The sequence below is a fragment of the Pinus tabuliformis genome, chromosome X (genome assembly GCF_031772625.1).
Source record: "Pinus tabuliformis cultivar Carrire ecotype Pingquan chromosome X, CPIR1, whole genome shotgun sequence".
Lineage (NCBI taxonomy): Eukaryota > Viridiplantae > Streptophyta > Pinopsida > Pinales > Pinaceae > Pinus > Pinus tabuliformis.
Window position 1 is genome coordinate 248,612,713 of NC_142308.1, and position 72,089 is coordinate 248,684,801.

General features: G+C 36.2%; 2 protein-coding genes across 2 annotated transcripts; one reads left to right on the forward strand and one right to left on the reverse strand.

Moving 5' to 3' along the window:
- Window positions 1-8,989: 8,989 nt before the first annotated feature.
- On the reverse strand, window positions 8,990-9,754 carry LOC149139310 (uncharacterized). The gene has a single exon (XM_089450680.1). The coding sequence runs from the start codon at window positions 9,752-9,754 to the stop codon at window positions 8,990-8,992; it is 765 nt and encodes a 254-aa protein (XP_089306806.1).
- Window positions 9,755-37,707: 27,953 nt separating this feature from the next.
- On the forward strand, window positions 37,708-38,587 carry LOC149139311 (uncharacterized). The gene is made up of 3 exons (XM_089452964.1): window positions 37,708-37,919; window positions 38,013-38,105; window positions 38,278-38,587. The coding sequence occupies exons 1-3, from the start codon at window positions 37,824-37,826 to the stop codon at window positions 38,473-38,475; spliced, it is 387 nt and encodes a 128-aa protein (XP_089309090.1). The 5' UTR covers window positions 37,708-37,823; the 3' UTR covers window positions 38,476-38,587.
- Window positions 38,588-72,089: the final 33,502 nt, after the last annotated feature.

The following is a 72,089-nucleotide window of genomic DNA, read 5'->3' on the forward strand; positions in this document are numbered from 1 at the left end:
CTAATATTTCAAGCTGATTATTCACTACCCAAACCCTGCATTGGAGATAAAGCCAAGCTGGAAATAGATCGGGTATTCTCTCAAACCCACCTACTAGTTTCGCACATGATTATGGATTTTGCAAGATATTCAGATAGGATAGGTCTTTGCAATCAAATTTTAATCACATTGTTGGGTCCCTATAATACTAGTGATTACCCCATTACTATTGTAGTTATACCCCTTATTTATATTGTTGTGCCCTATTACCCCCATATTGTTATTTCTGTGCCCCATAGAATCCCTCTATTGTTATTTTTGTGGCTTTATATTATTATTGTTAGGTCGGCTGGATTATATTGTGACTCCTTAGACTCCTATATATAGAAAGGAGGTTTTGTCATTTGAATCATCCAAGAATTGTTCATTTATGTAATGTAAAGGAGGTTTCCCCCTCGAAGAGGCTAAATTCTAAGGCGTTGATCTATCTTTTCTATCTTTTCTTGAGCTGGTTTCATAACATTTGGTATCAGAGCTTTGGATTTAGGGTTTCGCTGCTCCAAACAGGTCATCGTGGCATTTTCGCTATAAATTTTTTTCTGTGATGTTTCAGAAGTCGCAAAAAAAACCCATTTGAGAAGAAATCGCGCTGAACCTTGGGTCCGAATTTCAGAGCTTTTAGTGCTATATTTGCGGAGATATGATCTGAGGAAGTTGGTCTTTTTGCAGACTCCTGAATTACATTCAAAACAGGTGACCTGGGGAAAATCGTCATAACTTTCTCTCTGGGAATCAGATTGAAATTTCGTAAGAAGGTACAAAAGAGGACGGACTGTAGTTTCTTGTATATATTTTTCAGAACCAAATATCGAAAATTGTACACGTGGCACTTCATACAAGTTCGCTCTTCTGAAAGGTCTATAATCAGTCATCTTGGGAGATTTGCATAACTCTTCCTTGGAGAATCCAATTTGGATCAGACTTGTGGCATTGGAAAGAGGACACAGAGAGCTACTACAGGTCACAAATTCAGAACTGGATGATTGGAAAGTACAGAGATACATCAGAGGCAATATCGAGCTCCTACAAAGTGAAAAAAGGTGTGTAGATTTTTTTAAATTTTTGCTTAAGCTTGGTTTGAAAATTTATTTTGAAGGAATTCAAAGGGCATAGTAGAGCATTATTATCGGTAACTGATGCCCTGAGGAAAGAAAATGCAAACACCTAGTAAGGAACCTGAAAGCTCTAGCATGACTCATGAAGAAGAGGAAGAAATGCTACATGATATATCAAAATTACAAGAACAAGTGCAACAAATGTCACGCTCACAAAAGTTAACAGAAGCTAAGATAAATGGCATGGAAGCTAAGATGAATGGCATGGAAGCTAAGATGGACAATTTGAAGATAGATTTGAACACAAATTTGAAGATAGGCATGGCAGATTTGAAGACAGATTTGACAAATTTTCTACAAGAAATACTTACTAATGGTGAAAAGGTAGTAAAGGAAACTCATGATGAGAACAAAAGAAATGTTAATCATGATTCCATAGACGCTAATGTTGGATCGAAGAATCACCATATTCCAAAAATCGATATGAGGAAGTTTGATGGCAAGGATCCCGCCACATGGATATTACAGATGGAGCAATTCTTCGATCTCAATAATGTGCAAAACACACAAAAGGTACGTATGGCAACTTATATTTGGAACCAAATCAGTTTGTATGGTATCAATGGCTTTGTTCTCGTAAACAATTTATCACTTGGGCAATTTTTACGGAAGAATTGATAGCACATTATGAGGATACAAAAAGCAACACTTTTTTTAGCCAATTGATAAGTCTCAAACAAAAGGGTTCAATAATGGAGCACATTGAGGAGTTCCAAAAATTGAACATAAGGGTAAAAGATATTCCAGAGGAGCATAGGATTGATGTGTTCATAGGGTCTTTAAAGGATAATATCCAACATGATGTTCGCCTTTGGGAACCTGATTCATTAGAGAAGGCATTCAGGTTAGCAAGAAAAATGGAAAGCAAAATTATGGCAACTAGGAAGCATACCACTCACAACTATAAAGACGGAAGTGTTGTTGCCCCTAGTCTTCCACAACCTACAAGGTTGACACCACAACAATTGGAAGAAAAAAGAGCAAAAGGGCTTTGTTACAGTTGTGATAGCAAATACACAAAGGTCATAAGTGTGCTGAGAAGAAATTATTCTACATAGATTGTGAAGAGGAAGAAGAAAAGGAGCAAGAAAGGTCAAAAGAAGAGGATATACTCCAGGAACAAAGCCTAGATGAAGAACAAATAAATCCGACCATATCTTGTAATGCATTGGCGGGAATTACCACTCCTCAAACCATCAAGATAGAAGGACAAATCAAGAAGAAAAAGGTAATAGTGTTGATTGATTCAGGAAGCACCCACAATTTTATTCATTGTAGGGTAGCAAAAGAATTGAATTGCTTCCTATATCCAGCACCAGAGTGTCAAGTGATGATTGCAAATGGAGGAATAATAAATTGCTCTGGAAAGTGCCATAATATCAAGCTATCTATAGGAGAATATGTATTGACTAGCCCAATGCCTTCCATTCCAATGGGAAGTGTTGATGTTGTACTAGGAGTCCAATGGTACAATCCTTGGGTACAATAGCTTTTAATTTTCAAGAACTTTTCATCAAATTTTCTACGGAAGGAAAGGAAGTTGAATTAAGGGGTATTGCAGTGAAACCAGGAAAGATAATCAGCTCTAATGGCATGACTAAGCTTCTAAAAAAGGAGCAAAGAGGTGTAATTGCAAAATTATGTTCGCTAGATGTTTCCACATTGGAATCATCTATTTCTCCAGATCTCCCTGGACAATCATTCCAATGTATTTGAGACTCCCAAAGGTCTCCCACCTATGCGTGATCATGATCATGCTATTCATCTGATTCCAGGAAGTGTTCCTCCAAACATCAGGCCGTACAGATATCCCTATGTCCAAAAAAGTGAAATTGAACGTATGGTTGCAGAAATGCTAGAGGCTGGTATAATTCAACCGAGTCAAAGTTCTTTCTCAGCTCCAGTAGTATTGGTGCACAAGAAGGATGGATCATGGCGCATGTGTCCAGATTATAGGGAGCTCAACAAGCTCACTATTAAAGATAAGTTCCCCATTCCTGTCATTGATGAATTACTGGATGAATTGCATGGATCAATTTACTTCACCAAGTTGGATCTTCGTTCGGGATATCATCAAATCAGAATGAAGATTGAAGACATTCCGAAAACGACATTTAGAACTCATGAGGGTCATTATGAATTTTTGGTCATGCCTTTTGGCCTTACCAATGCACCTTCAACATTTCAAGGTTTGATGAATTCAATTTTCAAACCATTCCTTAGAAAATTTGTGTTAGTATTTTTTGATGATATACTAATCTACAACAAGTCTTGGAAGGATCATGTTGAACATGTTGACAGGGTGCTACAACTATTGGAGGAGAAACAATTATATGCAAAAAGATCCAAATGTTTCTTTGGAGTCCAGGAGGTGGAATATTTGGGTCATATTGTATCTCATGAAGGAGTTAAGGTAGACCCTAGCAAAATTAAAGCCATTAAGGAATGGAAAATCCCCACATCCATAAAGCATCTGCGAGGATTTCTTGGGTTGACAGGGTATTATCGCAAGTTTGTTAAGAATTATGGGAGAATAGCAGCACCTCTAACAACATTATTGAAGAAAGATTCATTTTCATGGACTCCGGAAGCAACAAAGGCCTTTGAACATCTTAAAGAGGCAATGTGCCAAGCACCGGTCTTAGCTACACCGGACTTCACAAAAACCTTTATTGTGGAATGTGATGCTTCAGGAAATGGAATTGGTGCTGTTCTAATGCAAGATGAAAGACCCATTGCTTTTGAAAGTCGTCCAATCAAGGGAAAGTTTTTAAGCAAAGCTATTTATGAGAAGGAAATGTTGGCAATACTCCATGCACTTAAGAAATGGCGACCCTACCTAATGGGAAGACACTTCAAGGTAAAAACGGATCATGATAGCCTTAAATACTTTTTAGAACAAAGATTATCCTCTGAAGAGCAACAAAAGTGGGTCACAAAGATGTTGGGTTATGACTTTGAAATCATCTACAAAAAAGGGAAGCAAAATGTGGTGGCAGATGCACTCTCAAGAAAGGATGAGGATGTGGAAGCATTGTTGTGTGCCATTTCTATTATCCAACCAGATTGGATAAACGAAGCAAGGGAGGAATGGAAGAATGACGAAGAAGTGTGGGCACTTATTCGAAAGCTACAACAAGATTCCAGTACTTCTGATACATTTAGCTGGCAAAATGATTCGTTATGGTACAAAGATCGCTTATACCTCTGTAAGAATTCCCAGCTAAAACAAAAGATTCTTATGGAATTGCACACTTCTCCCTTAGGAGGGCACTCAGGATTTTTAAAAACTTACCACAGGGTTAAGAAGGAATTTTTTTGGGATGGCCTTAAATAAAGTTGAAACAATTAAGACACTAGGTCTATTACAACCTTTATCCATTCCAAGCCAACGTTGGGAGGAGGTTTCAATGGATTTTATCACAGGTTTACCCAAGTCTGAGGGAAAGAGTGTCATCATGGTGGTAGTTGACAGACTTACCAAGTATGCACACTTTTGTGCATTATCACATCCATTTAAAGCCAGTACAGTTTCTACTGCATTTATGGAAACAATTCAAAAGCTACATGGAAACCCAAAGATTATTGTAAGTGACAGAGATCCCATTTTCACTGGAAATTTTTGGACAGAATTATTTTCTTGTCTTGGTACTCAGTTAGCTCATAGCTCATCTTATCATCCTCAATCTGATGGGCAAACTGAGATAGTAAACAAATGTTTGGAAGGATATCTTCGTTGCTTTGTATCTGATAAACAGACACAATGGGTCAAATGGTTGCCTCTGGCTGAATGGTGGTATAACACTTCCTTCCATACAGCAACAAAAATGACCCCATTTATGGCACTTTATGGGTATCAACCACCATCCATCACATCATATTTAAGAGAAAATTCTAAGGTTCAGGCAGTGGAACATCACATCGAACATCAACAACAAGTCCTCCAACTCTTAAAGGATAACCTCGTGTTGGCACAAAATAGAATGAAACAACAGGCAGATCAACATCGCAGTGAAAGAAGTTTTGATGTAGGTGATTGGGTATTCCTACGGCTACAACCATATAAGCAAATGTCCCTAAAGCAAGCTAAGAAGGATAATAAATTATCACCAAAGTATTATGGTCCGTACAAGGTGTTGCAAAAGATTGGTACTATGGCATACAAATTGGAGCTTCCTGCAGCTTCTCGATTGCACCCAGTTTTCCATGTTTCATGTTTAAAGAAGGTTATAGGCGACAAGCTCCCAATTCAAACAATATTGCCAGAACTTGACGAGGAAGGAAAAATTATATTGGAACCGGAAGCAGTCACAGAAACAAGAACTCGACAGCTACGAAATCGATCAATTTCAGAGTATCTTATCAAGTGGAAGAACTTATCCACTGAAGATTCCACATGGGAGGATGAGAATTTTATGCAGAAGTATCCAGAACTACTCAAGCATTGAGGACAACACTTTTTTGAAGGAGAGGGGCATGTTGGGTCCCTATAATACTAGTGATTACCCCATTACTATTGTAGTTATACCCCTTATTTATATTGTTGTGCCCTATTACCCCCATATTGTTATTTCTGTGCCCCATAGAATCCCTCTATTGTTATTTTTGTGGCTTTATATTATTATTGTTAGGTCGGCTGGATTATATTGTGACTCCTTAGACTCCTATATATAGAAAGGAGGTTTTGTCATTTGAATCATCCAAGAATTGTTCATTTATGTAATGTAAAGGAGGTTGCCCCCTCGAAGAGGCTGAATTCTAAGGCGTTGATCTATCTTTTCTTGAGCTGGTTTCATAACACACATGGTGGGGAAATTAGCTTTCCACTGTCACTGGCCAACATAAGATAGATTTGCAAGCAAGTTGTTTCCTTGCGGGTTGGTGTTCTCACAAAAAACAACCTTGATTTTGGCTCTTGCCTACAACCTTATCTTTCAATATATTGGTCATTTCTTTAAAGATAGTATTGTATGGTTTTTTCTTTTGGGGTTCCGATCTCTGGAGTGCCCTGGAGTTTCCTTCGACACTTAGGGGCCATAATCACTCCTCGAATTGGAAGCCAAATGAGTTATAATATTAGTTTCAATGTCCTTAAATTATAATGAAAGAGATTTCCTATCATTCTCTAAGGGTGATGCTTTTGTTCCAGCCTGACTCAAGCTTTGGTTTTGTGATAAACACGGGAACACCTGACCTTTGCATGAAATTGTCAATCGAATTTCTCATTGATGAATTCTTCTTTGTTTCTACCCAAATATTATGACTTACCCGAACGTAGTGACGAAAAGGGCTAACCTGAATAGCTACCTTCGCTTCTACTCCTTGCTCAGATGTTGCCTTTACTTCCTTTGGTGGTTAATCAATTGGCTTTGCGCCTAGAACTAGGATATTTCATGAATGGTATTTTCACTTGGCATGAGAAACCCAGGGATATCCTCCTGAAAGAACCATTATGGATTCTTCACAAAATTCGTGAGTAAAAGAGAGTTTGTTCTTAACTTTATTCTTTTGTCTCAATAACATATACATGTTAAGTTGAGAATCATGCATTTCACCTATGTGCACTTGCAATCGTTAAAGTGAAATAACAACTTGCTCACATTAATTGACATTTAGTGAACATAAAAAAAAATGACCCTTAATCCACTTGTTGTGACTAACATAGCGGAAAGCTATGAGAGTTGAATTCCTTCGTCAAATTCGAAGGTCATACGAATATTTTTTGAACATTTTATTTAATTTTATGATGATTAGTCATTTGTGACCATATTCGATTAGTAAATGGGCATGCGAATAATAATTTTCTTTCAAATTCCACACTCTTAATTATATTATTTTATAATATTCGTAAAGTTTTTGAAATTCAACACTTAATGATATTATTTTATAATATTCGTAAAAAAAAATTGGTGGTTCAACTTGTTCCAGGTATTTGTTTTGGGGATGGTGGTTAATGTTTTTTAGTTTAAATTTTGTTGAAAAACTACGTTGATTAGCATGCCTCCAAGCAGTGTTGACACGATTTTTTTAAAGAGATAGCAAAAATGCCACAACTTTTTGAATCTTCATTCCGTTCATAGTTATGGAAATACAATTTTTTCCTCGAACTATTTTTTCTCTATATATGATTTTAGTGATTTGCTTGCAGATTTCCCTTCACATTCACACTGCTTCCTCTGTCTTGCTCGCACACAAATTCGCAATATGAATTTCAAAGAGTACAATGAGTAAGAGGCAACTACTTCGATGAAGCGTGACTTGTTTAAAGTAATATGGGGCAGAAGAAAATAAGCAAATAGTTGATGGTGACATTGTTGTTAGTGTCATAGGCTATATCCCTTGTTTTATATGTATATATAAAATTCTTGTTAGTGTCTTAGACTATATGTTCTGTCATTCATATATATATAGATTTGACAAATTTATTTTCTCTCACTTAAATAGGATTTTTTTTAATATTTTCCATTTATTTTAATCATAAAATGGTAATTTGTTTTTTTGTAAATTTGAACATCGACCTCGATAAAATAAATTTGCACTTCAAGAAATTTGATCATTCTCTAAGATGGATCTAGGCTGATTGTATATGAAAATATAACCATATATTTTCAAGTTTGTATGTGAAGTTTTTCTCAAACATGTTGAATTTAATCATTGTCGAATATTGTACAAAATATGCTAAATTGGAGGTGGTTAATGGTTAACTGATCATTTAAGTTTTTGCGACACATTACATAATATAGATTCATGACAAACGATTTATACGTTTATTATTATGTAAATGTGCATTTTCAGATTTAACTATATTATTTATTTGATGTTATCATAATGTGATATTTTTATTTATCAATTAAATTTAAAATTTTAATTTATTTAATAAAATAAATTTGATTAAAAATGAAATATATAGATAATATATTTTTTTTCCGAGGAAAATAGAGTTCGTAATTTCTATTAAAGAGAAATAATAGAGATTACATGCTGTTGATGCCAAGGCATATGCTGTAGTGTGGTGTTACCACTGTTCAAAAAATTTTACAAATAAACATCCTGTAAGTCCCACTGAGGATACGGTGGATCTGTATCCGTCAAAATAATACAGTAACTCACAAAAACCATAAATAGACAGAGTTTGAGGTATATGTGCCCTCATACAGTGATATAAAATATAGAGCCGATCAGTACTGAGCTGTTATATACAAAAATGAGAACAAGTAAATCAAAGTTAATTGGGGAGGATGTCCCCCTGTTGCAGGCCGTCAATATATGGACGATGATAGTATCTGTGCATCCCCTCTGGATTGTATTCTTCAATCAGCCAGTCTCCTAGAGAGCGATCTGCCGCTTCTTTCGAGAGTCGGTCAGCAGTTGCATTTCTTTCCCTGTAGATATGAAAAACAGTGATCTGGTCAAAATGTGTTTTTAAAAAAACAATTTCTTCCAAGATGTGTTTCAAAGAATATGCATGACAGATAGATTTATTATTTGCCCACTCAATCACAATCTTTGAGTCCCCAAAGATTTGAATATGTCGACAGTTTTTGGAAAGAGCAAAATATAGAAGATGTCTGAGTGTAATAAGCTCAGCATGGTTATTGGTACTCGAGCCGAGTCCCAATCTCAGATGAAAGTAATGTGTTTCTGTTAGATGAAGTAATATGCCCCCCCCCACAACCATGCAATGGTGCTGCCCCGTCGAAATACGCCCAAGGCATATCTCTATTGATGTTTTCAGGCAAGATGTTCCTGGGTGTGATAATTTTATTTTCAAATGGGATTTCCGTGTATGCCGCGCAAATGGAAGGCGGAAGTAGTTGCCAGTTGACCCTGTAATCCTAAAAAATTATGGCATTACGTTTATTCCATATGAACCAGGACACCACAGGCGGTAAGTTCCTGGCCTTTTCTGAAGCAACCGCAGTCCACCATTGATCCCAGGCAGTGGGTATATCTGCAGCATTCCAGACAGTGGTTATGTTGAGGGCCCGTGTGACTTGCTGCCAAATATCCTTTGTGACCTCGCAATTAAGGAATAGGTGGGACGATGATTCCTCCTCATTTTTGCAGAGTACACACCAAGTAGGTCCAGCGAAAGCCCGCTTTTTGAGAAAGGCGCCTGTAGGTAGCTTGTCTGCTATAATGTTCCACATTAGAAGTCTGGCCCGTGGCTGAGCTTGTAGTTGCCAGATATCTTTCCACCAGGTTTTCAGTATGTCAGGTTTCTTGGCTTCGATAAGCTTTAAGTAGCCAAGCTTTGGTGCATAACTACCAGATTTTGCAAGCGCCCATATTAGTTCATCTTCCTCCTCATGAAGCTTGATGTGTGATTCGGTGAGAGCCTGTATGTATCCTTGCCAATAATCAGTCCATTCATCTGACAGGTGCCACTGACGATCCGTGATCCATCCCTGTGTGAAGATAGTGGATCGTTGAGGATCACCAATCTGTGCCAGATATTTTATGCCCTCGTTGTTGAGATGTCGGATCAATCCTTCCGGCAGAAGGTGTGCGTTCCCTGAACCAGGCCAAGGATCTAAGCCTATACGGACCTGTGCGCCATTTCCAATTTTCCACAGAAGGTTATCACGGATGAGTGGCATAGCTTTTAGTGTGGCCCTCCATATCGCGGATATGCCCTGGTGGTTCCAAGTGGGTCGGCGAAGCCATTCAATGATGTTGGAGGGCCAAATATATTTTTGGTGTATTACTTCCGCCCATAAACTGTCCATTTTGAGAAGTGACCAGCCCTGTTTCGCTGTTAACGCTTGTGCGAATTCTGAGAGAGATTTTAGACCCCAACCTCCCCATTTCTTTGGCAAGGAAATGAGGGACCATCTTGTCTAGGCGAAAATCTTTCCCTTCTTATTGCCATTCCACAGGAACCTGTTACAGATTTGCTGAATTTTTTGAAGGATGCCTTTTGGGATCCATGTAAGGGACATCCAGTAGACTGGGGTAGCCTCGAGAACCGATTTGATCAACAGTAGTCTACCAGCTTTTGACAGTAGTCGGTGTTGCCAGCAGATGATCCTTTTTTCAATTTTATTTATGAGCCATGACCAGTGTTCAGATTTATATCCATCCGGCCTTAATCTGAACCCAAGATATTTGATGCCTTCCAGCAAGTTACTTTCCAAAAAGGGGAAGTACTGGGTCGCCAGCTGAGTTTCCTGTTGTGTGCATCTCATCATGGATCTGGTGGATTTGTCCCTGTTGATTTCCATGCCCGTGGCTTTACAGAAGAGTAGTAGAATATCATTTAAAGCGATGATGTCTCGGACACTTCCATTTAGAAAGATTAAAATGTCATCAACAAACAGTAGATGGGTAAGAGAGTACTGTTCAGTAATTTTGAGACCGCTGAAGTCACCGTTCCTTTTTGCAGCCGCAATGAGCCTACTCAGTCCCTCCATAACAATAAGGAAGAGTAGCGGGGAAAGAGGGCAGCCTTGCCTGATACCCCTGTTGATGCTAAAATGGGCCGAGGCTGCACCATTTATAAGGATGGCAAAGGAGACAGAAGATACACAACCCATAATCCAGTTTATGAGCGAGAGGGGAAAGCCCAAATGGGTAAGAATCATCTTAAGATAGAGCCAATTCACCTTATCAAAAGCCTTTGCAAGATCGATCTTAAGTGAAATACCTTTGAGGTTCTTCATCTTTATGGAATGTAGAGCTTCCTGGGCAGTGCCTATGGCCTCATGGATGTGGCGATTTTGGAGGAAGGCAAATTGTTCTGCAGAAATATGAGCGGACAGAATAGGTTTAATGCGATTGGCAATGATTTTGGCAATGATTTTATAGAGGCAGTTGCAGAGGGAGATAGGACGAAAATCATTGAAGAATGTGGGGTCATCAGATTTGGGAATCAAGGCAATGAAGGTCTGGTTCATAGGCGGATGAATGTGCCCAGTGATCCTGCTCTCCTCAACAACTTCCAATAAGTCCTCGCCCAACAGATCATAAAAAGCCAGGTAGAACTCCACAGGCCAGCCATCTGGCCCCGGACTCTTATCTTTCTTAAACCATTTGAGGGTACTTTCCAGCTCTTGTATAGTGACCGGTTGGCTGAGGTCTTCAATATCTTCCTGTCCAACAAACCTAGGAAACTTTCCTGCTAGACTGATGATGTCTGGAAGATTGACTACATTTGGCGCCGTGAAAAGTCGCTTGAAATGTCTTATCCCCAAAGTGGCAAGTTGCTGGTGTGTGGTAGCCCATCCATCTGGGCCCCTTGGCAGCTTCCAAATGGTATTTGATGCCTTTATACCATTGGCCAAGTTGTGAAAGTATTTTGTATTACTGTCCCCAACTTTGAGCCAAATGGCTCTGCTTTTAAGTCTCCATATCTCCTCCTTTTCTTGTAATATTTTCGATTTTTGCCCAAGCAACTGGTTTAGTAGTGATTTCGAGGCAGCTGATTGATAGCCAACCCCTTTCTCATCAGTCAATAGAGCTATTTGTTCTTCAGTATCCTTCAGAATCTGTTCGTCTCTGTTCCACTTTGATCTGGCCCAGGTCTCGGTCATTTCTTTGAGCATCTTTAGTCTATCACAGAAATCCATCGCTTTCCTCTGATCCCTCAGCGGGGGTTGTGATGTCCAGAAATCCGTGACCAGCTTGATGTAATCCGGCTCTTGGAGATAACCAGCGAAGAATTTAAAGGGAGAGCGAGGCTTAGATTTTTTGTCACTGATCTGAAGTAGAATCGGGCGGTGATCAGATAGACCCCTTGTGCTGACCCATTGTCTGTATAAGGGGAACAACTGTATCAAATCCTCATGCATCATGTATCTGTCTAAACGCCGCCCCAGAGCAGCCTCTCCTGTACGCTGATTGTGCCAAGTGGGCAGCTTCTTGTTCATGGGGATATCCACTAGATGATGTGCATCTAATAACATGTTCATCTGATCCGCAATAGGATCACACTGAGCATGATGGCCCCAGGATTCCCCAACCCCCAATGAGAAGTTGAAGTCGCCCCTTATCACTGTATTCTGAGTGATACGGTTGCCATTTAGGAAGTTTTGCCAAAATGGTAGTCTATTCTGATTAGGCCCATAAATATTAATAATTCTGATTGGGATGCCCAGGTCACCCATGATTATGTCCATACCGATGAAGCCACTACCCCCCCAAACAGAGAGTGGCCTGCTATATCTTGGGTTTATTCCAATGAGCAGTCTGCCAGATCTACCACATGCATCCAAACCATGTAATACCCAACCAGGAAGCATAGCTTGTAGAGTTCGCACCGCCACCTCAAATGTGCAGAGTGTTTCCTGAAGAAAGATGATATCACATCTAGATTCATGCAAGAGTCTTTTCACAGCCAGTCTTTTTTTGGGGTTGGCTAGTCCCCTGCAGTTGTAGGAGAGCCAGATCATGGGGAACCACAGGTCAGGGGCTCAATAGCTCTAAGTGCCCGTTCAATAGTAAACTGTCGCCCCATGGCAACGTCCGCCAGAGCATTTAGCTTTGCTGAAGAGATATGAGAAGGTCTGCCTCGCTTTTGCTTACGATGACGACCAAGGAAGCGCCCAGGCCCAGAATTCTAGACCGTGCACGGGGCCTCAGATGATAGGGATGAGAACCGGATCCGACCGGAGAGGAGGGAGAGTCAGGGCAACCCAAAACCAGGTTGTGGGAGGGGGGAGTAGTAGAGAATGTGGGTGGAGGTGGGGCAATTGTGCAAAGGATGGAGGGGAGAGAAACAATTTCTGAGGGGGAGGTCCGCAAAGAAGAGTTCACAAAAGTTTGCATATCATCAGAGAAAAATTGAGAACAGATGGGATTGGAAGCATTACCCGGATGAGTAGGTGCAGCCTCCGACGGCTTAGAAGAAGCCTCAGCAGTCTTTGAACGAGTACGTGGCGGTCCAGTTGTAGATGATGCCTTCCTTCGAGCGCACTTTTTAGCGCTATCACCCGTCTTCTTGGATGGAGGCTCCTGTTGTGCCTGCTCGCCTTCCTTAGGTATGTTTACTCCAGCATTTTGTTCCACTGTGGTCTGCTGACGAGTTTCTTTGGTATCCTCAGAAGTCACCCCCGAGTTTAGTGGGCAATCCTTATAGAGATGGCCAATCTTATGGCATCTTCGACAGCGGAAGGGAACTCCTTCGTAGTCTAGAAGCTGTTTGCGAGAGACATGGTTGTGGTGTAGGGTGATTTTTTCTTCTAACCCTGGTCTGATATCCAAGTGGACTAGTATGCGATCCATTGTCCTGATGCCCGTTTTCTCATAAGATCTGTCATGCTCCAGGTATGTTCCTAGCGTGTCCCCTATTCGCTTAAAGGCATACGAAGTCCAGAATTGCCATGGCAGACCAGGAAGACGAACCCAAATGGGTCCGACCCCCAATTGTTCTCGTTCCAGGTCGAAGAGGGGATCCCATCGCTTGAGCATGACTGGAGCAAGCTCAATGTGCCAATACTGAGTAAGGATCCACTAGGTGTATTCGGGACGATGAAAATGTAAGGCGAACCAGCCTCTCGTGAGAACCATAACATCTGGAAGTTCTTTAAAGAATGAGCCCCAAATCTCCTCCACCCAGAGCTTAAGTCGTTCCACAGAGTAGGTGCGGCCACGGACCCTACCGACGAGGACCTTGCGAGCAGCATCCATCACGTCCGGCAGCGGAGCTTCAGGCCCAAAATTGATATTGAAATCCGAATTAATTGCTCTAAGGCATCTGCCTTTTGTCACCTTCTCTGAGCGCTTGCCAAAGGGAATCTCCTTTAGAAGTTTACGGCAAGGGTCAGAAGAGCTGTGCTGAGCGGAGCCAGCGGATCGAACCGGTAGTGGCGGGGTATTGAAGCAGCCCGAGCGAATCGGAGAGCGAGGAGCCGTGTTGCTAGTGCCAGGGGGAAGAGATAAGGAGGAGCGGGGGGGGGGTTGTTGGGCCTGCGGCATAAAGGAAACAGAGGGTGAATGTGAGCTTGATGGAGGCAGAGGCGGAGGGGGCGGAGGTAATGCAGGGCGAATATGAAACTGGAGCGGAGCGTCAAGAGAAGGCGAGTTCTGAAAGCATGAACCCAGTAGCTGAATCGTCGCAGGGGAAAGGGGCGGGCAGTCGAGAGGTGAGGAGTCCGCTAGAGAGAAGGCTGGAGATTTGTTCTTTCCTGTATGCGACAGGTGCGGCTGCAAAGACGAAGCACCTGTCTCGAAGCCCAGAGCAACACTCTGCGGGATCATATGAGGCCTCTTTGGGTGAGCCCAGATGTCTTGGTGCGGCATGGGGTCCGCCTCATAGTCAACCAAGTCTTCATCGCCCATGCTGACTGTCGGTGCAGAGAAAGCCAAACCGGAATTGATCAGGGGGCCGACCGGCGGAAAGTAGGGAGGGGTCAGTGAAGCCAGAAGGGGACCACATAGTAAAATAAGACCCCCGCGAAAACCGAAACTGTTGTCGCAGATCAGACCGTCAGTGCGCCCATATCCCAAACTCCCAAATCGCAAATCGCCATGGATAAACATCCCTGTATCAAACCCTAGGTATTAGGGTTCCACCATTGTAGCCGCCTTCGAAAGCTTCCCATATAGATAATATATTGTTATCAATAAAAATGTATTTTTTTTAATTTTATTTTTCATTATAAAAAAAATTACAAATATATATATTTTTTAATTGAAATTAAAACCAACCCTTCCAATTTGATCACTAATGGTTAGTGAAACCAAACTCCGACGCCATTAAAACTCCCAATCTGACATATTTTAAAAACAAATTTAAACATTATATTTTGAAATAAATAAACAAAATAAGGTCACCGAACATATACACTTGATCCATGTGATTGTGACGTTTGTTCATTTTGAACGCAAGTTGACACATGGCCGCACATGCTTTTTATTCCGAATTCACTTACCTTCCTTGCCAAAGTGGAGAAATAGCTAGCGAACCTAGAAATTATTTCCCCTTTTGAATATAAGGAAGCATTTCAAAATGCGTTTCATCATTTTCAAGTAGATCCCCTACTCGTATTAATCTTTTTTAGATTTCATTGTGTAAGGAAAGATTTCTAAAAATACTTTAACATTTAATTACTATTTCATCACTGGGTTTACGTACATGAATATCACATCACTTTCACAAAAATATGTCGAAAAAATCAATATTTCCTAGGAGTTTGTCACGTCTTGTGATCTTGATCTTAATCTCCTAGGGGTGGAATTGAGTGGAATTGACTTATAATGGAATCTCTCTCCTTTGATGCGATTGAAAGTGATCATCAAAAGACTATGTTTAACCCAAACAGCCCTAAGTCACAAGGAAATATATATATATATATATATATATATTTCTCTTTTTTTTTTGTGATTCATGATCTAATGACTTCTTTCTAGAAGAAAAAATGACATTCCCACCTATATCTCTGAATAGTCTAATGAAAAATCAACCATTTCTTCTTTCTCCTTCATTAGTGCAAGTATTAATGATCGAAATCCACTCCTTAAGGACTACCATAAATCTATCTACACAACTCATATTCATGAATTTTCATACACTTAAATTCTAACATGCACTCTTTTGACTTGAAAAGACTAATAATAATTATCAATTCAAAATAGGGTGTACACATCTATGAATGAAATACATTGCCTACAAAGTTAATGATGTAGATGGGTAAAGCAATTTAATTTCAATAGGCATGTGATTATTTCCATTTATTGTCATCAAAGACATACAATTACCAAAACAATCAATACCACATTATGCATGGTGTTTAAGCTTTCTATTAAGTTTTAAAGAAAAATTGCCATGCATGGTCCATTGTTCTTCAATTTTTTTCGCTTATGTTGGTGACCACAAGCTCAAAAAAAGTAGGCACAATTCTTCAATGTTTTATAACATTAATATAATTACAAAACAAAAACACAATCTTCAAGGAACTTATTTGTATACTATGGCTAAATTGATATGATATAGGATCTATGTTTTTACTAGTTTTAAAATTTATTTTCTAAATCTATGTTGATGTAATGTGTTAGGTTAAACATAACTCAATCTAAGATTCAAATCTAATTTTAGATAAATAAGTGACTTTTGAACCTTTGTTATTGATAACCCATGGTATTGATGATTCATGGTGTTGGTAGCTCGAGGTCTCATTCTTGTTTATTGCATGTAATGAAGCCTTTAAAAGAATTTGAATACTTCATTATGTTATGGTTCTGTATTATTAAAAATCATGTCAAATAGGGAAGGGACTGTACGAGAGTGAATAGGAGGTTACAATGGATGTGATGTAGTTTGTATCCATTCATTTCATAATAAAGGAAAATTTGGTTATTTCTTCATGGATGTATCCCATATTGGGTGAACAATGTATACTTGTGCCTCTTGTGTTTTGTATTCCTCTATATTTTATTTTTACATTTATTTTAAATTTAATTGCTTCGGGATCATATTCCTAACAACTAATATCAGACTGAAGGTTTTGTTTGGTTGTTAAAATCATAGGAAAGAAGGGATACCGATTCAAGTGGAAGGGTTAAGATTTTTAACAACGAAAACTACTAGCTATGGAAGATTAAAATGAAGGACTATATATTAGAAGGATCTTTTCTTACCATTAGGTGGAAAAGAAAATAAGTCAACGACTATGAAAGACAATGAATGCGAGGTTCTTGACAAAGAGGCACTACGAAAAATTTGTTTGTTCTAGGAAAAATCGATATTTCAAAAGAAAAGACAATGGAGGATTTGATGAAGACAATGGATTAACTGTTTAAAAAACCCTAAACTTCCAATGGGGTATTTCTTATGAAGTGTTTATTTTAATATGAAGATTTCATGAGGTGCTTTTGTTGTTGATTATTTAAATTAAATTTAACGTGGTCAACAATAATTTAATTTCTACAGGAGTAAACTTTAATGATGAGGTTAGGGCTCTTTTGATTTTGTTTTCATTGTGAGAATGCTTGAATGGCTTGGTCATGGTTATCTGTAATTTATTTCTCAATCAAGCACTTTAAAGTTTGATGATGTTTTCATTGTTATCTTTTGTGAGGAAATGCAATGGAAAACACAGGTGGGACATCAAGTAATGCCTTGACTGTGGAGAATAAGGGAAGACAAAGGGATAGAAGAAATATCTTGGAGAATTGTGGAAATTCTAAAGGTAGATCTAAATCCAAAGGGAGGTTGGAATGCTAACATTGTGGGAAGAAAGGACACAAAAACAAATATTGTTGGTCCTAAAAGGAAAGTACGAAGAACACAAAAATAATAAGGAAGCAAATGTAGTAGGTGTTACACATTCATTTTGTCACCATTAGGCAAATGATCGCCAATCCAGATCTCTCGTTATCTAATGAAGTATTAAAAAGCGTTCCCCTACAATGTTGGAAGCAAAAAAATCCCAAATACAACAACAATCATGGATTACATCGGTCAAAAACCTATTTTTGAGCACTTGCGCAATTTCCTTGGCCATTTCCTGCGCAAGTGTTGTTTTGACGATTATAGCCTGTGAAATCCTACGCTTTGTCTTCCACTAAAAACTGCACAAATCTCTTAATGAGGGTAAAAATAAAAAGAAAATTCTAGAAGCCTTGTTGGAGGAATATTTCTCAACCAAAAGCCTTAGATCCCCTACATACTTGGGGACCATCCCTTGGTTCATGAATTAAACTCCCTCTCTTTGTGGAACCCTAATCCCTCTCTTTATGGATCTCATCCCTTGAGAAGAGGATCTCAAACCTCCTCTTGGCCTATAAATTCAACATAGACCAGAGGGTAAGGGAGGACTACTGAATGTAAACTTATGTTGTTGGATTAGGACTGGAATCTTGTCACCTAAGGGGGGGATTGGAGACCATTGGGAGGAGGCTTACATAATCAAGGCTAAGGTTGTATTACTCCTTATTCAAGATTAATACAAGCAATCATTTCTTTCCTATTTGCACTTGTTATGATGCTCTTTGCAAAGCTCCTTGATCTTTTGCATAGTTTATAACTGCATATTGGATTAGCATTGTGATAAATGCTATGTTGCAATTTCCATTAACCTTGTGTTTGACTCTTTATCTATGTTATGCTTTCATTCCTTGTTTGGTTTTGTTTATTCAGATCTTCTCTTAAAGAAGAGAGGAAAGGCTTTTGAAAGCACCAAAAGGACATCCCCAAGAATTTCATAGAAAGGTAAGAGGCTCTTTCACATTTCATACATGATATTTCAGTTATAGATTAAAGAAAGCTAGCAGTTACTTGTCTATTTGTTTTCAGATTTGCCTTTGAAATCTAGGGAGATTTCTCTTGTCCGCAAGAGTGATTTGTCCACCACAACAAATTGGTGACCACATTGGGGAACGATTTGTTCTTTATTATGTCCTCCTGTGACCTTTGATAGCTTTTTGTAGCCTTGTTTGACTTTATGAACCTTGAAATTTTAAAGCGGTTTTTATTTAGCAACAATGCGCAAGTTGTGCACTTTTCCTTTAGCAACAATGTGTGTCTGCATTGAACCTAATTGGTTACTTGTGCAAGTCTCTGAAATTTTGAAAAATTAGGCTTTTTGTCTGATGGGTCCATAATTTTTTTATTTCTATACTTTCTTGGATCTTTTTACATTTTGGATTTTTTTCTTTAATTTGATTGGGTGTTGTGGATTGTCTTCTTGAGAAATTCCTTATCTTTTCAAATTAGGGTTGAAGGTGTCATCCGATGATTTGTTGATTTATCAAAGGAAGGATTGGTAATTGATGAGATAGTGTATGTTTGTCTTTCTTCCCTCAAAGAATCAGATTTAGCATTTGTTTTACCTGTTTGTAAAGGATCATTACATTAATGAAAGATAATGTTTTTCAATATTAAGTATTTTTCACTCATAAAATTGCTTCTTTTGGTGAAATTGAAATGAACAATTATTGTTCTGTTTAGCAGTGAAGCATCTTAGAATTATACTTTAGACAATTTTATATTCATAGCATTTGTTTGGAAGATTCATCATAAATATTTGTTGGTTTTCTTTTTGCATTTTGAAAAGTTTTAGGTGTTGTGTGTTCAAAAGGAGTTTTTTTATGATTCTTGTGTTTTTGGGTGAGTTGAAATTTAGAAGTAAAATTTTTGCATTGAGTCAATTTGAAAGTAAAAATTTTACATGTATTGAAATGAACTATGGTGAAATTAGAAGTTTTGTAATTTTTTTGAATATCAAAAAGACTTTCTCTTTACCATAGATAGAAATTCATCGAAGTAAAAGATTCATTTTTGCATATTTGATACATTAATTTTGGAGTTGAAAACTGATATCATTTACACCACATTTATTAAATCGAATTTAATGAAAAAGGAACTTTAAAATCAATCAACTTTTTAAATTAACCAAACATTAGTGGCTCTATTTTAGAAGACATGTTCTGACATCTATAAACATAGCAGCTGTCATTTTTTGTGTGTGGCACATTTTGCTGGTAGTCGGTATCCCATGTACGCAAGTATATCATATTGTTCTCCACGTTCCTTCAGGTGTATCAGATGGCGCTCCATGTATGAAAAGTATATTGGGATGCTTCCTACCATACAGGCTTGCATTAGACATCGCTAACATGAACTATACCTCCATGTACCTCAAGTATATTTTGGAGGCCCCCTTCGAAGTTGCATACCATCCATAAGTAACTGAGTCAACCTCTTTGTTCATAGTGGCTTAGTAATCCTTGATACCTAGTTACCCTTTATTTTTTTATTTTGATTATTTATTTGATTGAATAAAATTGGAAAAAACTTTTAATAAAATTCATCATGGCCGAGTTACCGAGATATTCATGTAGAATGTAGGGTTTACCCCTTGATTACACACCTAGTCAATTGGAGAAAATCAAAGTAGAGAGATTGAAATTAGCAGGATATGGAACCTCAAAAATACCTAAAACATCTGAAGTTGTAGAATTGGAATCAATAGAAACTGAAGTGACTCAACCACATAAAACTGAATCAGACATAGTTCAATTTGGACCTGAAGTTACTAAGATTATTCAATGAGAATCTGAGATCGTTTAAACTTTAGAGACATATTTAACTGAACCCGGCGTTGAATAACCTGAATCTGACATTTCTAAGCCTGAATCACCTTCAACTACAATAGCCCCTACTCCTTTACCAACTTCATCTCGAAGAAGAACTATAATTACAACCGATATACCTCCTCGTCTTATAAGTATTGAAGATGATATTAAAGAAGAGGAGGAAGTATCACCACATACTCCTCTTACTGCTAGTGATTCATTAGTTTTTCCAAGGCTTCCTTTTGATCCTTTTCAACTAGATCCTTGGTATTTTACCCCTTTTAATTATTTAGGTCAAGGTATTCCTCATTTACACACTCATTTTGATTTCACACCTAGGAAAAAAATGTCAAGAACTCCTCCTGTAAGCCAACATGTTGTAACTTCTATGTTTATAGGCTCTCTGAAGTCATTCCTATATGGTGGGCCTTCAGTTCCCAGTGGGTATCAGTCACTTACTAGAACTTTTTCGGGAGCCACTCCTTCTTCTCAAGTTTCTTCTTAGCTTTCTAGAATCTTATTTGGTATATCTACCTCTAATCTAGAAGCTACTACTCAGAGCATGACTTCTATGCCTAAAATACCTTTGGCATCATACCAATACGTTAATATGATATCTAGTAATACAGGTAATCCTCAACCAACTCCAACTAGAGTTTACTATCTAGTTGGGGGAAACCATCCTATGTTCCACCTGGAGGACAACCCCCTAGTGGAATGTATCCTCTAGTTGTAGGACAACCTCTTGCCGGAACTTATACAAGTTTTGGTCAGATACCTCAGTTCATTCCAAGTCAACCTGTTATATCTCAACCCTTGATTGGTGCTCCTTTGCTAGGAATGAGGAGTACTATTTGGAACCCCTCTTATGTTCAACAGCCCATTCAAGCTACTCCAAAAGTGCATGTTTATCAACCAATTCAGGCTACTGGCCAATCTATACAACAAAAATCTATTCAAGGCACCCCTCAAGTGTTTTTCCAACAACTTGTCCAAAGTATTCTGCAGACCTTTTTAGAAACTTGTCCAGGGGACCCCACAAGTGTCTCTCCAACAGCCTATCCAGGGTATTCCTCAAACATCTAGTCAACCTATTGTGCAAATAATTGTTCAACAACTGGTTCCAAGTATGCCTCAAACACCCATCCAATATATGCCACAAATGACTATCCAAGGTACACCTCTAATATTGGTCCAACAACATACACAGACTATGCCTTAAGCATCTACTTATCAAACTGGTTCCACTTTTCAGTCTATAACATAGATACCTATTGGAAAACCTAATGTAGGTATGATTCAAACACCGTATCAAGTTCAAACTTTTCAAGGTCAAACTTTTGAAGGAAAACCTATTCAAGGTCAAACTTTCCAAGGACAACCTTTTTAGGGTCAATCATATCAAAATCAACCTTTTCAAATTCAGCGATACCATGCTCATACTTTTAAAATTCCATTTCAACTGAAACCTAGTATGACTTACCCTTGTTACCTTGGGGGAATGCAAATTCCAACTGCTCAAGCTATTCCAGGATATCTTGGATATCCTCCTCTAGGGGTTTGACTTAATCCTCAAGGGTATCAATATCCTCTTCAAAATTTTAACTAACAGTTACCTTTCATAGCAACAGTACATTTACCAGATTTATCCTGGTTCACAAATGATCACATTTATTATTATTTATTTTGGCCAGTAATTCCTAGTAAATTTCCAAGCAGTATACAGGAATTTGAAGATAAGACATGAGAAGGTCCATCAAATCATGTCATGACATATCACCTATGGTGTTCCTCAAATTCATTAAATGATGATTCCATTAGATTATGACTTTTCCAACGAACTCTAATAGGTTCAACAACAAAATGGTACATTGAGTTACCACGTGCCTCTTTCCACAATTTCAATTCCTTGGCAACAAAATTTTTAATGCAATTTTAGTTGCCCATTAGATATGATATTGGTACCAAAATTTTGACTTAGTTAAAACAATTTGACTCTACCTACATTTCAGATCACATACATGAATGGAGGCATAGACATCGTTTAGTAAAAGTTTATATTCCAAACCAAATATTAGGGGAATGACTCACTACATCTTTACTTCCTGATATAATGGAATATGTTGCTAAAGGAGGTGTTGTAATAGAAGAGCAGGTAATTTCTCATGCCCAATACCTAGACCTTGTCTATTCACAATCCAACATTTTGTACAAAAAGATTCCAAATTTACATCACCCATCCAATTCAACTCAACAAGTTTCAACACCTACAGGATCTCACACAATTGATGGTGTGATTAGTTCTATAAATCAACAGGCAGAGTGTAAATCATCTAAGAATAATTCTAGAAATACTAAAATTGTTGCCACACAAAATTCACCCAGTGGAAACACTTCTCCTGAAATTACTTCTGAAATCAATGCAGTAGAATCATCTACTAGTAAGGCTGAGAAACCTGGAAGTAAGAAAAATGGAAAAGGAAAAGCAAAACAAAATTCCTCACAAAAGGAGAAACCAAAAAAAAATGAACTTCTGAAGAGAAAAAGAAACCTAGGTATCATTGTTTGATATGTAATGAAGATCATTATACTAAGGAATTCCCACATCGTGCAAAGGTTAGCAAATTCCTCAAAGGTTCTCCCACACCTGTTGTTTTGAAAGATCATTTCCCTTCTCAAGGGAGTGAAATGGTTACTCATAATCCATCCTCTCCATCCGCATTGGTGGATATCATGATGATGTCTTCACAAGTTTCGGTAGCAATTAGATCTAAAGATTATGGATCTAAATCTCTTGTAAATGGAAATGATGCTAGTCAATATGGTCAACCTTCTATATTAGTTCCACCTCCTTCTGACCCTTTACATATAAAGAAACCAAACTCTGACTTGGCAATTCGTAAGCCTCCTAAAGATGTTATTCAAAAGTCGTCTTTTAATCCACATGTCAAAGTGGCTCAGAATTATAACATTGTTGAAGACCTAGCCCAATATCCTTTAGCAATGTCGGCTCTTGAAGTGCTACAAACATGCCCAACACAAAGGAAATTACTATTTTCAAATATTGTAGCAATTGATCCTCTTGACTCTAATCTCATAGTCTTTGATCTTGAAAGTCATATACCTATACTCATGCATCAAATGGAATTTCAAATACTAGTTTTTGTTAAAACCAAAATAGTATTTCATACAATAATTGATGAGGGAGCCTGTACGTGTATTATGTCTATTTCTTGTTGGAAACTTTTGGGTTCTCCAACTATCAATCAATCACCTATCACTCTCAAAGCCTTTGATGGAAGAGGATTTCGACCTTACGTACTTTGAATGACCTACCAGTAGAATTAGAAGGTAAAATGGTTGCCATCAAGGTGGAAGTTGTTGATGCTCAGCTTGACTACAATATTTTACTGGGTCGAAGTTGGACTTATGCAATTTATATAGTGGTCTCATAACTTTTCTGAATGATATTATTTCCTCATCAATGAAGGATAGTGAAAGTAGACTAGTTGTCTTATTATACTTTTGATCCTAACTGTTATGAAACCAGCTCAAGAAAAGATAGAAAAGATAGATCAACGCCTTAGAATTCAGCCTCTTCGAGGGGGCAACCTCCTTTACATTACATAAATGAACAATTCTTGGATGATACAAATGACAAAACCTCCTTCCTATATATAGGAGTCTAAGGAGTCACAATATAATCCAACCGACCTAACAATAATAATATAAAGCCACAAAAATAACAATAGAGGGATTCTATGGGGCATAGAAATAATAATATGGGGGTAATAGGGGCACAACAATATAAATAAGGGGTATAACTACAATATTAATGGGGTAATCACTAGTATTATAGGGACCCAACATGCCCCTCTCCTTCAAAAAAGTGTTGTCCTCAACGCTTGAGTAGTTCTGGATACTTCTGCATAAAATTCTCATCCTCCCATGTGGAATCTTCAGCGGATAAGTTCTTCCACTTGATAAGATACTCTGAAATTGATCGATTTCGTAGCTGTCGAGTTCTTATTTCTGTGACTGCTTCCGGTTCCAATATAATTTTTCCTTCCTCGTCAAGTTCTGGCAATATTGTTTGAACTGGGAGCTTGTCGCCTATAACCTTCTTTAAACATGAAACATGGAAAACTGGGTGCAATCGAGAAGCTGCAGGAAGCTCCAATTTGTATGCCATAGTACCAATCTTTTCCAACACCTTGTACGGACCATAATACTTTGGTGATAATTTATTATCCTTCTTAGCTTGCTTTAGGGACATTTGCTTATATGGTTGTAGCCGTAGGAATACCCAATCACCTACATCAAAACTTCTTTCACTGCGATGTTGATCTGCCTGTTGTTTCATTCTATTTTGTGCCAACACGAGGTTATCCTTTAAGAGTTGGAGGACTTGTTGTTGATGTTCGATGTGATGTTCCACTGCTTGAACCTTAGAATTTTCTCTTAAATATGATGTGATTGATGGTGGTTGGTACCCATAAAGTGCCATAAATGGGGTCATTTTTGTTGCTGTATGGAAGGAAGTGTTATACCACCATTCAGCCAGAGGCAACCATTTGACCCATTGTGTCTGTTTATCAGATACAAAGCAACGAAGATATCCTTCCAAACATTTGTTTACTATCTCAGTTTTCCCATCAGATTGAGGATGATAAGATGAGCTATGAGCTAACTGAGTACCCAGACAAGAAAATAATTCTGTCCAAAAATTTCCAGTGAAAATGGGATCTCTGTCACTTACAATAATCTTTGGGTTTCCATGTAGCTTTTGAACTGTTTCCATAAATGCAGTAGAAACTGTACTGGCTTTAAATGGATGTGATAATGCACAAAAGTGTGCATACTTGGTAAGTCTGTCAACTACCACCATGATGACACTCTTTCCCTCAGACTTGGGTAAACCTGTGATAAAATCCATTGAAACCTCCTCCCAACGTTGGCTTGGAATGGATAAAGGTTGTAATAGACCCGGTGTCTTAATTGTTTCAACTTTATTTTGTTGGCAAACCAAACATTCCGCCACAAACTTTTGAATATCTGATTTAAGGCCATCCCAAAAAAATTCCTTCTTAACCCTGTGGTAAGTTTTTAAAAATCCTGAGTGCCCTCCTAAGGGAGAAGTGTGCAATTCCATAAGAATCTTTTGTTTTAGCTGGGAATTCTTACAGAGGTATAAGCGATCTTTGTACCATAACGAATCATTTTGCCAGCTAAATGTATCAGAAGTACTGGAATCTTGTTGTAGCTTTCGAATAAGTGCCCACACTTCTTCGTCATTCTTCCATTCCTCCTTTGCTTCGTTTATCCAATCTGGTTGGATAATAGAAATGGCACACAACAATGCTTCCATATCCTCATCCTTTCTTGAGAGTGCATCTGCCACCACATTTTGCTTCCCTTTTTTGTAGATGATTTCAAAGTCATAACCCAACATCTTTGTGACCCACTTTTGTTGCTCTTCAGAGGATAATCTTTGTTCTAAAAAGTATTTAAGGCTATCATGATCCGTTTTTACCTTGAAGTGTCTTCCCATTAGGTAGGGTCGCCATTTCTTAAGTGCATGGAGTATTGCCAACATTTCCTTCTCATAAATAGCTTTGCTTAAAAACTTTTCCTTGATTGGACGACTTTCAAAAGCAATGGGTCTTTCATCTTGCATTAGAACAGCACCAATTCCATTTCCTGAAGCATCACATTCCACAATAAAGGTTTTTGTGAAGTCCGGTGTAGCTAAGACCGGTGCTTGGCACATTGCCTCTTTAAGATGTTTAAAGGCCTTTGTTGCTTCTGGAGTCCATGAAAATGAATCTTTCTTCAATAATGTTGTTAGAGGTGCTGCTATTCTCCCATAATTCTTAACGAACTTGCGATAATACCCTGTCAAACCAAGAAATCCTCGCAGATGCTTTATGGATGTGGGGATTTTCCATTCCTTAATGGCTTTAATTTTGCTAGGGTCTACCTTAACTCCTTCATGAGATACAATATGACCCAAATATTCCACCTCCTGGACTCCAAAGAAACATTTGGATCTTTTTGCATATAATTGTTTCTCCTCCAATAGTTGTAGCACCTTGTCAACATGTTCAACATGATCCTTCCAAGACTTGCTGTAGATTAGTATATCATCAAAAAATACTAACACAAATTTTCTAAGGAATGGTTTGAAAATTGAATTCATCAAACCTTGAAATGTTGAAGGTGCATTGGTAAGGCCAAAAGGCATGACCAAAAATTCATAATGACCCTCATGAGTTCTAAATGCCGTTTTCAAAATGTCTTCAATCTTCATTCTGATTTGATGATATCCCGAACGAAGATCCAACTTGGTGAAGTAAATTGATCCATGCAATTCATCCAGTAATTCATCAATGACAGGAATGGGGAACTTATCTTTAATAGTGAGCTTGTTGAGCTCCCTATAATCTGGACACATGCGCCATGATCCATCCTTCTTGTGCACCAATACTACTGGAGCTGAGAAAGAACTTTGACTCGGTTGAATTATACCAGCCTCTAGCATTTCTGCAACCATACGTTCAATTTCACTTTTTTGGACATATGGATATCTGTACGGCCTGATGTTTGGAGGAACACTTCCTGGAATCAGATGAATAGCATGATCATGATCACGCATAGGTGGGAGACCTTTGGGAGTCTCAAATACCTTGGAATGATTGTCCAGGACTTTTTGGAGATCTGGAGAAATAGATGATTCCAATGTGGAAACATCTAGCGAACATAATTGTGCAATTACACCTCTTTGCTCCTTTTTTAGAAGCTTTGTCATGCCATTAGAGCTGATTATCTTTCCTGGTTTCCCTGCAATACCCCTTAATTCAACTTCCTTTCCTTCCATAGAAAATTTCATGAAAAGTTCTTGAAAATTAAAAGCTATTGTACCCAAGGATTGTAGCCATTGGACTCCTAGTACAACATCAGCACCTCCCATTGGAATGGAAAGCATTGGGCTAGTCAATACATATTCTCCCATGGATAGCTTGATATTATGGCACTTTCCAGAACAATTTATTGTTCCTCCATTTGCAATCATCACTTGACACTCTGGTGCTGGATATAGGAAGCAATTCAATTCTTTTGCTACCCTACAATGAATAAAATTTTGGGTGCTTCCTGAATCAATCAACACTATTACCTTTTTCTTCTTGATTTGTCCTTCTATCTTGATGGTTTGAGGAGTGGTAATTCCCGCCAATGCATTACAAGATATGGTCGGATTTATTTGTTCTTCATCTAGGCTTTGTTCCTGGAATATATTCTCTTCTTTTGACCTTTCTTTCTCCTTTTCTTCTTCCTCTTCACAATCTATGTAGAATAATTTCTTCTCAGCACACTTATGACCTTTTGTGTATTTGCTATCACAATTGTAACAAAGCCCTTTTGCTCTTTTTTCTTCCAATTGTTGTGGTGTCAACCTTGTAGGTTGTGGAAGACTATGGGCAACAACACTTCCGTCTTTATAGTTGTGAATGGTATGCTTCCTAGTTGCCATAATTTTGCTTTCCATTTTTCTTGCTAACCTGAATGCCTTCTCTAATGAATCAGGTTCCCAAAGGCGCACATCATGTTGGATATTATCCTTTAAAGACCCTATGAACAATCAATCCTATGCTCCTCTGGAATATCTTTTACCCTTATGTTCAATTTTTGGAACTCCTCAATGTGCTCCATTATTGAACCCTTTTGTTTGAGACTTATCAACACTATAACAAAACCAGCGATTAGCGTCCCTTTTTACTTCTTTTTTTGCATCTAGAGCCCATTTTTGGTGCTATTTGCATCCATTTATCAAATATGGTGCAAAACTTGACACAAAATTTGCATCAATTTTTGCACCAAATCTTACACCAAGTTTAGCACCAGGTATTGCAATAGGTTTTGCACCAAATTTTATGCCAAGTTTTGTGTCATCCTTTACACCAGGTTTTGCATCAAGTTTGGCACCTAATTTTGTTTGACATACTTTTGCATCCTCATTTGCATCCACTTTTTGCACCTACACTTGCATCAACTTTTGCATCGACTTTTGCATCCTTTTTTGCATCCTTTTTTAAATCATTTTTTGCATCCATTTTTTCATCCATTTGTGCATCCCTTTTGCGCCAAGTTTTACATCGAGTTTTGTGTCTAGTTTTGCATATAATTTTGCATCTACTTTTGTTGCATCCACTTTTCCATGTTGTTTGGCATCCATATTTACATCCTCTTTTGCATCTATTATTGTACCCACTATTGCATCTAATATTTTTGTGCCACAATTAGCGCCTAGTTTGGCACCTCCTTTTGCACCCACTTTTGATTATAATTTTGCATCCACGTTTGCACCCTCATTTGCGTCTAGGTTTTCATCAACTACTACATCTATTTTTGCATCCCTTTTTGTATCCAATTTTGGACCAGGATTTGCATCGGGTTTTGTGTCTCGTTTTGCATCTACTTTTGCATCGACTTCTATTGCATCCACTTTTGCACACAATTTTGCATCCACTGTTGCACCCATTTTAAATTTCACTTTTTGCATCCCTTTTTACATCTTCATTTGCATCATACTTTGATTCTTTTTTTGCATCTATCATTACATCCACTTTTGTTATGCCACAATTTGCACCATGTTTTGCACTCACTGTTGTATCCACGTTTGCTTCCAATTTTGCATCCATGTTCACATCCTCTTTTGCATCAAATATTGCATCCACTTTTGTGTCAGGTTTATGCATTGGGTTTTGCATCTCGTTTTGTATCTACTTTTGCATCTACTTACATTGTATCCATTTTTTGCATCCAATTTTGTTTTGCCTGTTGCATCAATGTTTGCTTCCACTTTTACATCCATTTTTGCATCTTATTTTGCATATTTTTTGTCTATTGTTACATCCACTTTTGTTTCATCCATTTTTGCATCTGCTTTTGTGTCCGTTGTTTCATCCACATTTGTTTCACCGCAATTTGTGCCAAGTTTTACACCTACCATTGGACCCATGTTTGCTTCCACTTTTGCCTTCATGTTTGCATCCAAGTTTGCATTGACAACTGCATCTACTTTTGCATCCACTTTTGTGTCAGGTTTTTCATGTTGTTGTGCATCTACTTATGTTGTATCCACTTTTCATCCAATTTTACTTCTATTGTTGCCCCCATTTCTATGTTCGCTTTTGCATCCCTTTTCCAACACTCATCATATTTTCTGCATTGATGATATTCCTTATGGCATTGACAATTATGAACAATTGATGGCAATGTCAATAATATTGACAATGATGAAAATGAAGATGATGGCGATGACATGAATTGTGATTATGATGATAAAGACGATAGTGGTTACAATGACAATGATGATGATGGCAATGATTATGATGATGACGATGCTAATGACGTTGGCGAATCTTCCCAATTTTAGATGTTGTCATTGTCATAATCATAAGCATTATCTTTGGTGTCATGATCATCATTTTCATCTAGGTCATCATCAAAAAATATAATGGCATGAATGATGATGATGATTACAACAATGTCGATAGAAATTACATTAATGATGATGATGGGGATGATAAAAATGACAATGACGATGATAATGGTGGTGATGATGATCATCATCGATCATCTCTCAAAAACAGAGTTGTTATTTCTCTTACGTATATCAATGTGTCCTAAACAACCCTTTTCTAGCACTGATCACATTTTTTGGGTTGATGATATTTCTTACAACATCTACAATTATGAACAATTGCAAACAATGTCCATAATGATGATGATGATGGCATGAATGGTGATTATGATGATAATGTAATGATGGCAATAACAATGACAAGGATGTGATGATGATGACAATGATTATGATAATGAGAATGACCTTACAATCTTATGGATTCGTGAGCAATTACTAGTTTCAATACCATCTTCTGGATACGTATTACTATCATACTTTTTAGATTTTTTGTCTCTCTTGAGGTATCTTACTATAATGGTGTTGTCAACACTAGAAATATATCTTGTTGTAATGGTGGTTCTAATGTTAGCACTAGCAAAGTTTTTGTTAAATTTTGGTTAAAAAAAACCGATTTATGCAATTATTTTGACAATCTATGTAAAAAAGTAAATAACATCCAATTATTTTGACTGTAGTCCCATTGATTATCATGAATTCACCAGTCTGAAGACCATCTTCTACATACATATTATTATTAAACTTTTTGCATTATATCCCTCTTATATCTTGTTGTAATGGCAGTATTAGCACTAGAAAAATATCTTGTTGTAATGGTGATGTTAGTATTAGCACCAAAAAAATCACTAAATTTTGGTAAAAAAAAGTTTATCATTTATTTATTTTTAATTTGGGAAATTTTTGTTTTTATATTTTTTGTTTTTAATTCTATTTTTATGCAGTAATATTTTTTTTGGTTGAATTTTGGTAGTAACTAGTTTTTGGTCTAATCATATGTATTAACCATGTTCTTTATGCTACAAGTCTAATTGTTGGGACAAAATTGCTCTTTCAAATAAGTTGCAAAAAGCATATAAATGGAAGAATAGCAATGACAACTATTTTCATTGTCCAATTGTTCAGTATATCATGTATGAAAATTTTTATTGATCGGAGAATCCACAGTTTCAACATCTTTATACCAACGTTTCAAATCCCAAGTGGGATCCATCATCAGGGTTGAAGAATGATGATACAAGAAGAGCAGAAAACTTTTAATAAATACTAATGAGGAGGAATAATAATAGAGAACATAGAGTCGGCTTGGGAATTTTTAATTTTATTTTATATATTTTTATTTTATTTTATATATTTATATATTTTATTTATATTTTATTCTTATTAATTATTATAAATAATTAATTTTTATAATAAATATTTAATTAATATTAATAATATTGTTGTTATACATGTAAATCATTATAAATAATTAATATGTTTACAATAAATTAATTATTAAACCTAATGATCATAATCATAATTTCTGTTATTCATATTAGTTACTAATTCCTTAAACAAAGATGATATTAATAATTAAAATATTAATTAATCAAATTAAATTAGAATGAAACTACATTCATAGAAATCAATTATTATAAATAATTAATTAATATTGTATAATAAATAATTAATTATTATTAAATATTATTAATAATTAAATATAATAATAATTAATTAATTAATTAATTAATAAACTAATTAATATATTAATATAATTATTATAAAAAAATTTAATTTATATTAGAAATTTTTTTTAGGTGATTAGGCTTAGGGTTGACTAATATAATAATTAATTAATTAATATGTTTAAGTCATATTAACTAATTAATATAACAAACAAATTAATAATTATTATTAATGATTAATAATTAATTTTATAGTTATAACTATAAAATTAATTTTATAGTTATAACTATAAAATTAATTATTAATCATTAATAATAATTATTAATTTGTTTGTTATATTAATTAGTTAATATGACTTAAACATATTAATTAATTAATTATTATATTAGTCAACCCTAAGCCTAATCACCTAAAAAAAATTTTCTAATATAAATTAAATTTTTTTATAATAATTATATTAATATATTAATTAGTTTATTAATTAATTAATTAATTAATTATTATTATATTTAATTATTAATAATATTTAATAATAATTAATTATTTATTATACAATATTAATTAATTATTTATAATAATTGATTTCTATGAATGTAGTTTCATTCTAATTTAATTTGATTAATTAATATTTTAATTATTAATATCATCTTTGTTTAAGGAATTAGTAACTAATATGAATAACAGAAATTATGATTATGATCATTAGGTTTAATAATTAATTTATTGTAAACATATTAATTATTTATAATGATTTACATGTATAACAACAATATTATTAATATTAATTAAATATTTATTATAAAAATTAATTATTTATAATAATTAATAAGAATAAAATATAAATAAAATATATAAATATATAAATATATAAAATAAAATAAAAATATATAAAATAAAATTAAAAATTCCCAAGCCGACTCTATGTTCTCTATTATTATTCCTCCTCATTAGTATTTATTAAAAGTTTTCTGCTCTTCTTGTATCATCATTCTTCAACCCTGATGATGGATCCCACTTGGGATTTGAAACGTTGGTATAAAGATGTTGAAACTGTGGATTCTCCGATCAATAAAAATGACACAAGCCACAGATCTCTAAAATGTATGAAAATATTCAACATTTTTATAAACAATGGATTAGAGGTGAGTTTGTAATTGTACATAATGTTTGGATGATACATAAAAACAAAGTTTGTTTCATTGATGTGGTTAGGATCTACTTTGGATACGAAACCCTAGGTTTGGAAGTATGCAAATAATGAATTTGGTTTACCTTTGATAACAAATGAAATTTTATTTCTTTTTCCTCGTAAAACCAAGGAAGATATGGCAATAATTCTCGTTAGAAAACTACTTCTTGTTGAAGGTTTATAATTGGTTGCAAAAGTTCAACAACTGGGTATAGAAGTTTTTAGTTGCTATTAGGGAAACAATGTGATTATAGGTTTTAGCAGACATAGATCATTCTTGGTATTTGATTCACTTTGACGATGGCCTCTTCTGACTAATATATGAGATTGTGAATTTGTTGATATTTTTTAGATTACCAAGTAGATATAGTTGTTTATAGGAATTTTGTAAAACCTGAAGTATTGACAAATGGTTTTTCATTGTTAAGCAAATTTAAGTCAAATTGGGTTGCAAAACTTAAGGAGAAAGCAAAAACAATTGTTAGTAGTTGTGAATTGATATAGTCATTAAAGAAAGAATTGAGTAGTTGTGAATTGATATTGTTAGTAGTTGTGAATTGGACTATTCCCAAAACACCTTGACACGAAAGAATTTGTCACCTTTATGATACTAAGAAGGTTGAAGATGAAAAACGTTTTGTCACCTTTATGATACTAAGAAGGTTGAAGATGAAAAACGTTTTCTCTTGGATTGTCCCACTCTTACCCACATCCATTCTCTTCCAAAACATTTGTCACACTACCAACCTTCTTAACTTGTTAAGTAAACTATAGTGATCTAGGAACGCTTATTTCCCTTCTTTTTTATCATAGAAATAAAATATTAAAGAGTCACAATTAATCTTACTTTCTTAAGGTTCGATAGACCACATTAATCTTAGTGAACGTTAATCATCATCATTATTATCATCATAATTTAATCATAAAAATTCAATTTAATAATATTTTATTTATATTTTTTTAAATTTTAAATAAATTAATTAAAAATATATAAATGTGAATTAAAAATATTGAAACATCATAAAATAAAAATAAAAAATCTCATTTACAATTGAAAAAATAAATCCCATAAAATTGGGATCCTTAAAAAGCCCTAACTAGCTTTACAAATTTGCCCTGAAAATCATGGAAATTAGGGCAAGATTTTGATAAAATCCAATAGAGATTTTTGTAAACTTTTTGTAAATCCATATTAGAGCGATTAAACCTCAAGATTTAAGGTGCCCTAGAAATTTTTGATAGTGTTGAATCTATTTACACTATCAAAAACATAATTCAAAAATTACTAATTTTTATAGTGTTAAATCCATTCACACCATCAAAAACATAATTAAAAAATTACTACTGCTTGATTTTTTAAAAAAATTTAACCTGATTCTAACTACATACCGTGATTAAAAATCCCGCAAACATAAAGAACATTCCATAAATATGTCTTGGTAATGTCGTAACACCCGCAAGTTGTGAGGTGACGGAAAAGTTTTCTTTTCAAAATTTTATACATAAATGGGAACGAAACGTGTGAAAGTCCTAAATGGATTTTAAAAAAATCCCACGTGTAATTTCAAGATTTAAAAAAATAAATCATAATATTATAAACAATATTTTATTAAAAAATAAATGATTTTATTTACTGCGTGTAAAATTCCAAAATAAAAATAAAAACCCTCCATCATAATTTTATGATTTCAAAAAATAAATATTGGATTATTATAAACAATATTAAAAAACAAAAATAAATGATATTTTATCTACTCTTTTTATATGAGAGGGAAAGTTGAAAGTATTTTGAACGATTGGAATTTAAACTCAAATGTTAAAAGGGAAAAAAATATTAATATAATTTAATATATTAAAAATATAAAAAACATTCCAACAATAGTTATATAGTATTTATATTATATTTTATTATATTGATAATTTTTTATTTTTAATTATATTAAATTTATATCAATTATTAATTTAGTTGTATTAGTAATTAAATTAATATATTTAACAATATAGTGAAAGTTAAATATTTAGAAAAAATATTAATACATAATAATAATTATTAAATTAAATTTTATTTCTATGAATATTTTGTAAATTTAAAATATTGTTTTTATTGTGATGGGGAGAAAGTTAGATAATATTATTTTGTGAAAAAATATAAAATTCTTCATATTAATAATTATAAAGTGAATATTACTTTTATATATATATAGATAATTTAGTTAATGTTTTACTGCAAAACAAATTAAAAGTATATAAAAATAATAATAATAAAATGAGAATATTTATATTTTAATGTGGAACACGCTGAATATTATAATTAATTTTAATTCATAATAAAAATAAAATTATAATTATATATATATATATATATATATATAAAATTGGTTTCCAAACCCAGATTTCTTTATAAAAAAAATCCATAAAAATGTTTCATTCCCATTCCTGAACTCCCATAGATGCGATATTTTTGATATATGGTAATTTAATTAAGGTTTCTTGTCACCCTTCGATATGCCCGCGTCATTAGGGTTTCATGCCATCGGTTCTTTCTTGTTTCTATTTAGGGTTTCATCCATATCCATCCGTTGTAGTCGCGAATAACGCAGCCGAATTCAAAGCATCCGATTCTTAATTCCATGCACGCGAGAATAACGCAGCCCAATTAAAAAAACATCCATCTTAATTCCATGCATGCGAAAAGATTTTTTTTGGGAAGATAGATTCGGACGAGACATGACAAGACATGGGTGGTCATGTAGCAGTATCTATGGACCAGTATTGATCTGTTTTCTGCTCATTTGCATTGACGGCGTGTGTGGAAATGGAGCCATGTCTCCCATAGCAGCATCCTTCGGAGACTAGAACGTGTTCTGTACCATTGATGCAAGTGGGAAGTAGCATATAACATGCTGGGGGAGAAACAACACTTCACCAGCTACCAATGCTACTTTAAGCCCATCTCTGGCTGCACTCTCCGGTGGAGGTGGATTCCTTTGTGGACTGCAGGCTAACACTTTCAGACCATTTTACTGGATGAACAACGAAACAGGTACTAATCTTGTGCCCCCAAGTAACCAAAATAGGCATTATTCAAATATTGAATCTGGGCAAAACTCCCTTCAAATTAGTCAATTTTTAGGTTTTTATTTATGTTTAGCGCGCGCACACATCTCTCTTTATATATTAGAGGATGTTTTGGTATTTTTTTTAGGTATTATATTCGATAATGTTTTGGTATTTTTTTTTTACCCAGTTTGCGTTCAACTTTTTAGTTTCTTCTTGCAAAATGCAGTGTGTGTTTCAGAAACCTGTCAATGTCGAAGTCGGAACCCAAGAAAATCAATCTTGATCATCAAAGTTTTTGTGAGTTCAGTTTTCTATATTTTGTTTTTGATTTGAAGTCCTATTTGGCCAGCATGCACTGCACTTTGACTGCTTTTTCCAAATATTAATTGAGTTACTTTCTTTTAACCTCCAAGTTCTGCATTGAACCTGGTCACTATCATCTCCTTAACTGGTCATCGTCTTTATTTTCTTCGCCACTCTCATATATGATGAACAATCCTTCGATTCAGACTGGAAAAAATTTGGGGGCGCTCTTCTGAATGCCCTTGTATTTGTAGCTGTTGTCACAGTGGTCACGTTCCTGTCGGTATGCCTTTTCTATTACAGATGCATCAGTCCGCTGTATCTACATTATCTAATGCGGGTATTGATCTTTCTATCTGATCCTCACCTCTTCACCTTCCTTATCCCGAATTCTGTATTGGGTCATTGAAATTTTGTATTGGGTAGCCAAAATTTTGCAGGTTTTGCATTGGTCCTTATTCCAGTCATGCTGGTTGGTTTGTTATTTTCTTTTTCAAATTTCTTACCGGTGGTGTTTTCGGTCCTCTTCCGGTTAAAAGTCATGTCACGCAATATGTGATTGTTGTTGTAGGGCGTTTTGATGCCATGGAGAGTACTGCTATGAACCGGTATTACCATCAGCAGCAGAAGCAGCAGCATCAGTCTAGCAGTTATTGGCAGCAAGGCTCTGATGGGCGAACAACGGAGAAGGATTATACAAGGGAAGGAGAGGCTCGCTTTGATTCCTCCAAATGTGATATAGACCATCCTTTCCCATATATTATAAGTGGGTTTCAGCTCTGCATAAAACTCCCTTCAAATTAGTCAATTTTTAGGTTTTTATTTATGTTTAGAGCGCGCACACACATCTCTCTTTATATATTAGAGGATGTTTTGGTATTTTTTTTAGGTATTATATTCGATAATGTTTTGGTATTTTTTTTACCCACTTTGCGTTCAACTTTTTAGTTTCTTCTTGGAAAGTGCAGTGTGTATTTCAGAAACCTGTCAATGTCTAAGTCGGAACCCAAGAAAATCAATCTTGATCATCAAATTGTGCTCAACAAGTCATCAAGATGAGTTTTTGTTAGTTCAGTTTTCTATATTTTGTTTTTGATTTGAGGAGGAGCATAGCAAACGTTGGGGGGACGATCTGCTCTTATTGTTTTTAGCTGGTCCAACACTAACATATCAGTCTATTGATAATGTCTGTATATATACTCCTCTTCTCGGTGTCTATTGATCGACATGTATAGTGTTTGGATCGCAATCTGAACTGGCATTGGAATCTATTATGAGATAATTTGCCAATGTTCTTGGTTAGTGTACGTTACACATGACTAGTTTTTCAGGGACATGCAATCTGAATTGGCATTTGAATCTCTATTGCAGTGGCATGCCACCGTTATTGGTTAGTTTATGCTGCTCATGAGGGTAGTTTTCCGATTATATACAATCTTATTCGCCATCGGAATCTATCTTGTGGTGGTTTGCCACCGTTATTGGTTAATCTTTGTTGCATATGCAAGTTATTTCACATTAAATACTGTTTGAATCGGTATTGGAGTCTATATTGTAGTGGTCTGTCACCATCATTGGTTACTAGTTAGTTCCATTAGTCTACGTTGCATATGAAATTAGTTATCAGATGGTATACAATCTGATCGGTATTGCAGTGGTTGGTCACCATTATTGGTTAGTTTACATTGTACATGAAGGTGGTTCTTTTTTTTGTTTCTTTAATTTATATACTATGTAAATTTGAATTGGAATCTATATTTGGGTGATTTGCCATTGTTATTGGTTAGTCGATGGTGCACATGAAAGAAGCTTTTCAATGGCATATAACCCTAATTGGCTTTGGAATCTCTATTATAGTTGTGTGTAGGGTTATTTCACAAACCAATTAACTCTTCTAGAAAAATTCAACAATTCCAATTTAATAATCCTATCGGCCTCTCTTTGTAATTGGTTTATGTTTAAGGACAAGGCATCCAAGGCGAGGTTAACCAAGACAAAAGTCACTCATCGTAGTGGCCAGAAAGGTTTAAAAGCACTGATAACAACCTTTGTAAGTATATTAAACATGTGATATTTTTTTAATAAATTTTGTACTAGAAGAAAGTCATTGTTATCTAATTTCTCCCTATTTACTGATTGATAGGAACTAAAATATGGAAGATCTCCAAATCATTTGGAAAAGGAGGTGCTGCAGCAAAAGAGATGGGTTGAATTTGTTGTTTGGATGGACTCTATGGTATGTAATCTTAGTTGGATTTCCAATATACTTTTAAACCATATTTTCATTTTATTTTTTAGTACTATTAGATATTATATCTTACCTCATTTTATGGTTAACATTGTATAACAAAAACATGCGTTGTGTTACGTAATTAATACTAACATGTAATATTGATTTTTTTTGTCAGAATGCTATAGGTAATGATTGCCAAGACGATGATCCAAATTATGTTCAACATATATCAGGAGATGATGAGGATGAGGATGAGGATGATGGTGGTGAAGGAGGAGATGATGATGATAGTTGCAGTGTTGGTGATGATGTGGATCAGAGTAATGAGGATGGTCAAGATGATCATGAGGATGATCTTGGTGGTGGTAGCTAGGCATGCACATGCATTGTTTTTTATGAAGAAATTATTGTGTAGAATGACATTGTTATGTTTAGATGGGTGTTGTGAATTTACCCTATATCAATGAGACATTTTGATTTTGTAATAATACGATGAGTTTGATTTATGTCTGTTGTTAATTTATCGTAGAATAACGATATTCATGAAATATTTTGATTTGTTAATCATATTTGAATTTTACTTGTTTTGATTAAAAATAATACTGATTTTATTAGTATTATGTTGCTATTTTATACATGTTTTGAAAATTGTTAATGACACATTGTTATTTTTTTGGATGGATGTTGTCAATTTCTCTTAAATTTCTTTACAAATGATTTTGAATTGTGATATCTGCTTTAATGATATTTAGAAACTATCATATATTTCACTATGAATCTATAAAGGGGGTCATATATGTAAAGAAAAATATACTCTATATAAGAATTCAAATGCGGATGTAACCATGGATGCAAAATTGAAAGTAAAATTGGATGTTAAACTAGGAATTAATACAAAATGCAAACAATTGACATACAAAGTGTTTTAAATTAGAAGTGAAAAATTGTGCAATAGTTGACACAAAGAAGGGAACAAAACATGGCATACAAAAGGATATCAAATTGGGCAAAAACAAGGACACATAAATGGGCACCAAATTAGATGCAAAAAAAGACAACAACTAGATGTAAAATAAGATGCAAAGTTGAGCGTTAAAAAGAAGCAAAAAACTTTACAAATTAATATGCCAAATGATGATGCAAATAATGGTGTAAATTTGGGATGCAAACTTGGGCGCAAAAAAGGAAAAAAAAAAGATGTAAGAAAAGACATAAAACAAGATGCAAAATGGGGCTGAAAAAAGGTGAAACCAAGGATGCCATATTCGATGTAAAAAATGATTCCTAATCAAATGCAAATTTAGGCTCGAACTCAGACACAAAATTATATGCAAATGTGGACACAAAATGAGGCAAAAAAAGATGCAAATTTGGATGGTGAAAACGATGTAAAACTAGACACCAAAAAAATGCAAAACTGGATGAAAAAGTGGGTGTAAATAATGGTGCAACATTGGACACAAGTAGACACAAAAAAGTGGTGCAAAAAGGGGCATAAAATAGCTTAAAATTGGATGCAAAACTTGGTGCAAAAACAAATACAAAAGTAGACGTAAAAAATGGCTCTAAATTGAATGTACCATTAGACACAAAATAAGATGCAAAGGTGGACACAACACATGACTCAACATAAGATGCAAATATAAATGCAAATTTGGATGCTCAAAATGATGTAACATTAGATGCAAGAGATGGTGTTAAAAATGATGCAAAATTGGATGAAACAAATGACGCAAAATATGGTGCAAAATGAGATGGGAAAAATGGAGACAAATCAAACGTAAATGTGGATGTAAAAAATGGTCCAAAAAAAGATGCAAAAATGGGCACAAAAATGGATGCAAAATTTGGTGCTAAATCAAATTCAACAGATGGTGCAAAGATAGGCACCAAAGCTGGTGCAAAAATAGAAGCAAAAACTAGTGTAAGCCTAGATACAAAATTTGGCGTAAGACTAGATGCAAAAACTGACACAAAATGGATGCATAAAAAGACGTTAAATTGGATTCAAAATACAATGTAAACTTGATGCGAATGATGGCGCAAAAATGACACAAAATAGGAAGCAAAAGAGAATGAAAAATAGATGCAAAAAATGACACAAAACTAGAAGCAAAACCTGTCATAAAATAAGATGCAAATATTGGTTCAAAATTTGACGCAAAAGATGATGCATAGTTTGGTGTAAAAAATGATGCAAAATCTAGCGTGAAAAAGGATGCAAAATCAGGTGCAAAAAAGGACGCTTTAAAAATTGTACAATAGAGCCAGATTTAGCGCCAGGTTGCTCATCACAATTACAAAAAAATTGCACTAAAATCTGGCGCTAAATCCGGCGCAAATCGCTGGTTTTGTTGTAGTGAAATTGGCTAAAAAAAGTGTTGCTTTTTGTATCCTCATAATGTGCTATCAATTCTTCCGTAAAAATTGCCCAAGTGATAAATTGTTTACGAGAACAAAGCCATTGATACCATACAAACTGATTTGGTTCCAAATATAAAGTTGCCATACGTACCTTTTGTGTGTTTTGCACATTATTGAGATCAAAGAATTGCTCCATCTGTAATATCCATGTGGCGGGATCCTTGCCATCAAACTTCCTCATATCGATTTTTGGAATGTGGTGATTCTTCGATCCAACATTAGTGTCTATGGAATCATGATTAACATTTCTTTTGTTCTCATCATGAGTTTCCTTTACTACCTTTTCACCATTAGTAAGTATTTCTTGTAGAAAATTAGTCAAATCTGTCTTCAAATCTGCCATGCCTGTCTTCAAATTTGTGTTCAAATCTATCTTCAAATTGTCCATCTTAGCTTCCATGCCATTCATCTTAGCTTCCACGCCATTTATCTTAGCTTCCACGCCATTTATCTTAGCATCTGTTAACTTTTGTGAGCGTGACATTTGTTGCACTTGTTCTTGTAATTTTGATATATCATGTAGCATTTCTTCCTCTTCTTCATGAGTCATGCTAGAGCTTTCAGGTTCCTTACTAGGTGTTTGCATTTTCTTTCCTCGAGGCATCAGTTACCGATAATAATGCTCTACTATGCCCTTTGAATTCCTTCAAAATAAATTTTCAAACCAAGCTTAAGCAAATATTTAAAAAATCTACACACCTTTTTTCACTTTGTAGGAGCTCGATATTGCCTCTGATGTATCTCTGTACTTTCCAGTCATCTAGTTCTGAACTTGTGACCTGTAGTAGCTCTCTGTGTCCTCTTTCCAATGCCACAAGTCTGACCCAAATTGGATTCTCCAAGGAAGAGTTATGAGAAATCTCCCACAATGACTTGATTATAGACTAGTTCAGTAGAGCTAACTTGTACGACGTGCCGCGAGTCACTGTTTCGACCTTTGGATATAAAAAACACCCACAAGAAACTACAGTCCGTCCTCTTTCTGTACCTTTTTACGAAATTTCAATCCGATCCTCAGAGAGAAAGTTATGACGATTTTCCCCAGGTCACCTGTTTTGAATGTAATTCAGGAGTCTGCAAAAAGACCAACTTCCTCAGATCATATCTCCGAAAATATCACGCGAAAAGCTCTGAAATTCAGACCCAAGGTTCAGCGCCAATTCTTCTCAAATGGGTTTTTTTTGCGATTTCTGAAATGTCACAGCAAAAAAGTTATAGCGAAAATGCCACGATGACCTGTTTAGAGTAGCGAAACCCTAGAATCCAAAGCTCTGATACCAAATGTTATGAAACCAGCTCAAGAAAAGATAGAAAAGATAGATCAACGCCTTAGAATTCAGCCTCTTCGAGGGGGCAACCTCCTTTACATTACATAAATGAACAATTCTTGGATGATACAAATGACGAAACCTCCTTTCTATATATAGGAGTCTAAGGAGTCACAATATAATCCAGCCGACCTAACAATAATAATATAAAGCCACAAAAATAACAATAGAGGGATTCTATGGGGCGCAGAAATAATAATATGGGGGTAATAGGGGCACAAAAATATAAATAAGGGGTATAACTACAATATTAATGGGGTAATCACTAGTATTATAGGGACCCAACACTAACTCTATTGGTAGTGTACCCTTTGTGGGGAAAACGATTACTCCTTATGAAGGTGTTGGCATCGATTTTCTTAAGGATTCATCATTGATGGGAACTTTTGCACTCCCTCCACCCAACACTTCTTCTAATGTTTCCCAGGTCAATATGATATCATCAAGCACTTCAGAATCATATGATCCTTGGATTGTGACTTTAGAATTTTATTTGACCACATATGGTGACCAAATGCCTCTAAGACCACTAGAACTAGCTTATCAAGTCGTTCAATCATTTTCAAAACCACTTCCCATTGAAAATGATTGAGTGAATACAATCATTGACGAGTATTCTCAATCCTCTTGATTGGAACCAATATCATTTCCTAGTCCTTTCGATAACATGTTTCCAACAAATGAAAGTATCACAGAAGTTATGACTTTAGATGAAATGCCTTGGGACAACCACCATCATTTTTCCTCTTCTCTCCCCAACTTTGAAAACATTGAGAATAAATTTTCTAACACGTTGTCACCTGAGATTGTAGATGACCCTGAATTCCCTATATAGATTTTTTGAATCTAAAAGAATTTAGAGAATATATCTACGACAATTTCGCTTAATATCCCAATGAAACCTGGAATTACGGAGAACATTCATATAGGTGCCTCATGTTCACTTGATGAAATTCAGACTTATAAGGCCCTATTCCAAGAATTCCACAACATTTTTTCCTGGTCTTATGAGGAAATGATGGGAATCAACGCGAGTATTGTAATTCATGAAATGAAGACCTACCCGGATGCTAAGCCTATCAAACAAATATTACGTCCGGTACATCCTAGAAAAGTTGCCGCTATTAAAGCCGAAGTTGAAAAACTTCGAAACAAAGGATTTATCTATCTTGTTCCTTTGACTGATTTGGTTTCCAACATCATTCCTGTTAACAAGAATCAAGGGACAATTAGAGTATGCATTGATTATAGAAACATTAACAAATATTTTCCTAAAAATAACTATCCTACTCCCTATATCGATCAAATAATTGATGATACCCGGATGCGGGTGCCACGCCAGGAGAAGATAGTATGCCACATGGCTTACATGGGCGGGCTCAAGCACAAACTTAACCTTAAATGCTCTACGCCGCCCTGGTTGGCAAGCGTGAGAGCAATAGTTCGAAGGGACGGCCATTTATGGATACAGATGAGCACCATACGCTGTGGCAGAGGCGAGTTATGGCTCACCAGAACCAATGCCAACCACTGCGGCATAAGACTGGAGAGATTTGGGAATGTTTCTCTGTTCGAATTGTGGAGGTGGGACTCTGTGTGTCAAGGCTCAGAGAGCGAGCACGAAGACACCTTCTGGATCTCGGAAACGGTGGAAAGGCAGCTAAAAGGATTGCAGGCAGCTTGGAAATCATGCCGCCAAGACAGAGGCCCTTCAGTCGCCGCGGCACAGGACGAGGCGGAACTTCACGCCCCCCTGTCAACCCGTCTTCAAATTGCTGCCGCTGTCTGTGCCACAGGGTGGAGGAAGCCAACCCCATCCAGACGCAGCAATTCATGGACGCCGGGCCACGGGAACCAGGAGCTGCTCCGCTGCCGGCGTTTGGCTCAGCGATTTTCTCTTTCAGCAATGCCCAAGGTAATTCAAGCATTCAAGCTCATGTTTCAGTATTATTCATGGAAGAAGCGAAAGAAGAAGGGGGGGAGCAACCCAGTGCCCCAATGCATCATGCAGGAGGGGAGCAACCCAGTGCCCCAACTCATCCTGCAGAGAGTTCCAAGGCTGCTGAGGAAAAAGCAGAGGCACATTCAGAGCCAGGAGCTGTTCCACCAGCCTCTCAACCAGCATCCGCGAAGGGTAAAGCCAAGTATGACTGGGGACCCCCACCAGAAGGCGAATACTGGATCTATCCGGAAGATTCGGAGGAAGACTCGGATGAATAGTTGCTGGCTCAGCCAAGCTCCAGTTCTCAGCTCGAGCCCAGGTTTTTTTGTATGTTGTTTTCCCTATTGCCACTGCGTAATGTATGGCGTGAATCGTTTTGTTTGGTTTGACAATTCTGCTGTTCAGTGCGTGTCTCGTCCCCTGCGTGGGACTCTGATGAATTTCTTACAGTTTTCTCTTTTGCTCCTGCGTGGGAAAGACTTTTTTGTTTTGTTTGGTTTCCAAAGCTCCTCTGCCTCAGCATGGGCTTCCAGTTTTAGTAGCGGTCACAATGATATAACCCCTGCGTGGGTGCTTAGTTACAAGAAGACGGCCCCTGCGCGGGTAATTGTTTTAATGAAGCTCTATGATCCAGAGTGCCACCCCAGGCCTCTGGCGACCTGTAATCCTGGATGTAATTGTTCGCTATTGTTGCTGTAAATAATAGAATTAGTGTAGTTTCAACGATAAAAAAAAAAAAGATCAAATAATTGATGATAGTGCTGGAAACAATTCGTTTTCTTTTATGGACATATTTTTTGGATACAATCAAATTAAAATACTCCTTGCGGATTAACATAAAACTGCATTCATTTTTCCATGTGGGCTTTTTCTTATAAAAAACTTCCATTTGGACTAAAGAACGTTGGCGCCACCTTTCAATAGGCTATGTCTTATTCCTTTCATGACATTAAGAATATTGTATAGCTGTGTTTAGAGGATCTACCAACCCATTTATTAAAATGTGAAGATCATCCATCACATCTACGAGCAATATTTATCATATGTGAAAATTACAATATACGCTTAAATCCACACAAATGTGTTTTCTGTGTAAAATCTCATTGTTTAATGGGATTTGTCATGTCAAAATAAGGCATGCATGTTGACCCCCTTAAGTTAGAGGCTATTTTGAATTTTCCTCCTCCTTAAAATTTATGCCAACTCCAAAGTTTGCAAGGGAAAGCAAACTTTTTACATCGATTCATTCTGAATTATGTAGAGCTAACTAAAGGTTTTACTCGGCTTTTGAAAAAAGGAATCTCTTTTATATGGGAAGAAACTACTCAAAAGGCTTCCAATGCACTTAAACATGTGTTGAATCACACGCCTTTGTTGCATCCGCCTGATTATCACCAAGATTACTTTTTATATTTAGCTACATATGCTATTTCCATTGGTATGGTATTAGTTCAAGAGGATGAATTAAACAATGAACATGTGATTTATTATTTAAGTAGGAATCTTACCAAAACTGAGATAAAATATGCACATGTGGAGAAATTGGCTTTTCCAACTGTACAAGTTGTCCAAATATTTCGTCACTATATTCTTTTACGTAAAACAATAGTGGTTTCAAATTGCAACCCTATCGTTTACATTTTTACTAGACAATTGTTTGGGGGCAAATATTCCAAATGGATTGTTATCCTACAAAATTTGACTTAGAATTTGTGAAATCCAAGTCAAAGAAATCATTGGTGGTTGCCGAGCTTATTTGTGATTTTCCATATTCTGAAACAGAAACTGTGGTAGAGGATTCTCTTATAGATGAATCACTCTTTCTCATTAGTACATTAGACCCCTAGTATGGAGATATCATTGTTTGTCTTCAAACTCAAAATTTTCAGCCTGAGTAATCTCGCACTGACTGTCGTCGCATTCGGTACCAATCTCAACAATATACTATTATTAGCAATACACTTTATTGTCGTGTTACTGATTCTTTTTTTAGATGATGTTTGATGCATGATGAAGCTAAAAAAGCATTAAATGACTGTTACTCTGGAGCATGTGCCAGTCATATGTCAGGGTTTTCCACTGCCCAAAAAATCTTGTGCATTGGATATTGGTCTTCCATGTCCAAAGATTGCATTATTGTAGTCCAAAAATGTCATAATTGTCAAATCTATCTTTACAAAATGTGTGCACCTCCTACTCCCCTTCACCCAATTATCACCGTTAGTCCCTTTGCGAAATGGGGCATCGATTTTATTATGTGTAACTCTCACTCGGCTGGGGGGCATGGGTATATTATCCTACTTGTGGATTATTTTACAAAATGGGATGAGGTGATGCCTACATATAAGAATGATGGTGAAATCGCTACTCTTTTCATATTCAATAATGTGATTTCTAGGTTTAATGTTCCAAAATCCATCCTCACGGACCATGGCAACCATTTTCGAAACTTTATGATGACTGAACTTACTGCAAAGTTGGGCTTGCATCATGATAACTCAACTCCATATTACCTAAAAGAAAATGGTCAAGTAGAAGTCGTGAACAAAATCTTAACCACTATGCTTCAATAAATTATAGGTATTCATAAACAAAATTGAAATTTAATTCTTTTCTCAGCTTTGTGGTCATATCGCACTTCAGCAAAAACTGCAACCGAATTTACACACTTCCATATAGTTTATGGTTTGGAGGCATTCTTACCTATTGAATGTGAAATCTTATCATTTAAACTAGAAATCAAACTATTTCTTTCTACTTCTGTAGAGGAAGAACATTTTTTATACTTAGCACGTTTAGATGAGACTCGTTGTGATGCTACATTGGCTAGTGAGACTCATAAAAAATGTGTTAAGGCATAATTTGATCGAAATGTAAATCCTATCATGTATTCAAAACGTGACTTGTTCTTGGTTTACAATCAAGAGCATGATAAGTTAGGAATCGGTTAGTCCGAAACTATGTGCCATTGCCCATATATCGTAAAGTGTGCACTTGAAAAGGGTTCTTATGAGCTAATTGACTACGATGGTATTCCTTTGAGCAAGCCTAGAAATGGGCTTTACCTAAAAAAGTACTACGCCTAATTTACTACATGGGTACATTGTACATTGTTGTATCATATTTTACATGTGTGGTAATTTTACTTCTTTTTGAAAGATCCTTCTACTTCCCCTAATTATCTTGTGTTACACTTGATTTGCAGATGCGACGATCCCTCAAAATTACATTGGCTATGCTGATGGCGCTAGTTGTAGTACTCAGAATCTGTCTTCTGCAGCTTGGGCTATCTATTTTCCCACCAATGAGTTAGTAAGCCTACATGAAATATGCCTTGGTTGAATGGAAAACAATATTTCAGAATATAGTGTGGTCATTGAACTATTATTTGATGCCATTTCATTTGGCATTCGTCATTTAATTATTAGAGTGGATTCTCAACTCATAGTATTGCATTTAAATCACATTTATTCAGTTAGAAGCTATACAATGTTAAGGATGTTTTTACGGGTCTGTCTCTAGGAAAGAGAATTCAATTACATTGGATACCAACATATTCTAATACATTTAAACACATTAACTGATGCATTGGCAAATTATATGTTAAATTGACATTTGCAACATTTGTAAAAGAAAATAGTAGTGGTTCACATATTGTAGAAAATAAGTTGAGCAAATAGAAGTAGTCTTCATTAATCATAATGTTTGTAAAAAGTTTGAATTTATAAAGAAAAATGTTATCCAAGATGTATGAGGCCCTGTGGACTTTATTATCTGAACATGTCGATAGACCAAAAAAAATCTAACCCTATGACTAGTAACTAAGCACGATGATCATGATAGCAGATAATGGCATGAGCCACTCGTCATAATAGACGATCAATCCACCCAGGTACTCCTATTGCATGCCTTCGATAGCGAAGAGTAAAATTATCGATCCTAATTTCTGGGATATCCAGGTTACTCTCAAGCTCATCCAGAGTCTCTATCGAATCTAGATCATGCGCCACATGAGTTGGTTTCTCATCACGTCTGGAAAACTGTCACATTACTTCCGGTCTAACTGGTCCCACATCTGTATGATAATTTTTTATGATTAGAATTGGATGCAAAAACTTCTTTTTTTTGAAAAATACAAAAAAACCAAAGTGAGAATTTTTACTTATATCACCCCATTACATTCCTGCAGGAAGAGGAATGTTGGATCGCTTATATAATCCATACTTGCATATGGGTAATCCTTAATCATGAGGATTTTGCAATTCAACCATCTGAAAAATGCAAGAGTGTATCTGACCACTAGACCATCACCACCTCTATGGCGAGCCATCAATGTAACCCACTATAACATAGGAGGATCTCGTCGGCCTCCCATCTCCATGGAAACATCTGGGAAAAGGATAGGAATCTTCTCCAGAGAAAATGATACTACTATGACACCATACCCAAAGTTCTTTAGTCATCCATCCTTTTCTCTGGTAAGATGTCCTTTTATATTGGTTGCAACTACTTCACACCAATTGAACATAGTGGACTGCAAGCACTCTAGTGAAATCTGCATCTGAGCTTTAGTGACAAGGTGAAGTGCGACACTTCCACATAGTTGAGTAATGGTAAATACTATGGTCCTCAGTGGAATTCTTTGGATGTCCATGATATCAATTCTTCCACCACTAAGTTTGTATCTAGGAACACAATGCTCAACTAAGCAATTTTATGTTGTTTCACCGCCTAGCCTACCACCAAACAATGAGATATCAGTTCTATGGCCTGAGAGCCCTGTTAATAAATAGATATCATCGAAATCAATGATTCGTCTCTGATCTCCAATCTAAAAACATTGGTCTTGGACATTCCAAGCCCTCACTAACGATGTCAAAAAAACTACTAGGGCTTTCATCCCTGGAATCATGAAATGTTTGAGTAAGCCACAATTTCTCAATGCTTACATTGTAGTTGGATCATTCAATGCTTCAACATCTTGGGCTTCATTTTCTCTTTCTCTGCATTCCATTTCGATACACTAAAGACTTGCAATCAATGAGGAAAAATGGTTATTAGACGAACATGGAAAAAATTTGCAAAATTTTGACCGTTTTTTATTATTTTTGGATGCCCTAATCGCCTTGCATGGCCATATTTTACAGAAAATGTGTATTTGCGTAGATCCATTACAGGGAATCTGTGCAATTCGAACTTTTCCATCACTAGAAAATTTGGGCTTGTGCACCCCCAATGAAAAGAAACTGCGCAAGCCCATAAGTGCACCCTAAATTGATAAACATGCTCAAAAAATTAAAAAATACAATGAAATTTCAAAATAAAAACCATTAATGTCGAGCAAAGAACGATCTATTACCTAGAGAAGACGACATGCAAAACGGTTCACCAGTCTAATCAGAATCTATTGCTTAATATTTGGTGAAAATGCACTCTCAAGAGCTCTAAAATGGTAAAAAAAATGGTAAAGTTTTTTTTTTTTTAAAAACCAAAATGGACTTATTAAAATATTTTTTTTTCCCTATAACTTCCAAATTTCAAAATATTTTAATGTTTTTTACTATTTTTTGAGTAGTTATGATACTTTTTGCATTTGAATGTGCAGTTTATAGGGTTATTTATGAAAATAAATCATTTTGGTGACGAGTAAAATTTTATCACTTTTTCGAGCTCTTAAAATTTAAGAAAAAGAAAAACCTTGGAGTTACATTTAAGCTCTTTTCTGACTCCCAAAATATGAAAAGGTTGTTGTGTATGCTTGTTTATTTCGAGCTTATTAATGTAAACGAAAAACGTCTACCTAGTATAAGTTTACCCCTTTTACGGACCACATAGATCATTTACGAAAAATGTATACTTTTACTAATCATGGTGAAATGATTTATCTCTTGCATTATTTTACCCTTTTCCGGAAATGAGAGACTAAATCTACAAAAAATGACATTTCAAAGTTTACTTATGTTTTTCTCTTGACTCTCTAAATATGAAAAACATTGAGCTTTACTTTCTCCGGGCTCATTAAAACTTCAAGTTGAAAGAGTTGAATGGGTTTTATTTCTGCGTCTTTTTCAAACTCTTTAAATATGAAAATGACATCGAGTTACCCCTTCACTGGACTTATAAAGTGTAAATAGTGTAGGACTCGTCATTCATGATGAGACTGAACCACTTCTTCCTAGAGTTAGTTAAAAATACTCTGAAGGATAAGCTTACAGGACAAGCACATGTTATCCTCCTCAAGCTTGCATAAAAATAAACAGGTACTTTCCATTAATTGTGGGGGAAAATTGGAAAGAAACATGTGTTCTTGTATCGTAAAAAGGCAATATGTCGCTCTTGAACATGAAACTCCATCACTTTTGTGTTTGAGTTGGGAAATCCATTTGCCTCTCAATTGAACATACCTTATTGAAAGTCTTCAAACTAATTTTTTGTCTTATTTTTTAGTCAAATGTTGCCAAGTCGAAATGTTGTGTCATGGATCTGTTCAAGAGAAGTTTAACCTCAGTCAAGATTACCTTGCAATTCATAGCCCGCAATCATGTCGGCCATCCCCGAGTCAATGCTAGATTAGTTCAAAATTTGTTCTTAACAACTTGATACTAGTTTCGTATCATAGGCCCTCCTACGATGGGTCATTTCTATCGACTTCAACTCATTATCTAGGAATTTGACCTAAAAACCTCCTTTAGTACCTTGGAGCCTGAATGCCTTAATGGCAGGTTTCTCACCTTCGATGATAGGTTCTCTCCATTGAACTTCGATCAAATGATTCTATGAGTGTTCGACTTCAAGACATTCAATCACACTTCATAGATTGTACCTGAGTACCTTGAGAACCATTTTCATTATTGTAGTTTATCTCGCACCTATTAACACTTCACATTATTGATCGGTAATCAAGCGATCTCTACTAAGTTCGACTTCGAGACATTCATTCGCATGGTTAGATTCATACTATGAATCGATAGAGATGAAGACCAAGACCTTGGATCTAGTTTCATCCATCTAGGTTGCGTGGAGTTTCAAGATATTCATGTTTGTAGAGATAGATCCATATTTAATGGATGCATCCATACTATGTCTATTGTTGACATGAATCTTTGTATATTTCCATATTGATTATGTGAGATGCTTTGTTATGAAACTAGCTCAAGAAAAGATAGAAAAGATAGATCAACGCCTTAGAATTCAGCCTCTTCGAGGGGGCAACCTCCTTTACATTACATAAATGAACAATTCTTGGATGATTCAAATGACAAAACCTCCTTTCTATATATAGGAGTCTAAGGAGTCACAATATAATCCAGCCGACCTAACAATAATAATATAAAGCCACAAAAATAACAATAGAGGGATTCTATGGGGCACAGTAATAACAATATGGGGGCAATAGGGGCACAACAATATTAATAAGGGGTATAACTACAATAGTAATGGGATAATCACTAGTATTATAGGGACCCAACATGCCCCTCTCCTTCAAAAAAGTGTTGTCCTCAACGCTTGAGTAGTTCTGGATACTTCTGCATAAAATTCTCATCCTCCCATGTGGAATCTTCAGCGGATAAGTTCTTCCACTTGATAATATACTCTGAAATTGATCGATTTCGTAGCTGTCGAGTTCTTGTTTCTGTGACTGCTTCCAGTTCCAATATAATTTTTCCTTCCTCGTCAAGTTTTGGCAATATTGTTTGAATTGGGAGCTTGTCGCCTATAACCTTCTTTAAACATGAAACATGGAAAACTGGGTGCAATCGAGAAGCTGCAGGAAGCTCCAATTTGTATGCCATAGTACCAATCTTTTACAACACCTTGTACGGACCATAATACTTTGGTGATAATTTATTATCCTTCTTAGCTTGCTTGAGGGACATTTGCTTATATGGTTGTAGCCGTAGGAATACCCAATCACCTACATCAAAACTTCTTTCACTGCGATGTTGATCTGCCTGTTGTTTCATTCTATTCTGTGCCAACACGAGGTTATCCTTTAAGAGTTGGAGGACTTGTTGTTGATGTTCGATGTGATGTTCCACTGCTTGAACCTTAGAATTTTCTCTTAAATATGATGTGATGGATGGTGGTTGATACCCATAAAGTGCCATAAATGGGGTCATTTTTGTTGCTGTATGGAAGGAAGTGTTATACCACCATTCAGCCAGAGGCAACCATTTGACCCATTGTGTCTGTTTATCAGATACAAAGCAACGAAGATATCCTTCCAAACATTTGTTTACTATCTCAGTTTGCCCATCAGATTGAGGATGATAAGATGAGCTATGAGCTAACTGAGTACCAAGACAAGAAAATAATTCTGTCCAAAAATTTCCAGTGAAAATGGGATCTCTGTCACTTACAATAATCTTTGGGTTTCCATGTAGCTTTTGAATTGTTTCCATAAATGCAGTAGAAACTGTACTGGCTTTAAATGGATGTGATAATGCACAAAAGTGTGCATACTTGGTAAGTCTGTCAACTACCACCATGATGACACTCTTTCCCTCAGACTTGGGTAAACCTGTGATAAAATCCATTGAAACCTCCTCCCAACGTTGGCTTGGAATGGATAAAGGTTGTAATAGACCCGGTGTCTTAATTGTTTCAACTTTATTTTGTTGGCAAACCAAACATTCCGCCACAAACTTTTGAATATCTGATTTAAGGCCATCCCAAAAAAATTCCTTCTTAACCCTGTGGTAAGTTTTTAAAAATCCTGAGTGCCCTCCTAAGGGAGAAGTGTGCAATTCCATAAGAATCTTTTGTTTTAGCTGGGAATTCTTACAGAGGTATAAGCGATCTTTGTACCATAACGAATCATTTTGCCAGCTAAATGTATCAAACATACTGGAATCTTGTTGTAACTTTCGAATAAGTGCCCACACTTCTTCGTCATTCTTCCATTCCTCCCTTGCTTCGTTTATCCAATCTGGTTGGATAATAGAAATGGCACACAAAATGCTTCCACATCCTCATCCTTTCTTGAGAGTGCATCTGCCACCACATTTTGCTTCCCTTTTTTGTAGATGATTTCAAAGTCATAACCCAACATCTTTGTGACCCACTTTTGTTGCTCTTCAGAGGATAATCTTTGTTCTAAAAAGTATTTAAGGCTATCATGATCCGTTTTTACCTTGAAGTGTCTTCCCATTAGGTAGGGTCGCCATTTCTTAAGTGCATGGAGTATTGCCAACATTTCCTTCTCATAAATAGCTTTGCTTAAAAACTTTCCCTTGATTGGACGACTTTCAAAAGCAATGGGTCTTTCATCTTGCATTAGAACAGCACCAATTCCATTTCCTGAAGCATCACATTCCACAATAAAGGTTTTTGTGAAGTCCGGTGTAGCTAAGACCGGTGCTTGGCACATTGCCTCTTTAAGATGTTCAAAGGCCTTTGTTGCTTCCGGAGTCCATGAAAATGCATCTTTCTTCAATAATGTTGTTAGAGGTGCTGCTATTCTCCCATAATTCTTAACAAACTTGCGATAATACCCTGTCAACCCGAGAAATCCTCGCAGATGCTTTATGGATGTGGGGATTTTCCATTCCTTAATGGCTTTAATTTTGCTAGGGTCTACCTTAACTCCTTCATGAGATACAATATGACCCAAATATTCCACCTCTTGGACTCCAAAGAAACATTTGGATCTTTTTGCACATGATCCTTCCAAGACTTGCTGTAGATTAGTATATCATCAAAAAATACTAACACAAATTTTCTAAGGAATGGTTTGAAAATTGAATTCATCAAACCTTGAAATGTTGAAGGTGCATTGGTAAGGCCAAAAGGCATGACCAAAAATTCATAATGACCCTCATGAGTTCTAAATGCTGTTTTCGGAATGTCTTCAGTCTTCATTCTGATTTGATGATATCCTGAACGAAGATCCAACTTGGTGAAGTAAATTGATCCATGCAATTCATCCAGTAATTCATCAATGACAGGAATGGGGAACTTATCTTTAATAGTGAGCTTGTTGAGCTCCCTATAATCCAGACACATGCGCCATGATCCATCCTTCTTGTGCACCAATACTACTGGAGCAGAGAAAGAACTTTGACTCGGTTGAATTATACCAGCCTCTAGCATTTCTGCAACCATACGTTCAATTTCACTCTTTTGGACATAGGGATATCTGTACGGCCTGATGTTTGGAGGAACACTTCCTGGAATCAGATGAATAGCATGATCATGATCACGCATAGGTGGGAGACCTTTGGGAGTCTCAAATACCTTGGAATGATTGTCCAGGACTTTTTGGAGATCTGGAGAAATAGATGATTCCGATGTGGAAACATCTAGCGAGCATAATTGTGCAATTACACCTCTTTGCTCCTTTTTTAGAAGCTTTGTCATACCATTAGAGCTGATTATCTTTCCTGGTTTCCCTGCAATACCCCTTAATTCAACTTCCTTTCCTTCCGTAGAAAATTTGATGAAAAGTTCTTGAAAATTAAAAGCTATTGTACCCAGGGATTGTAGCCATTGGACTCCTAGTACAACATCAACACCTCCCATTGGAATGGAAAGCATTGGGCTAGTCAATACATATTCTCCCATGGATAGCTTGATATTATGGCACTTTTCAAAGCAATTTATTGTTCCTCCATTTGCAATCATCACTTGACACTCTGGTGCTGGATATAGGAAGCAATTCAATTCTTTTGCTACCTTACAATGAATAAAATTGTGGGTGCTTCCTGAATCAATCAACACTATTACCTTTTTCTTCTTGATTTGTCCTTCTATCTTGATGGTTTGAGGAGTGGTAATTCCCGCCAATGCATTACAAGATATGGTCAGATTTATTTGTTCTTCATCTAGGCTTTGTTCCTGGAGAATATCCTCTTCTTTTGACCTTTCTTGCTCCTTTTCTTCTTCCTCTTCACAATCTATGTAGAATAATTTCTTCTCAGCACACTTATGACCTTTAGTGTATTTGCTATCACAACTGTAACAAAGCCCTTTTGCTCTTTTTTCTTCCAATTGTTGTGGTGTCAACCTTATAGGTTGTGGAAGACTAGGGGCAACAACACTTCCGTCTTTATAGTTGTGAGTGGTATGCTTCCTGGTTGCCATAATTTTGCTTTCCATTTTTCTTGCTAACCTGAATGCCTTCTCTAATGAATCAGGTTCCCAAAGGCGAACATCATGTTGGATATTATCCTTTAAAGACCCTATGAACACATCAATCCTATGCTCCTCTGGAATATATTTTACCCTTATGTTCAATTTTTGGAACTCCTCAATGTGCTCCATTATTGAACCCTTTTGTTTGAGACTTATCAATTGGCTAAAAAAAGTGTTGCTTTTTGTATCCTCATAATGTGCTATCAATTCTTCCATAAAAATTGCCCAAGTGATAAATGGTTTACGAGAGCAAAGCCATTGATACCATACAAACTGATTTGGTTCCAAATATAAAGTTGCCATATGTACCTTTTGTGTGTTTTGCACATTATTGAGATCGAAGAATTGCTCCATCTGTAATATCCATGCGGCAGGATCCTTGCCATCAAACTTCCTCATATCGATTTTTGGAATATGGTGAGCCTTCGATCCAATATTAGCATCTATGGAGTCATGATTAACATTTCTTTTGTTCTAATCATGAGTTTCCTTTAGTACCCTTTCACCCTTAGGGACCATTTCTTGTAGCAACTTATTCATATTTATCTTCAATTCGTCCATGTCTGTCTTCAAATCTATCTTCAAATCATCCATCTTAGCTTCCACGTCAATCATCTTAGCTTCTACGCCTTTCTTTAAACAATCCATCTTATCTTCTACACCTTTCTTTAAACCATCCATCTTAGCTTCTACATCTTTCTTTAAACCATCCATCTTAGATTCTATTCCTTTTTGTGCAAGGGACAGTTGTTGCACTTGGTCTTGTAATTTTGATATATCATGTTGCATTTCTTCCTCTTCTTCATGAGTCATGCTAGAGCTTTCAGGTTCCTTACTAGGTGTTTGCATTTTCTTTCCTCGGGGCATCAGTTACCGATAATAATGCTCTACTATGCCCTTTGAATTCCTTCAAAATAAATTTTCAAACCAAGCTTAAGCAAAAATTTAAGAAAATATACACACCTTTTTTCACTTTGTAGGAGCTCGATATTGCCTCTGATGTATCTCTGTACTTTCCAATCATCTAGTTCTAAATTTGTGATCTGTAGTAGCCCTCTGTGTCGTCTTTCCAATGCAACAAGTCTGAGCCAAATTGGATTCTCCAAGGAAGAGTTATGTGAAATCTCCCACAGTGACTTGCTTATAGACTAGTTCAGTAGAGCGAACTTGTACGATGTGCCACGAGTCACTATTTCGACCTTTGGATCTGAAACCTGAATAAAAGAAACTAAAATCCATCCTCTTTCTGTACCTTCTTACGAAATTTCAATCCGATCCCCAGAGAGAAAGTTATGACGATTTTCCCCAGGTCACCTGTTTTGAATGTAATTCAGGAGTCTGTGAAAAGACCAACTTCCTTAGATCATATCTCCGCAAATATCGCGCGAAAAGCTCTGAAATTTGGATCCAAGGTTCAGTGCGATTTCTTATCAAATGGGTTTTTTTTGCGACTTCTGAAATGCCACAGAAAAAAAGTTATAGCGAAAATGCCACGATGACCTGTTTGGAGCAGCAAAACCCTAGAATCCAAAGCTCTGATACTAAATGTTATGAAACCAGCTCAAGAAAAGATAGAAAAGATAGATCAACGCCTTAGAATTCAGCCTCTTCGAGGGGGCAACCTCCTTTACATTACATAAATGAACAATTCTTGGATGATTCAAATGATAAAACCTCCTTTCTATATATAGGAGTCTAAGGAGTCACAATATAATCCAGCCGACCTAACAATAATAATATAAAGCCACAAAAATAACAATAGAAGGATTCTATGGGGCACAATAGTAACAATATGGGGGCAATAGGGGCACAACAATATTAATAAGGGGTATAACTACAATAGTAATGGAGTAATCACTAGTATTATAGGGACCCAACATGCTTTTATTTGAGTATGGGAATTCCTACCTCAGTGATGATTATATGAAGATATTGAATTGTAATCCTTGATTATGTGTTTCATGTCTCCAACCAATTGGTCTCTAATTCGAACTTTGGCATGATAAAGTGCTTCAACCCTCAAAAATATTTTTTGACTTTGAACTTTAAGGGGCAATTTGTTACATGCCATTTTGTTAGCATTAGGCAAATGACCACCAATTTGGATCTCTCGTTATCCGATGAAGTGTTCCAAGCATTCCCCTACAATGTTGGAAGAAAAAAAATCCCAAAGACAACAAGAATCCTAGATTACATTGCTCAAAAACCTATTTTTAAGAACTTGTGTAGTTTCCCTAGTCACTGCCTACATAAGTGCAATTTTGACCATTGTGGCCTGCATAATCCCGCGCTCTGTCTTCCACTAAAAATTGTGCAAATATCTTAACAAGGGTAAAAATAAAAAGAAAATTATAAAAGACTTGTTGGAGAAATATTTCTCAACCAAAAGGCCTCGAGCCCCTACATACTTGGGCCTCATCCATTGGTTCATGAATAAAATCCCTCTCTTTGTGGAAACCTAATCCCTCTCTTTATGGTTCTCAACCCTTGATAAGAGGATCTCAAACCTCCTCCTCTAGGCCTATAAGTTCAACACAGACTAGAGGGTAAGGGAGGACTGTTGAATGTAAACTTATGTTGTCAGATTAGGACTGGAAGCTTGTCACCTAAGGGGAGGATTGGAGACCATTGGGAGGAGGCTTAAATCATTAAGGCTAAGGTTGTATTACTCCTTCATATTCAAGATAAATACAACTAATTGTTTCTTTCTTATTTTCACTTGTTATGATGCTCTTTGCAAAGCTCCTTGATCTTTTGCATAGTTTATAAATGAATACTAGATTAACATTGTGATATATTCTACGCTACAATTTCCATTCACCTTGTGTTTCACTCTTTATCTATTTTATTCTTTCATTCCTTGTTTGGTTCTGTTTATGCAGATCTTCTCTTGAAGAAGCAAGGAAAGGCTTTTAAAAGCACCGAAAGGACATCCACGGGAATTTTGTAGAAAGGTAAGAGGCTCTTGCACATTTCATACATCATATTTAATTTATAGATTAAGGAAAGGTAATAGCTACTTCTTTACTTGTTTCTAGATTGGTCTTTGAATCTAGGCAGATCACTCTTGTCAGCAAGAGTGATTTGTCTTCCATAACAGTAGGTGATGTGTTACAAGATGCTTTAATCCTTTCAATAGATATTATTATTGATTCATAGGTGACATACTCAGGGGCTTCACTTCGTGTTACAGCTTATAGGAAATACCTTCAAGATAATGTTTAGGGTGATTTTTGACAAGTTTATTTGGGTGATGATGAACTATGTAAAATTGTTGGAAAGGGTAAGATATGGATAAAATTACAGAATGGAAACCATTGGTTGATGAATAGGTAAGACACATTCTTGATTTAATAATAAATCTAATTTCAATAAGATAATTAGGAAGTGAACATTGTAAAATTACATTTATAGGAGATTTGTAGAAGGTCACTAAAGGATAACTAATAATAGAAAAAGGATAAAAGGCAAGTGCATTGTATTTATGTACTAGTAATGATGACCTTTCTATTGCTTTAAATTATATAGGAGTGGATATATCATTGCAGCATCATAGGCTCAGGAACATGAGTGAGAATGGGACACATATTATCCACTAAAGGAAATTATTACCAGTTTGAAGTAGGTTGATTTGAATTTTTGAGAGCATTGTGTTTATGGAAAATAAAGGAGAGTGGTATTCAATGTGAAGGCCATGTACAATCATAGGAACAAAATAGGAAAAGGAAAACACAAAATAAATAGAGCTTGATGAAATCATAGAAAACGAAATTCCAAAGATGTTAGGAATACAAAATATATTCAACAACAACAACAGTAGGCACCTCAAACTCTTGCAAGTGTTATTGGAAGATATATTAATATAAGTAGACATAGTCAACAATACTCTCTTTCACTACTTATGTATTGTTGACTGATTATGGATTGATTATGGTGAACCAACAAGATATGAAAAGGAAATGCAAGTAGAAATAAAACAGAAGTGGGAGCAAGGCATGAAAGAGTAGATGGACTCTTTTGTACATAACCATACTTGAGACTTAGTTTTGTGGCCTACAAGCAAAATAACATTGCGTAATAAATGAGTTTACAAGTTGAAGGAAGAATATGGAGTTAAAAATAGGTGTAAGGGTAGATTTGTTGTAAATTCATTTGCACAAAAGAAATGTATAACTTTTGATGAAATATTTTATCTTCTTGTTAAAATGACTTCAATTAGACCAATTTTAAGTTGAGGGGAAGTAGAATATTTGCATCTTGAACAATTAGATCTAAACACATATTTATATGTAGCATCCATAGAGGTATGATGTCAAAGGGAAGGAGAAATTAGTGTGTAGGTTGAAGAAGAGCTTGTATGGCATAAAGAAAGCTCCAAGGTAGTGGTATTTGAAATTTGATAGGTTTATGACAGAAATAAGTTATAGTATATGACATTCTAACCACTGTGTTTATTTTAAGAGAGTTGGTAATTTTAGCTATATCATCTTGTTATTGCGTGCAAATGACATGCATGTTGTAGGGTCTAACATGCAAGTTATAAGTGTGCTCAATAGAAAATTAGTTAATTAATTTTCTATGAATAACTTTAGTCCTACAAAGCAAATATTTGGTATGAGAATATCAAGAAATAGGATAAATTGTAAATTAACATTGTCTCAAGGTGAATAGATAGAAAATGTGTTGGAAATATTTAAAATGTAGGATGAAAAACTAGTTTGTGCACCTTTGACCAACCATTTCTGAGGAAATGTATCCCAAGATATAGGAGGAGATAGACTACATGTCCAAGACTATATACTCATTGGTATTTGGTAGCTTGATGTATGCAATGGTGCACATGAACAAGGACACATATTTCACATACAATGAGAGTTGTGATTAGGTATATAAATAATCTAGGTAAAGAGCATTTTTAGGAAAGATAATGGATTCTTAGGTATTTGATAAGTATTAGTACCTAGAACTATTGTTTTGGAGGTTCAACAATATTATGTAGGACTATGTCGATTTAAATATGGTAGGTGATATATATAAATTATACTTATCACCATTATTGTTTTAGGAATAGAATTATTATTGGAGTAAGTATTCCTTGGTTATATTTGAGGATTCCTAGGTTCCTTCTTGTAGGTCCAACCCTTTTTTTGAAAGATTATTTGATTCAAAGTTTTCATTGATGTAAACATGTGCAAAAGAGAAATGATAGAAATTTGATTGAAAATTCTTGATGTATTGAAATAATCACTCTGACAAAAAAATATTAAAATAAAGTTACATTTCTTTCTTTAAATGAGTAAAATAAAGTATCTTAGAATTTAAGATGGTTTTCTTCCAATGCTAGAATAAAAACTAGTTTGAGAGGCAAAGGTTCATTGTGGTTGTTAGAGGCTTTTCCTGTTTGTTATTTGAAGGAGATAAAGTGATTTAGGGAGAGGAAAATAACTCTTCCAGCTAGTTCTCTAGATGGGGCACCTTAAGAAGCTCCGTTGGAGTAAGAGCAATGAGTTTCTTGAATGATATGGCCTACTAAAACTTGATTTTGAGGAGGGGAAGAGGAGAATTATGGAAAATCACTTAAAAATGTTGAGGCTTTGGGCGGTACATTTAAGAGGAAGAGCATCCAATCCCTCAAATAATTTGGCATTTTTTACCAGCCAAATTCCCATAGAAAAAGTGAGGGGAAGGTGTTGAGTCTCCAAAATGTCATCCATTTTCACCTTCATTTCCATCATTTTACCCTCATTCTGTAACTCTATAACTCCATAACCCTACATTAGTAACCATTTTCATAATCATATGGGTTTATTATTATTATTTTCCAAGTCATTGATTTTAAGTATTATAAGTGAATTTGTGATTAAATATTAGGAAATTAACATGTTTTCATATATATCTAAAAGTGTTATGAGTTTTGTGATATTGTAGGCCTACTTGGAGATTCTAGAAGGGTCCTACTTGGCCACCCAACCACAAATTCGAATTTCAAATTCCAACTCATGAGGATTTGTGGAATAATTGTAGAAGATGTGGATCATTAACTATGCACATCCAAAGGAGAAGAATCATGGATGAGAGGATTTTGAGAGGATTTGTATCTTACATTTTTAGGAGATTGGTTGTAACCACAAGAGATAAATGTGGATTTAGGAGAGATCTAAGGATATATATTTATTGAATAGTTATCCTTAATTTTTGTATAAATAGGAGTGCACCCTTCATACAAAGGGTTGTTAACTAATTAGTCATTAGTAGCTAGTGGTTAAGTGTTAGTGTTAGTGTTAGTTTCTAGTTGGAGGTTCCAAGTTCCATCCAAGATGTGATTTGTAAAGTGAGGAGAGAGAATTCTTGTAATATATTGTAGCTTCATTTTATGAAACATATACTGCCACTTTGATCTCCAAGATGTGATAGTTGTTCAATGTTCTTGTTGAGGAATGGAGGGCCCCCATCAACCACAGTTTGTACACATTTGTACATATTGGTAACATAATGTAGTTATTTTATTTCATTTAAATTTAGCAAGTGTGTTTTCTGTTATCACAAAACCTAACCCTGACAAGCTGTTGATCAGGTAGACCTTGAGTAACTGTTTCAAACCAACTTTTGGCTGAGGCTTAGCCTCCTCAACCTGAGAGGGCTCTCTCACTAAGTTAAAGATTTTGATAATGGATTATATGGCTAACTCTATGAAAACAAATGAAGGAGTGTAAATGGTTGAAACACAGTCAATAAACATCCATTCGGCTATGGGGTCAAAAAATTCTTAGTATGACAACAATATTAGCTGAATGATCTGAATTGGATCCATAGAAAGACTGTTAAGAACCATGACTGAATCAGGTCGAACAAATCTCTAAGGAAATCCAAAACAGTATCAAAAACACCCTGAACTATTGGCAATGGCAGCCGACGTGGAACGACGAGGACCTCGGTCAAAGTGCACTGACCGAGGCCCATGGAGACCGCACAAGAGGCTAAAGTAGCCCCTGGGAGCCCCGGAATGGGAAAAGGAAGAGGTTTTTGATGCGCGATTAGCGAAGAGGTTTTTGATGCGCGATTAGCACTAATCGCGCATCGCTAGGTGAACAGGGCTTTGAAGGGGAAGCCCGAGCACTCAGTCACATCGAGAGCCAGGAAACCGCGGGCGGAAAAAGCAAAAAATGCTAACGTACGAAGGTGGGACTCGCGCACTAGAAAACTAGCAGTATTAATCGGGGTGCCCTTGAACGGTAAGAGGTTTTGGATAGGAGTGGAGCGATTCCATACACCAATCGATGCGTAGCAGGCGGAGGTGAGAGAAAACCATTATTGATCGTGCGGTATCGGTCGATCAAGTCAACTGCGCGAAACATGCGTTTGGCGTCGGATCTGGAGGGCCCAGATCGGACAGCTGAGATTGCACCCGATGGAAAGATGCGGAATCAATAGGGAATTAAGCCACGTTCTAAAGGGATTTGAAATCCGTTTGACTGCCACGGTGGAGGAAGAATGCATCCACAACGTAACTGAAGAAACGAACCGACGAAGCATGCTGGCGCCATTTAGACTAGGACAAGTGGCCACTCCCTGAGCGTTCATGATGACGCCGAACACAGGGAACTCCAAGTGCAGCTACAGAAGGTGAATTGGCACAGGCAGAAGAGGAACCGAACAGGCATAGGGATCGAATGGCTAAACCCATGAATGGAGATAGTCAAATCAGTCAGAGTTGATTTGGAGTCAGAATTGAGAAGAGTCCAAGCGACCAAGAGAGACAGTGAAAAGTGAACCCTGAGAGGAGTAATGAACACAGAGAACAGTAAAGCTAAGCAGAAGAGACAGAGGGCCGATCTGACCAGAGGCAACATCGAGCACCAGAGAGCTTGAAGATTCAAGCCTCCCCATAGAGGAATCTGTCCGGACTGAGCATCACATTTGGTTCTTTCCACTATAGACCAAGAGGTCACAGAGCTGGTAGGAAGAAGAAGAGTCTGTGTACTCCAAGTGGCTTGGGGAATCCAAGAACCACCTTTCCAAGCAAAATCTGCTTCAGGAGAACTCATATTGAGTCCCTGTATTGTAATTTCTCTGCTGAAAGACAGAATAAAACAAGGCCACCACTGAAGTTGGACCAGAGACGTAACCCTGGAGAATAGGGTGAACTCCTTATTAAAATTGTTTGTGCCTTTGTGTTGCTTACTATATTTCTCTGCTGTCTTTCCATTTTATTGTCTGTGTATTGGCAATCTGATCGATTCGTTGTTTCAATAACACAGAACACACACCAGCACATGAGTTTGTAATACCTTAGTTTAATAAATCTTTAACTGATGGCACTCATAGGGTGAATATCAGATCACTGAACATGGAATTCAGGGCATCAAAAGTTCAATATATTAGTTAACACATAGAAACATGTAGGAAACATAGTCTACAAATGCATGAAGGAAGTTAGAGCATTGCCAATGAGTTCTAAGTATCATACATTCATACTACTGCAAATAAGGAAATGAGGACAAACACAAAAAAAGCCACCATTGAACTCTTTCTGAATCCTGAGAAGTAAAGCCAAAGTCTGTATTCATAAAAACATAATCTTCTAAATGACACAATGTGAGTGTTTTCTTTGAAAAATTTCCAACCCATTTGGTGCATTATACCTATTCTCCTTTATAGATTTAATTACAATCTTGGATTCCTTCCTCAAACCTGAGGGGAATTCGAATTTACTTGACATTGACACCTATTCATACTTAAAACAAACTATTAATTACAACTAGCTGTTAACTGACAGTCCTAGAATCCTAATACAACTAGGAGTGTAACTCATTATGATAGTAACAACCTAAACTATGAATTAAATTTGATATTTGACAGCTGATCCTCCTTAAATTCAACCTTGGTGATGTCCATAATCCTCCTACTCGCCTTCAATAGTTTCTCCTTCATCTGCCCTGAAAACTAGGAAACTGTCCCCTGCTCTGTTCTGGCTGAAAAATAGGTGTTGGGATAGAGCTTTTAGATCCTCATCAAAAATTTATTTTGCAAAACTGGAGGAATATTTTGTAGACCACTCAATGCTGAACAAAAACTTCTCTTGTTTTTTTGCAATACCTTTCCTACTGCCCAGAAAGTATCTTTGAATATCAGGTGTAAACTGGGAAATTCTGCTTTCTGAAAAACTGCTCCTACATCAGTTTCGTAGCGCAATTTGAGTCATCAACTTCTCCCAGATCATAATGAATTTGAAGAAACTGAAAGACATTTTTGTAGTTCAGTATGTTATGAATAAAAACCTCTTTCACTTTTTAGAGATGATTTTTCAGTTGTTCAGGAATCCCCTTGGAAGTTGACTGCTAAAAACAAGGAGACAGAGCTCCTCCTTTTTAGAGTTTCATCCTTATGCTTGTCTTTGGATTCTTCTGCTGACCAAATAGCCCCTTTAATCACATTACATGCATTAAATTAACCATCAACCCTGCTCCTACACTTGCGCCAAGACAAAAACTCTTGAATGTTGCCTGAAGCATGACAAACTGATTGAGCTACGAAATGACTGCTATTTTCGTAGCGCAGGGTTTGGGGTATCTATGTGTCTCTCATTTCATGAATTTGACTTTGCTTAAGGTTCAAAATTCTTAGGTGGTATTCTTATGTCTCTGCAGTAGCATACTTTCAAAATAATCCCCCTCTCATTTCAAAATTCATCCACAAAAACAAAACTGGCAGCCACAGCAGTTTCGTAGTGCGCTACGAAATTGTTGTGCATTATATGTCACCTTATGCTAATGAGCCATACAAAAATGACATTGTCCATCCAAAAACAATCTTCAATCTTCAAAAAGGTGAGTTTCACATCAAAATTGTGTCAAGACTTCTTCACTTATTGTCTAGTTCATGTATGTTGAGGCTGTCCTTCAGGTTCACTCAGTTGAATCTTCAAATCTTCAATTTGTCTTTTCATCATCCAGATTTTAGTTCTTAATTTACCATTGATCCTTTTGATATATCTTGCCTCCTTTATTGCAGGGACAGTCCAAGTGAAATATTGAGCATGACTGCCCACTACTTCATATCTTGGAACTTCTCCATCTTCCCAACTGGATTTTACTCTTTTGAAATTTGCTTTTCAACTACATGTTTCCTTGCCCTTTTCTTGAGTTGGGCAATCTCAAGATTGGCAGAAACCAATTTCTTTTGGACCTCCTCAAAGCTACATTCTTATTCATGAGTGATAACTGCCTTGTTTCTGTCATCTTTGTGCACTAGTGATGATTGTACTGATGGAACCACAGGCTCTTCAAAGAACTCTGCTACCTCCCCTGTCTCACTTACCTCTAGCTCTGCCTCTTGTAACCTTCTTAAATGTCTAGTCACAGGCCTTCTTGGCTTGAAAACAAACTCTGAGACCTGGTCATCAAATTGGAGTTTTTTAGAAGATTTAACTCTTCTTGTTTTGTTCTTACCTACTTCAAATAAGTCTGCTTGGACCAGAGGGGGTTCTTCTATGTCGATAGCCTGGAGGAGATCATTCAAAATTCCTTTTTAAGCTGGGCTTTCATCAGTAATCACTGCTTTCCCCTTTTCCTTGGCTAATTGACTTCTGGCTACTCTTCTCTGCACTGTTTTATCAATAGACTGCTCTTGTACCACTTCCTTGATCTGAACTTTCTTCTTCTGTGACTGTTGAGGGGTAGCTTGAAAGAACTCGCACTGTCTTAGTTTGGAAACTGCCTCGCTTGAGCTTGAAACAGAGAACTGCCTCACTTGAGCTTTCAAATAATTCTGGTGAATGTCATCCCTGAGCTTGCCAATTGTCTTCTTATGCATGGAGGAACACGAAAAATACTAAGACCAACTCACCTTACCTTACCCTTTTTGAAATTTGAAAAGAGTGCGTACAAGACCCCTAATGAATCTAATGATGAGAATGAATAGCTGCATGTGATAAGCAAGGTTCATGGACTGACACATGGTGATGAAACATTAACTGATTTTGATGGATTAGACAGCTAGACAAGATCTGGCACGAATCCCTAATTTCGTAGCGCAGCTAGTGCAAATTCTAGGTTTTGCACTACGAAATCTCCTAACTACGAATCCCTGATTTCGTAGCACACACAGTATATTTTCTGAGTTTTGCGCTACGAAAACTCCTGGGCGATTTCGTAGCGCATGTCAATTTTGAAACAACCTTGACACATGAAACCTTTGAATCAATGTGGGATTAATGACAGGTAAAACAAGATTTTTGACCTTATTTGATAATGGGAACAAGACTCCACTCTATGTTCTAGACTCCTTAAACAAAAACAATAAAAAATGACTTGACCATGTTTAACATAAAAACTTTGGAACCATGCGAGCTGTCCAAAATTTTAAAAACTTTTACAGTGATAACATTTTCATTTTATGCAAATGTGTTTTTCCTTTTAGCAAGTGTGATTTCATTTCAGTAGGTGTGAGTGTGATTTCAATTCACCAAATGTGATTTCAATTATGAAAGTGTGGTGTGATTTTCATGTATGCAAGTGTGGTGTGATTTCAATTATGCAAGTGTGGTGTGATTTCAATTCTGCATGTTTGATTTCAATTATGCAAGTGTGGTGTGAATTTCAATTATGAAAGCGTGGTGTGATTTCAATTCTGCAAGTGTGATTTCAATTATGCAAGTGTGGTGTGATAATTTATGTAAGTGTGATTTCATTTTCAAGAAAGTGTGATTTCCTTTATGCAAGTGTGATTTCAATTTCTTTATGTTTGGTTTGGTTTGAAAATTCAATTGGTATGAAAAATTTAATAAAGTCTTATTTATTAATAAAGTGTGATTTCCTTTATGCAAGTGTGATAATAATAAAATAATAATAAAATTAATAAATAAACTAATTTAATTAAATAATAAGGAATTAATCAATTAAGATTTATACAAATTAAAATAAAATTATATCATGTGTCGGCCATTATATAAAATTAGGGTTCTTAGTTTATTTATATCCTGGTCGCTTGCTCTCTTCTCTCAAATAATTTCTCATTCATATTCTTTCGGTTTTGTCCTGATGATGGACCCCCTTTGGGGTTTGAAACGTTGGCAGAATGAACAAGAAACTGTGGATAATCCGGGTCATGAAGCTACATATATATATATAATTTTATAAAAGAATTGTTTAAATATATAATTTCACTTCATAAAAAAATATTGTAATCTGTTTTAGTGAAAGATTCTCAACTCCAAAAATTCTCATTCTTATTTAATAAAAAAAATTAACCCAAAAATACTTTCTCTTTGCAAAAGTAAAAAAACCAACTCACTGAATGAATTCAATCTATCTACCACTTCACTCCATGGAATCATGATGCTTCTTTAATATTATTTAGAGATATGAAGAGCCGTTGTGAACCCAATTTGACAGACTTCCAAAATGATTTTTCTTTTGCCCACAACTTCCCAAATTCACTTATGATGACTACCAAAGTGGAGATAACTGTTCCATCCAACATTCGGCCTGGCCCAACCTAGGCTCGGCTAAGGCTTAGCTTAGTTGTGAAAAGGGATCTTTGTCGAGGGATTGTGATAAATATGCTAAGAAGGGGTTGAGATTTCTCTTCCATCCAAAATCATAACTCACACCAAGTGGAGGAGATACTTCATAATATTTTACCATTAAAAATACTCTTACATCTAAATTTAAGGAGAAAACTGTGTTGTAATGAATATATAGAGGATAAAATAAAACTAAGATACAATTTTTTTTTGTGAACTGGTGCAAGAAAATTGATATTCAATAAAGAAAATATATATCAGAGTTACATTGAGATCATCTAGCATTTTCCCAAAAAAATGCCACCATAAACAACATCACCATATAACCAGGAACGAGTATTTGACCAAAATATTATCTTTAACATCCAATAGGCACGTGCTACATTAGTACAGTAAAAAACAACAGTAGACAATGGAAAATACAATCACAAGAATAGAAGTAGGCTTTACACAACGAGATATATTTCCACCAAACATAAGATCACCAAAGAAAGAAGTGTCACCAACTAATAGGTTTTCCAAATGACGTCCCACATGCCTAAGGGAGAAGATGCCTATAACAAGAAGGCCATAACCACAGTACCAGAGCACAAAATACATCCATAAATCGTTGAATGCACCACAAAACATGGCTACCAAATAAATTGTTATGTCCATAGAAAAGAAAGGGTACAGTCCCATCCATGCCCTCATATCAAAATGCACCTCCAGGTCTATTGGAATTGTATCTAGTTTCGGTCTTCATAATTGTTGTTGTACTCATTTCAATATGTATCTTATGTAACAAACAAAAGAAGAAAAAGAAAAGGTTATTATTTTAAAGCATGTGTTTCATGCTCTTTATTGATGGTCTCCTAGGTAAAAGCATGTTCTTCATTCTTCTATGGTTTGTTAGGTCATAGGATTTATTGTCATGAGTCAAGAGAGTAAACATCATGTTTATAAGACCCTTCTGGGAAAAATATATCTCGAAAAATAATTTATTTTGAGTCTAGAAGGTCTTGGAAACCTCCAAAGTATAATTCATCCCAAGAAGCTTCAAGATGACCTAAAGGAGGGAATTCTCCCCCTTGGAAAGGCTATACAAAGGAGCAGTTTGACCTGATTTAGCACTCACTCATCATCAAGTTTGATCTCAAGAAAATAAGTTCAATCTGTAGCTTGGAAGTAGAGGAAATGAAGAGTGAAGGTCCAGGAGGAGAAAAGAAGAAAGAAAATCTTATATTTGGGCTAATCGCTCTCACACGGGTGAAAAGTATGGTTTTTGTAGCTTCCTAGAAGGCCGAAATTGTAGGATCGAGTTGTAGTAGGACAAGTTGTAGTATTGAGTTGTTGGAAGAAGGAATATTTTATCTTGACCTCATTGACCTTGGGAGGAGTTTTTTTTCTCTAAGAGGGATCTCTTGAAGAAGCTAAATTAGGGTTTCTACAATAGCTATAGGGTTGAAGTTGCTAGACAAAGCTGCTGGTTGAAGTTGCAGGGTCGAAGTTGTGGTCCAAGTTGCAGCTGGTAGCAGGTTGATGAAGGATTGAGCTGTGATATTGGAAGGGCTGAATTGGTTCTTGGAGGAAGACTTGGTCTAGGGTTTGGGTATTTATTGTCTCATTTGAAGCATATTCTATAATACAAGAAGAGTTTATGGGTTTTCCCTTGGAGGGGCTTTCCCTGGCTTGGAGGTTAATTTCTGTTTCCACTGTCTTTATTATTTTTCTCTTGATATTTGTTTGATCAAGAAGATATAATAAATAAACAAACAAAAAACTAATAAGGTTCACAAGAAAGTATTAAGGTTAAGGAAAATTAGAATTAATAGCTATCAAATTACATTTTCCAACATGGTTTTAACGCTAAGGTGAACAAGAAGGTAGTTGTAAGGATCATCTTGTGGACATAAGAAAGGTTTGCCAAGGGGAAAATGAATATCTATTAATCTAGAATAAGGGTCTCATTAGAAGAAAATCTTGAAGAAGAATACTAAAGGAAGGTTGTTTTTCTCTCTTGAGAAAAGGATCTAGTTGAAGGCTCATTGGTAGACCTCCCTGAAGGAATAATCAAAGGATTTTGGTATCAACATGTTTTGAATCCATCATTGAAGTCTCCTTGAAGATCTTGAAAGCCTCAATATAGTTGAAGAAATCATTAGAAAGGGAAGACTCTTAATCATCAAGTAAGTATCATATTATGTTTGAGTCTACAGTTCATATGGTTTCTTTATGCAAGGAAAGAAATAAGCTCGTTGGCTCATCAAATTTCTTAACATGGAAGAAAAGGATTAACCTGGAACTTACAAACATGACGTGATGGAATACGTTACTGGTGAAGTTACTGAACCTATCAAAGACAATACATAAGGACTAGAAAAGTACAAGAAAGGATAAGTTAGGGCACAAAGGACCATCATTGAATCCATTAAGGATCCTCTTGTTCCATTTGCTACAAATTTGAAAACTTCCAAAACTATGTATGATAAGCTAGTGAAATTTTACTCTGTAAGTACATAAGGAAAAAATATGTCTTTGAGGAATAAGTTATATAGAATGAAGAAATAAAAGGATGATGACATGGAATTATTTCTAATGAAGGTCTCTCAATTAAGAGATCACTTATAGGGGCTTGGAGAGACAATTTTCTGATTTAGAAATGACTATTTGTGTATTGAATGCATTGCCATTGAAATGGAGGAACTTTGTAACAAGCATCTTGTTGGCTTGTTAGGGCCTGACCCAGGTTCAAAAGTGATTTAGCCAAATAAATCTCGAAACTACCGGCCCTTTCGGCAACAGTCCACGGTATGCGGACTGAGGTCTCATCCGAGGTAGTATGGGAGGGTGCTGGAACCAGGTTTTTTCACCCTAGGGATGTCTTGATGAAATCTAGGAAGTTCGTGAACCGAACCTGTGCATAGCCATATATATATGTATATATCTATATATATATATATCTATATATATATATATATATATATATATATATATATATATATGTATATACATATATATATGTATACATATATATATATATATATATATGTATACATATATATATATGTATATATATATATATATATATATATATACATATATATATATATATATATATATATATATATATATATATATATATATATATATATTTATATCCCCACGCCGTTGCATAACTCCAATGTGATATTACGATACGACTTGTCGCAATCACATATCGCACATACCCTGGGCCATTTAATGTGCGCTCCATTGTAATCGCCGATTACGATATCGCTCAGTTGTAATCGCCGATTGCGATATCGCGATCACAATAATCATATAACCTGTTCCGATATCCTCTACCTTCCACCGCTAATTGTGATTTGTCGATCAGATCTGGACCGTTGATCAGCCAGATCCAACGACTCCTGTTCATTACTCTGTTGATTGCCGATAAGCCCATTTTTACTGGTTTCTTCATGTTTTTGCCTCCCGATAGTGTAATACACCTTTTTTTTAAATGTTCCCCTTATGCGATAGTTTTGATCTTTTAGGAGATTTTAGAAGACTTAGAGGGTTTTTAGGATCCCTTTTTAGGGGATTTTGCCCCTTTTTCCAAAGGATAAATGCAGCTTCATTTTATGATAACTTCTGTATCCTAAGTCAGTTTTTGCCCATTCAAGTTGCAGTAGATTCAAAATGAGATGATCTCTACAATGGGGCTAGTTCCAGGAACTTCCTTGGACTTTCATTTTTCCTCAGTGAGGAACACTTAGACTCAGGAGTCTATCCAAAATCCATTTTGTATTACTCGGATACCTGTGGAGTTTTGTTTTCCTGTGTCACGAACTCGTGAATTTTCTTGTCCAACCACTCTTCAATTTCCTTCTTTGTTAGGTTTTAGTGGCATGACATCAGACATCCCTTAGGCAGATCCTGGTCCTGGAAACAGAACCATTTGTTGGCTTGTTGGGGCCTGACCCAGGTTCAAAAGTGATTTATCCAAACAAATCCCGAAACTATCGGCCCTTTCAGCAACAGTCCGCGGTGCGCATACTGAGGTCTCACCTGAGGTAGTATAGGAGGGTGCTGGAACCAGGTTTCCGCACCATAGGGATGTCTTGATGAAATCTAGGAAGTTCGTGAACCGAACCTGCGTGCTTGCGCTGCTCCGCACAGCCGTCCGTCCTTCGCAACTTGTGCAACTGCTTCCGCACAGCTTTGTAAAGAGTGCGAAGAGGTGCTGTCTAGATCCTTTATCCTTACTATGCTATTATTATAGATCTTAACTTAATTGTGTGGGCCCAATATTCTCATTAATCATTCAACATTCATAACAAGTGCGCGCAATCATAAAACTGTAAAGATAAGCATAAATATAACAGAAGCATAGACACACAATATTTCAGAATCTTATCTCTTATTAATTCTCTGTCTAAGTACAATCCCAACTCCGCCCTGTGAACTCAGCTGCAGGGGTCCGTGCACTTAGCTGTGGACTCTACTAGGCCTCTGCGCACTCAGCTACAGAGCCTCTTCCTACTACTACAACCCAAGACTTGGACTTACAGACTCATATTTAATTCATCATCCAAAACTAAGACTGACTTTACACTTAGAGCCTCGCTCTATTTATACAATCCCATGGTCAGCGAACCATGGGTAGGTCGACA

What these genes read in the sequence shown, in the direction of transcription:
- LOC149139310 (XM_089450680.1), bottom strand. Translation starts at nt 9,754, where the DNA reads ATGCCACTCATCCGTGATAACCTTCTGTGGAAAATTGGAAATGGCGCA.
- LOC149139311 (XM_089452964.1), top strand. Translation starts at nt 37,824, where the DNA reads ATGTTTAAGGACAAGGCATCCAAGGCGAGGTTAACCAAGACAAAAGTC. An exon ending in AAGCACTGATAACAACCTTT is followed by an intron (nt 37,920 to 38,012) that starts GTAAGTATATTA and finishes ACTGATTGATAG; the next exon opens with GAACTAAAATATGGAAGATC. An exon ending in TTGTTTGGATGGACTCTATG is followed by an intron (nt 38,106 to 38,277) that starts GTATGTAATCTT and finishes TTTTTTTGTCAG; the next exon opens with AATGCTATAGGTAATGATTG.